Genomic DNA, 72,089 nt, shown 5'->3' on the forward strand with positions numbered 1-72,089 from the left:
AAGCATGTGGTGGCCATTTTTCTACTAAGAAAACCACTGCAAAAATCTTGCAGTGTAGTTTTTACTGGCCCACCATGTTTAAAGACACACATGCTTTCTCTATTACTTGTGATAGATGTCAAAGGTTGGGAAGAGTGTCCTGGCGCAACATGATGCCTTTATCCCCAATTTTACCATTGGAGATTTTTGATTGTTGGGGTATTGATTTTATGGGTCCATTTCTATCTTCTTTTGTATTTCTTTATATATTAGTTGGTGTGGACTATGTTTCAAAGTGGATTGTGGCAGTTCCAAGTAGGACCAATGACAACAAAGTAGTCATACGATTCCTCAAGGAAAATATTTTTGCTAGATTTGGAACTCCAAAGGCCATCATTAGTGATGGCGGGTCTCACTTTTACAATAGAACATTTGAAGCTTTGATGAAGAAACATGGCATCAAGTATAAAGTGAGCACCCCATACCACCCACAAATGAGTGGACAAGCTGAGATTTCAAATCAAACACATTTTAGAGAAAACTATAAGGCCAGATAGGAAGGATTGGTCCCTCAGACTATCCGACGCTTTATGGGCTTATAAGACTGCTTATAAGATCCCGATTAGAATGTCTTCATACAGATTGGTGTATGGGAAGGCTTACCACTTGCTTGTGGAATTGAAACATAGAGCCTACCGGGCGATAAAGAAATTAAACTTTGATATGAATCAAGTAAGTGGACAAAAGAAATTAGAGTTGAATGAATTAGAGGAGCTGAGGAGAGACTCCTATGAAAATTCTAAAATCTACAAAGAGAGGACCAAAGCTTTTCATGACAAAAATATCCTGAGGAAGAATTTTGAAGCTCAGCAAAAGGTCCTATTGTACAATTCCCATCTCTAGTTCTTTTCAGAAAAGTTAAGATCAATATGGACAGGCCCCTTCATTGCGAAGAATGTTTATACTCATGGGCCAATTGAAATTGAGAATCCACGTAATGGCAATGTGTACAAGGTTAATGGTCAGAGATTGAAGCCTTATGTGAAAAACTTTCATTTGGGAGAGGAGTCCGTCCCTCTTCATGAGCCAGAATATTCAGAATGATGCTCCTGGTCTGACAGAGCATTTGTGTAGGATTTGTATCATATTCAATTTTTTTAGTGTCACATAGCAGGTGAGTTTTTCATGACAGGTACTATCCACCCTTTCTTTTATTTTTATTGTTCTCTGCATTACATTATCATTACATTAGGGACAATGTAGATTTTAGGTTGGGGGTGTGGATAGTCATCTATGTGAAAGTTTTTTTTTTGGGGATTTCAATTTATTTTATTATTATTTTTATTATTTTTAGGTTTCAGTTAGGTTTAAGTTTTTTTTTTTAAGGTTTATGAAAAAAAAATTTCAACATTTTCAAAATAATATTTTTATATACAAGAATGTGAACATGATATTATGCGAATTCCAAAGGCAAAGTTAATACTTAGTCTAGGTTGATAGTAGTCCAAATTCTGACAACTGAAAATTATAAACTTGAGTTCAATTATCTAATCACTAGTTTAAAGTGAGTTGTAATTTGATGTACTGAATTCACAATACACCCTAGTTAACTAAGTGAGGAATATGATATGTGAACTAGAATAACAACTTTTGATTCAAACAAGATTGAATGAACTAGTACCATTGATATATGTTTAAAAGAGAGAATATTAAAGGAAAAAAAAAGTGATGGAAAAAAGAAATTTTTATTATAGAGCATGAATGCAATGACCATAACAATCGTGTCAGTAATTCGGAGTAAGAATACCTAAGTATCCATTACTGTTACCATTACAAGTACGATACCTTAGGTTATGAAGCAAACCCAGTGAGAATCTTCATTTAAGGGTGGTTTATAATAATGAGGATATGATGATAGAAGAAGAAATGTCATGAAAAAATGAGATAACTAGAGATTTCATATTCTTAGGATGATTAAAAAGAGTTAGGATAAGGAACATGCATATTTCTCAAAGTTAGACTAGTGTTACGGAACACCTAAGTATATTGGATTATAACTATTCTAAATTTTGATTAGGTTTCTGAACTCAAGGATGTAATGGATTAAAAAATTAAGATTCTAGCTAACTTCAGACTTAAGGTAAGTATTGTTTTATTTTGGAATTCATATGATGAATGGAGGCATAATTGTATAAATTTCTTAATGTTGAAATATTTTTCTTGTTTTCAATGTTTGTGGGTAACATTTCTGTAAACCCTCACGAGACTATAACTCGTCCACTATGGGAAACCTAGGGGTTTAAAGGCTTGTTGCATATGCTAAATGCAATCGATATTACTTGTGAAAGTGGTGTAGTTAGAATTTTGTTTTCATTTTAATTGTTTCTAGAATTATTTTTTATTCTTATTTTTATTTTTCTTCGCTTATTTTGCTTGGGACTAGCAAAATGCTGGTTGGGGGGTATGTTGAGACTCAAATATTGCATAATTTTTTCCATTTATATCTTAGTTTTATGAATATAAATCATCTTAATATTCTATTTTACTCATGTATGTGTTGCAAGGTGAATTTAAGAGCTTGGATTGAAAAAGGGTGTTAAAAGGTAAGAATTTAATGCAAAAAAATTACCAAGGCAAGGGATGGATCTTAAGAGATCAAGATTGAAAAATTCACATGCCAAAGATCCAAGAAAACCAAGCGAGGAATGAAGAGAATCGAAGATTTGAAGTGAAGAATCCTGAAATCGTCCTGAAAAAGTGTATTCTGAAGCTGTGAAGTTTATTTTGAAAAACTGCGCAGCAGGAAGTCTGTTTTAAACGAACTATGCAGCGAGAAGTCTATTTTGAGAAAATATGTATATTTGAGGCATTTTCTAGGGTTTTCAACTTTATACAAAAATTAGAGTTCCCTACTTATAAATAGGGCCTCCTAGGGCATTCTTAAACATCATTAGAAGCATTCAAGAGAAATATCTAGGGTTTTTTAAAGAGTTTTTAGTTTTATTAAAGCTTTATAAGTTATTTTTTTTATTTTAGATCTTTTTTTATTTGCATTTTTTTCTTCTTTCTTTCTTGTTGCTTTTTATTTCTGCAATTTAATCATGTTTTTCTAAGTTCCCTATAGCCCAAGCTAGAAGGGAAGTACATGGGTTTATTATTTCTTTAAGATTATGATGATTGATTGTTTTAATGATGAGAAGAATGGTGTATATATGTTATCTATTATTTAGGTTTTGTTTTTTATCCTCTTGTAAGATCCATATGTTCCCATCATATGAGATCCACATTGATGGATAGGCTTATCCTAGATCAATTAGATTTCCTAGATAGGAGATGTTCTCAACCTGTTATATTTCTTTGATATTCATTATCCTATAGATATTGAATACTTAAAATCACTGGTGCATTTTCATCCTCAAGAGGAGGATTATTTTGATTTATAGTTGGATCTGACAGATTTGGATTTAGATTATCAACTGGGTCTGTCATGGAATCCAAGTGATGTTGAGTGCCTCTTCTAAGTGAATAATAAAGGCCTGGAACTAGTCTCCCTTTCAGAGGAGAGTCGATTGTTTTTATCTCTACTCCAACGGGACATAAACCATCCACACCACACAACAAATACCACTAATTCAAATCGCAAGTATGATACTTAAAATAAAAATAAAAACTTAAATCAACAACCCTAGTGGCAGGGCCAATCATGAGGGTTCAGTCCACAAAGAAAAATAAATCAACAACCTAGGTGGCAGAGCCGACCATGAGGGTTCCATCACAAATCAAAATAAATTAACAACCCAGGTGGCAGAGCCGACCATGAGTATTCCCGCCTGTCACGCGGGTGACCCGGGTTCGATCCCCGGCAACGGCGCCAAAAACTTGATTGCTTGCCTCCAAGTGCAGAGGTTCGTAAGTAGTATCTCGTGAATACAGGGTCGATCCCACAGGGAGATGAATTATAAGAAGAAAAAAATAATCAAATGCAAAATAAACTAAGTAATAAAAATTAATCTGATGATTTGATTTTGAGATTTTTGAATGGATGTAATTCAACTGAATAAAATAACACCCAAGCTTCAAAGTTCCACACATAGGTTAATGTTCCAAAATCATGATAACTTGGATAACACAACTAGGATCTGAGCACTATGGTCAGCCTAATCAGAAAATAAAACAGTTTAAATATTTAATAAATGATATAAAAGATTAGAAAATAATGGATTTGCACCATTGACATATATTCTTAAGCGCAAGTGATTTTAAGTATTCAATATCTATAGGATAATGAATATCAAAGAAATATAACAGGTTGAGAACAACTCCTATCTAGGAAATCTGATTGATCAAGGATAAGCCTATCCATCAATGTGGATCTCATATGATGGGAACATATAGATCTTACAAGAGGATAAAAAATAAAACTTAAATAATAGATAACATGCATACACCATTCTTCTCATCATTAAAATAATCAATTATCATAATCTTAAAGAAATAATAAACCCATGTACTTCCCTTCTAGCTTGGGCTATAGGGAACTTAGAAAAACATGATTAAATTACAGAAATAAAAAGCAACAAGAAAGAAAGAAGAAAAAAATGCAAATAAAAAAAGATCTAAAATAAAAAAAAAACAACTTATAAAGCTTTAATAAAACTAAAAACTCTTTAAAAATCCTAAATATTGCTCTTGAATGCTTTGAATGATGTTTAAGAATGCCCTAGGAGGCCCTATTTATAAGTAGGAAACTCCAATTTTCGTACAAAGTTGAAAACCCTAGAAAACACCTCAAATATACATATTTTCTCAAAATAGACTTCTCGCTGCATAGTTCATTTAAAACAGACTTCCTGCTGCGCAGTTTTCTAAAATAAACTTCACAGCTTCAGAATACACTTTTTCAGGATGATTTTAGGATTCTTCACTTCAAATCTTCGATTCTCTTCATTCCTCGCTTGGTTTTCTTAGATCTTTGGCATGTGAATTCTTCAATCTTGATCTCCTAAGATCCATCCCTTGCCTTGGTGATTTTTTTGCATCAAATTCTTACTTTTTAACACCCTTTTTCAATCTAAGCTCTTAAATTCACCTTGCAACACATACATGAGTAAAATAGAATATTAAGATGATTTATGTTCATAAAACCAAGATATAAATGGGAAAATTATGCAATATTTGAGTCTCAATACACCCCCCCAACCAGCATTTTGCTAGTCCCGAGCAAAATAAGTGAAGAAAAATAAAAATAATAATAAAAAATAATTCTAGAAACAAAATTAAAATGAAAACAAAATTCTAACTACACCACTTTCGCAAGTAATCTTGATTGCATTTAGCATATGCAACAAGCCTTTAAACCCCTAGGTTTCTCATAGTGGACGAGTTATAGTCTCGTGAGGGTTTACAGAAATGTTACCCACAAACATTGAAAACAAGAAAAATATTTCAACACTAAGAAATTTATACAATTATGCCTCCATTCATCATATGAATTCCAAAACAAAATAATACTTACCCTAAGTCTGAAGTTAGATAGAATCTTAATTTTTTAATCCATTACATCATTGAGTTCAGAAACCTAATCAAAATTTAGAATAGTTATGATCCAATATACTTAGGTGCTCCGTGACACTAGTCTAACTTTGAGAAATATGCATGTTCCCTATCCTAACTCTCTTCAATCATCCCAAGAATATGAAATCGCTAGTTATCTCATTTTTTTCATGACATTTCTTCTTTTATCATCATATCCTCATTATTATAGACCACCCTTAAATGAAGATTCCCACCGGGTTTGCTTCATAACCTAAGGTATCGTACTTGTAATGGTAACAGTAATGGATACTTAGGTATTCTTACTCCGGATTACTGACACGATTGTTATGTGTTGAGGGTCAAATATTGCATATCAGACCCCATTTATTATCTGGATTTATGAGCATGACTCTGTTTAACGCCCGGTTTTAATTATGTTTTGTTGCAGGATGCAATCAGGAGCTTAAACTGAAATTGGGTATTAAAAGCGTGGATTCGGCACTCCGATGTCATAAAAGCAGGGGACGGACTCCTGGGGATTGGGATCGACGATTTTACATAGCCGAGATCCGAAAAAATCGAGAAACTGAAGCTCAAAGTGGCCCGAAAGTCATCCAGAATGCAAGATCACAGGGTTCCCACCATCCGTTCAGCTCGAAAATTCATACATCGCCCGAGGACCATAAATTAACCGTACACGTAAAATTTCATCCATTGGATTACTGTGGAAGTGGCCCAACGGATAGATCAGCCCACAATTCATTGATTTTGGGGCCCGCACGATATCTGGATATGCCTCAATTTTTGGTATCAGCTGTTAAATGAGATGATACGGGGGGAGGACGGATTGGATTTTGCATAACCATCATTGAGGTGCCACACGAGTGTTGCACGAGCACTGCAGTAAGTGCACTTGCAGTACACTACACCGGAGCAAAACAACAAATAACGCGCGCCCGTCAGCTTCCTCTCCAGAGACGGAATCTCTGTTTTTCCTTCGCACAAGGACCGTCCGCTGGGAAGCTCTGTGGCCCATTTGGATTCATCATACGGGAGATCTGGACCGTCCATCAGAACGCTACAGGTCCACTAACCGAGACCTAGGTGAAAGCTTTTCAAGAAGCAACGAGGATCTACTTTCACCTATCCGAACACAAGACGAACGGCAGTGCAGAAAGTCTGGTGGACCGCATCAAAAGCAACCCAAAAGCATCCATTTCTAACCGAAATTCTGAGAGGAATCCGGTGGATGGAGTGGATTTCTCAAAACAAAATCGCAGTGGTCCCCACCAACAAAACAACGTAAGAAGCGTTCGCAGGCCCCTGTTTCGCGCATCCGCGAGTTCCGGATGTTCCGGAATCATGTGGGCCACTACCTTTGATCGGATGGACGATCCAAACCGTCCATCGTGTAGCTCATCAAGTTATCCCCCAAGGGACGTTGCTTCTTTGCAAAGAAAGCGAAGGAAGTGGAGTATCGGTGCTATTTCTGTAGCTGTGTAAACCGTTTCTGCGACGCAGTTATAGTGGCTGGCTGCGAAATTCTCCGGAAGGACTCCAGGAGCGTCGGTTCTCTACTGCAACCTCTCCACCGCCCTTTCAAGGATAAAAAGAGGGAGGGCTCGTCTTTGGCAACGGGGAATAAAAAAAAAAAGTTTGGAAACGGGGACAGGGACGTGGAGTGCACGGCTGACCTTGGGTTGGAAAAAGGGTTGCATGTCAGGGGGTGTTCTGCTGCTGCTGTACGTAGAAGAGAGAAGGCTGAGGACGTGAGCACGGCTTGGAGTTTTTCAATGGCTGGGGAGGATGCACGTGATCTCAGGAGCAGGCTTGGATGATTGAAGAAGAAAACAGGGAAATTCTTTTGTTTCCTTTTTCTTTTCCTTTTATTGATTTTCTTCCTTTTCTTTTGTTTATTTGTTTATTTTAGCCCATTCATGTGTGGCTAAACCCCTTAGCTAGGGCTAAGGGGTGAAGCTTGTAGCGTGATGGGAAGAATTTTATGCCTTTAATTCTATTTTAAACAGAATGGATTTGGTATTGGGTTGATTTTATGGGAATACTTTTAGTTTTTTTAATGGCATGTTGTGACTGAAATTACAATGGGCTTGCAATGGCTTTGAATATTCCTTTCCTTTTTATGTTTATGAAGTCAGGAACCCCTGTTGTTCATCATTGTCCCATGGGCATGGTAGGATGACAGTACCCTTCCTAACCTTCATAATCATGTTGATTGATTGGTAATTAGATTAATTCTGTTGTTTGCTTTGTCTCATGGGCATGGTTTGGTGATGGAATCCATTCTAATTCATCCATTCTTCATCTCTTGAAACCTATATCAATGGCAGTACAGTAAATTTCCGTAATTTGTGATCCTGGCATACGATCTCCCTGATCTCTACAAGTGGATCCTCTGAATCCCTAGTTCCCTTTCTCTGAATTCCTTAAAGTCTTAGATAATTCTTCCACAATTATTTCTTAAATTCTATTTGGTTTAGATCACATCTTAGTCTAGTTCTAGTTCTACTTGGTTTCAGATAACGTACAGGTATCAGTCCCTGTGGATTCGACCTCGGTCTTACCGAGTTTATTACTACATCACAACCCTATACTTGGGGAGTGAACAAGTTTTTGGACCCCCAACCAGCATTTTGCTAGTCCCGAGCAAAGTATGCGAAAAATAAGTTGAGAGTTACAGAACAATTTCTATAAGAAAAAACTCGAATGATTTTTGAAAAACAATCCAGATACGAGAACTTTTAGATTCATGACTGTTGGATATTACTTTCTCCTAGACTCCAGCGCATGGTAAGCTTCATAATCAAGTTCAAAGTATTATTCCATTAATTAGAAAAATTCTAACTATTGAGATCTATAAATGTAGAGTCTAATCTCGACTTGTCAACATTAAGATTCACCTCGATATTTAAGGATACATTAGGAAAACATAATGTAGCTATTATTTCATCGAACTCTTTCAAATGTAAATATGGACTTTCAGATTCAAGTCCATGGAATTTGGGAAGGAGTTGGATAACTCCTGGCTTGATGTCCATTTGTCCTGTGTTTTCAGGAAAAATCATGCATGAGGGCGTACTCACTCCCGCCGGTTGTAGTGTGGTTAGGGTGGGTTTTAATTCACCCAAACCTAACTGTTTGTATACCGAGTAGGGAATCAGATTGACGCTTGCTCCTAAGTCAAGAAGTGCGTGATCAATTCGATGGTTCCCGATTACACATGATATGGTTGGGCTACCGGGATCCTTGAATTTCTGCGGCACGTCTTGCTTCAGGATGGCACTCACTTTCTCAGTCAAGAAGATTTTTTTTTGAATAACATTCCTCTACTTGATGTCGTTAAACAGATACCTTCATATGCCAAATTCCTAAAAGACTTATGCATGACCAAGCGACGGAAAATTATTCAAAAAAAAATCTTCTTGACTGAGAAAGTGAGTGCCATCCTGAAGCAAGACGTGCCGCAGAAATTCAAGGATCCCGGTAGCCCAACCATATCATGTGTAATCGGGAACCATCGAATTGATCACGCACTTCTTGACTTAGGAGCAAGCGTCAATCTGATTCCCTACTCGGTATACAAACAGTTAGGTTTGGGTGAATTAAAACCCACCCTAACCACACTACAACCGGCGGGAGTGAGTACGCCCTCATGCATGATTTTTCCTGAAAACACAGGACAAATGGACATCAAGCCAGGAGTTATCCAACTCCTTCCCAAATTCCATGGACTTGAATCTGAAAGTCCATATTTACATTTGAAAGAGTTCGATGAAATAATAGCTACATTATGTTTTCCTAATGTATCTGAAGATACAATTAGGCTGAAACTCTTCCCTTTTTCCTTAAAAGAGAAAGCTAAGACGTGGTTACATTCACTGCGTCCTAGATCCATTGGCACATGGAACGATATGCAGAGGGAATTCATAAAAAAATTCTTCCCACATCATAAAACGATTACCCTCAGAAAAGCGATCATGAACTTTGCCCAAAAGGAAGATGAAACATTCTTTCAATGTTGGGAAAGGTTCAAAGATTTGGTCAGTTCATGCCCACAACACGGATTTGAAACGTGGCGCATTACAAATTTTTTCTATGATGGACTGACATCTTCCATGCGCCAAATGGTCGAGACAATGTGTAATGGAGAGTTCATTAATAAAGATATCGACGAGGTATGGGACTACCTCGACAGTCTGTAAAAACACAATCTTGGGACTATTACCCAAAGTCGAACACCACGTCTAGGCCGACTCAATTAAAGGAGAAAGGTGGATTATATCTCTTGAAAGAAGAGGATGATCTCAAGTGTAAAGTGACTACGCTCATAAGGAAAGTTGAGGCCATGGAAGGAAAGAAGGATAAGGTCAATGAAATTGTTTGCGGCATCTGTGATTGCAACATTCACACAACTGAAAACTGTCCTACAATACCTGCCTTTCGAGGAGTGTTGAATGAACAAGCCAATGCCGTAAATAACTATCAAAGACCTTTTCCTGGACCCAACTCCAACACATACAATCCTGGCTGGAAAAATCATCCAAACTTTAGTTGGAGGAATGGACAAACGGCGACTCCTCCAGGTTTCTTCAATCAAAATCCAAATCAAGTGAAACCTCAAGAGGAACCGGTTCAAAATCCCATACAAGAGTTGGCTCAGGCAATGCGGGGAATTACAGATTTTATGCAAAAGATAGATTCTCGTATGACGGTTATAGAAAAGGGGATGCTTCCTGCACAACCTCTCCCCAATCCTAAACCGCAGTACGAGAATAATGATCCCAGCTCTTCAAATCAGATGGGACATGCTAAATCCATCACCACTCTTAGGAGTGGGAAGATCATTGATAAAACTCTTCCGGTTAGGCCCGAAAAGCCTCAAGAACCAAAAGAGGACAACAATGATGGATCCAGTGATGCCCCACAAAAAGTGGAACCGGAACTTCTAGAGAAGCCAGTTGCTCCATTCCCCCAACGGTTGGTTTCACCAAAACCTCTCTCTAACTCTCAGGATATCCTAGAGGTGTTGAAACAGGTGAAAGTCAAACATTTTTTTCAATAACGGCAGCAATTCAGAGGATGATGACGAGTTCCACGACATTAACATGATTGACTCTTTCGTGGAAGATACGACACTCTGACCTTATCCTCCGACCATCTAGAGACGTGCCTGGCCCACTCCCATGATTTTGATGATGACATGATTAGGGAGACGTGCGCCTTACTTGATACTGCACCGGTACTTGAAGTTAACCGATGGAGGCCACAATTTGAAGAATTACCACAAACTGATGTAGTGCCTCTACCGTCTAACCTCAAGCCGCCGAAGCTTGACCTAAAACCTTTGCCCTCTGATTTGAAATATGCATATTTGGGTCAAGATGAGACATACCCGGTGGTGATCTCTGCCCACCTGGAGAAAGAACAAGAGAGTATGCTTATATCTACTCTCATTCAGCATAAAGGAGCCCTGGGATGGACGATAGCGGACCTCAAAGGAATCGATCCCTCGATTTGTACTCACCACATATATCTTGAGGATAATGCAAAAACCGCTCGGCAACCACAACGTAGACTAAATCCAAATATGAAGGAAGTGGTTAAAGCCGAGGTTCTTAAACTACTGGACGTGGGTATTATATACCCTATATCTGATAGTCAGTGGGTGAGTCCAACTCAAGTGGTCCCTAAGAAGTTCGGAATCACCATCGTAGCCAATGCTAATAATGAACTCGTGCCAACTAGAGTCACTACTGGTTGGAGAATGTGCATTGACTACAGGAAGTTGAATACCGTCACGAGGAAAGACCACTTTCCTTTACCATTCATTGATCAGATCCTGGAAAGGTTAGCTGGTCATTCCTATTACAGTTTTCTTGACGAGTATTCGGGCTACAACCAAATAGAGATAGCCCCTGAAGACCAGGAAAAGACCACATTTACATGTCCCTACGGCACCTTTGCCTATCGAAGGATGCCATTCGGACTATGTAATGCCCCTGCTACCTTTCAGCGATGTATGCTTAGTATCTTTTCTGATATGGTAGGGCAATATCTAGAGGTCTTCATGGACGACTTCTCTGTTTATGGTCCATCTTTTAGCAAGTGCTTGGAAAGTCTTAAATGTGTGCTGAAAAGATGTGAAGAGAAGAACTTGGTACTCAATTGGGAGAAGTGCCATTTCATGGTTCAGAAGGGAATTGTCCTTGGGCATATCATCTCGTCCAAAGGAATCGAGGTAGATAAGGCAAAAATAGATCTTATCTCTAACCTACCTCCACCCAAGAACATCAGAGACGTGCGATCCTTTTTAGGACACGCAGGATTTTACAGGCGATTCATAAAGGACTTTAGTCTTCTCTCTCGTCCTTTATATAATCTTCTTCAAAAGGATGCTCCATACAAGTGGACTGAGCAATGCCAGGAAGCTTTCACCAAGCTTAAGGGAACGTTAACCACCGCACCTATCATGCAGCCACCCGACCGAACCTCCTTTTGAGCTTATGTGCGACGCTTCCGATTATGCTCTTGGGGCGGTCTTAGCCCGAGAAAAGATAAGAAGCCCTACGTCATTCATTACGCGAGTAGAACTCTATTCCCCAGTGAACTACTCGACTACGGAAAAGGAACTTTTAGCGTAGTGTTCGCCTTGGACAAATTTAGGTCCTACTTGATCGGATCCAAGATCATTATCTATACAGATCATGCGGCACTTAAGTATCTTCTTTCTAAGAATGATTCTAAGCCCCGCTTGATACGATGGATCCTTCTACTCCAAGAATTCGATTTGAAAATTAAAGATAAAAAGGGAGTAGAGAACGTAGTGGCCGATCACCTTTCTCGCCTTAATACCTCTGATTCCCTTGAGGCGACCCATATCAATGATATGTTCCCTGATGAACAACTGTTCGGAGTCTCCCATTCACCTTGGTTCCGATATTGCTAATTATCTTGCTACGGGTGCCATACCGACACAGTGGACTGCGCAAGATAAGAAGAAATTTTTCACCGAGGTGCGCAACTTTTTCTGGGATGATCCTTACTTATTTAAATATTGCCCAGACCAAATTCTAAGGAGATGTGTACCAGACGATGAGCATCAGAGCGTCATCTCCTTCTGTCACTCAGAGGCCTGTGGTGGTCACTTTTCTGCTAAAAAGACCACGGCCAAGATTCTGCAGTGTGGCTTTTACTGGCCCACTATGTTCAGGGACACTCATGAGTTTTGCAAAGCTTGTGAGCGTTGTCAGAAATTGGGAGCATTGTCCCGTCGAAATATGATGCCTTTGAATCCCATTCTTATCATTGAAGCATTTGATTGTTGGGGCATCGATTTCATGGGACCATTCCCCCAATCGTTTGAAAATCTGTATATTTTGCTCGCCGTGGATTATGTCACTAAATGGGTCGAAGCGATTCCGTGTCGAAAAAATGACCATCGCACGGTCATTAAATTCCTGAAAGAGAACATCCTTTCTCGATTCGGAACACCTCGAGCCATCATTAGTGATGGGGGCTCACACTTTTGTAATAGACCATTCGAGAGCTTAATGAAGAAATACGGTATCTCTCATAAGGTAAGCACCCCATACCATCCGCAGACAAGTGGACAAGCTGAGATTTCCAATAGGGAGATTAAACACATTTTGGAGAAAACAGTTAACCCAGATCGTAAGGATTGGTCAATCCGATTGACCGATGCCTTATGGGCATACCGTACTGCATTTAAAACTCCTATTGGAATGTCTCCCTTTAGACTTGTCTATGGGAAGGCTTGTCACTTGCCTGTGGAGCTGGAACATAAAGCGTACTGGGCAATCAAAAATTTTAATTTCAATCTGGACAACGCTGGCTCGCTACGCAAACTTCAATTGAATGAACTTGAAGAAATCCGGAATGATGCGTATGATAATTCGAGAATTTACAAGGACAAGATGAAAGCATTTCATGACCAACATATTTTGCGAAAATCATTCACGCCTGGTCAGAAGGTCCTTTTGTACAATTCTCGATTACATCTCTTTCCGGGTAAGCTTCGATCTCGTTGGACCGGCCCTTACATTGTTGTCACTGTTTTTCCGCATGGGGCCGTTGAGATAAGAGATCCCGACAATGGCAAGGAGTTTAAAGTCAATGGACATCGATTGAAACCATTTGTCGAGAAATTTGATTCAGAGGACATGTCCATGCCTCTGACTGATCCTGTTTACCAGGATTGATCTCCTAGTCTGATGGAGGTATAGGTAGGTTTCCTGTTTTCTTAGGACTAGGGTAGTTGCTTTATTTGTCTGGCTGAAGACGGTAAACTTAGCGCTCCTGGGAGGCAACCCAGTTCTTCATTTTATGTCATCATTAGTCAGTTCAATGTTTGTGGGTAACATTTCTGCAAACCCTCACGAGACTATAACTCGTCCACTAGGGGCAACCTAGGGGTTTAAAGGCTTGTTGCATATGCTAAATGCAATCGAGAGCACCTGCGAAAGTGGTATAGGTAGGAGTTTATTTTTGTTAGTTTTGTGTCACTTTCTCTCTCGTGCTGACCGGATTCCATGCTGCGATCTCTTGGAAAGTCTCTCACGATTCATCATCCGGGTACTATCTTTCCATCACTCCTATTTATTTATTTATTTTTTTTTTTTCCCGTTGTCTCATGTGCATTGCATGTCTATTTCTTTTTACATTGAGGACAATGTAGATTTTTGGTTGGAGGTGGGAGATTAGGTTTCCTAATCAGTGTTTTCTTGGTCTTGAACGAAAATTGTGAAAATTTTTAAATTTTTCTAGAAATTCATATGAATTCGAAGCGATCTTGACGACCATCTTGGACTTAGAATTTCAAGATATGTGATGTTGGTACTTCATGACTCTTGGATTCAGTTATCTATTAAATTTCACAGCTAAGTTTGAATTGTTAATCCATTATTAGAATTTGTAAATATTGATTGAGTCATGAATTAGCAGAACACATCTCGCTTGCATATTAAGGTTTCAGTTCGATATTAAAGGATTAACTTGGTAATCACTAAATACGAAAGGAACCAACTTGAGAAATCAAATAGATTGAGCGAACAATCTTTACCATAGGTTTGCTCCCTATAGGTGAGGATTCGATTCCCCATGGATGATATTTGAAAAAGTTGGGTGTACAATCTCTACCTTAGGTTTGCTCCCTATAGGTGAGGATCTAATCTCTCTTCTTGGCGTTACTTCTAAGGAAAAAAATCAAAAAAAAAAATAAAATTAAAAGAATAAAAAGATAATATGTAAGCCAAGTTGAGCTATCGTGAATTCTCTTAGTTGTCATTATAGTCATTGCATTCATGCTCTATAATAATAATAAAAAATTTCCATCACTCTTTTGTTTCCTTTAATATTCTCTATTTTAAAAATATATCAATGATACTAGTTCATTCAATCTTGTTTGAATCAAAAGTTGTTATTCTAGTTCACATATCATATTCCTCACTTAGTTAGCTAGGGTGTATTGTGAATTCAGTACATCAAATTACAACTCACTTTAAACTAGTGATTAGATAATTGAACTCAAGTTTATAATTTTCAGTTGTCAGAATTTGGACTACTATCAACCTAGACTAAGTATTAACTTTGCTTTTGGAATTCGCATAATATCATGTTCACATTCTTGTATATAAAAATATTATTTTGAAAATGTTGAAATTTTTTTTTTCATAAACCTAAAAAAAAAAACTTAAACTTAACTGAAACCTAAAAATAATAAAAGTAATGATAAAATAAACTGAAACCACAAAAAAAAAACTTTCATATGGATGACTATCCACACCCCCCAACCTAAAATCTACATTGTCCCTAATGTAATGATAATATAATGCAGAGAACAATAAAAATAAAAGAAAGGGTGGATAATACCCGCCATGAAAAACTCACCTGCTATGTGACACTAAAAAAATTGAATATGATACAAATCCTACACAAATGCTCCGTCAGACCAGGAGTATCATTCTGAATATTCTGGCTCATGAAGAGGGACAGACTCCTCTCCTAAATGAAAGTTTTCCACATAAGGCTTCAATCTCTAACTATTAACCTTGTACAAATTGTCATTACGTGGATTCTCAAGTTCAATAGCCCCATGAGTATAAACATTCTTCACAATAAAGGGGCCTGTCCATCTTGATCTTAACTTTTCTGAAAAGAACTGGAGACGAGAATTATACAATAGGACCTTTTGCTGAGGTTCAAAATTCTTCATTAGGATATTTTTGTCAAAAGCTTTGGTCCTCTCTTTGTAGATTTTAGAATTTTCATAGGAATCTCTCCTCAGCTCCTCTAATTCATTCAACTCTAATTTCCTTTGTCCACTTGCTTGATCCATATCAAAGTTTAATTTCTTTATTGCCCGGTAGGCTCTATGTTTCAATTCCACAGGCAAGTGGCAAGCCTTCCCATACACCAATCTTTATGGAGACATTCCAATCGGGGTCTTATAAGCAGTCTTATAAGCCCATAAAGCGTCGGATAGTCTGAGAGACCAATCCTTCCTATCTGGCCTTATAGTTTTCTCTAAAATGTGTTTGATTTCCCAATTAGAAATCTCAACTTGCCCACTCGTTTGTGGGTGGTATGGGGTTCTCACTTTATGCTTGATGTCATGTTTCTTCATTAAAGCCTCAAATGTTCTATTGCAAAAGTGAGACCCACCATTACTAATGATGGCCTTTGAGTTTCAAATCTAGCAAAAATATTTTCCTTGAGGAATCGTATGACCAGTTTGTTGTCATTGGTCCTACTTGGAACTGCCTTAATCCACTTTGAAACATAGTCTACACTAACCAATATATAAAGAAATCCAAAAGAAGATGGAAATGGACCCATAAAATCAATACCCCAACAATCAAAAATCTCCAATGGTAAAATTGGGGATAAAGGCATCATGTTGCGCCGGGACACTCTTCCCAACCTTTGACATCTATCATAAGCAACACAGAAAGCATGGGTGTCTTTAAACATGGTGGGCCAGTAAAAACCACACTGCAAGATTTTTGCAGCGGTTTTCTTAGCAGAAAAATAGCCACCACATGCTTTCATGTGACAAAAAGAAATAACACTTCGAACTTCATCCTCTGGGACACAACGTCTAAAAATTTGATCAGTCCCATATTTATATAAATACGGGTCATCCCAGAAAAAGTTTCTAACTTCAATTTCAAAACGCTTCCTATCTTGTGACTTCAAATGATATGGCATTTTTTCCGTTACAAGATAGTTCACTATATCCGCATACCAAGGCAATTTGGAGATCGTAAATAATTGTTCATCAGGGAAAGTGTCCTGAATATGTATCTCCTCAGTGGAATCATCTAACACCAATCTAGAAAGGTGATCGGCCACTACGTTTTCTACTCCTTTCTTATCTTTTATCTCTAAGTCAAATTCTTGGAGTAGGAGGATCCATCTTCTTAGATAATAAATATTTCAAAGCCAAGTGGTCCATAAAAATAACCACTTTGGATCCCAACAAGTAGGACCTAAACTTATCCAAAGTAAAAACTACTGCAAGTAACTCTTTTTCAGTTGTTGAGTAGTTCACTTGGGCCGAGTTTAGAGTTTTACTCGCATAATGAATAATGTAGGGCCGTTTATCTTTCCTTTGGCCCAAAACAGTCCCTATGGCATAATCACTTGCATCACACATTAGTTAGGATAAGTTTTATTTTCACCTAAGTATACATACTTAAGCTCATTTAGTAGTGGTTTTAAATTAAGCTTTGGAACATTGGTTGTTGATGACAGAGGTCGCAAGTCCTCGATAGATAGGATTTGAGTGCGCGGTCTCCATTGGTACATACCAATGTCTTGGGTGATAGTGCTCTCATTATCATCAGAAATTTCAGCAAGCACTTTTTCTAAATCAGAATTTTTCAAGTCTCCAATGACTTGAATCAATTCATCAGTCAGACTAGGTTCTAATTCCTCTTCTTCTATCAAGCAGTCCATGAAATTCAACTCATGGATCTCATTAATATCAATGGGCTGCTTACATAGATTGAAAATATTTAGCTCTAGAGTCATGTTACCAAAAGATAAGTTCATCATTCCATTCCTGCAATTTATTATTGCATTTGAAGTTGCTAGGAATGGGCGGCCTAAAATGATGGGAACTTGAGCGCTAGCATTTACACATGGTTCAGTGTCTAGTACAATAAAATCTACGGGAAAGTAGAATTTCTCCACTTGGACTAGCACGTCCTCTAAAATTCTCCTTGGTGCCTTAATAGAGCGGTCAGCATGTTGGAGTGTAATTGTGGTTGGTTTAAGCTCACCTAACCCCATTTGTTTGTAAACCGAATAAGATACTAAGTTGACACTTGCACCCAAATCTAGCAAAGCATGCTCAATTTGAAAAATCCCAATAATATAAGGAATAGTGGGACTTCCCGGGTTTTTGTATTTGGGTACAACCCTTTGTTGAATGATAGCGCTCACTTTCTCAGTAAGGAAGGTCTTTTTATGCACATCTAATTTTCTCTTTACAGTGCACAAGTCCTTGAGATATTTAGCATATGATGGAATTTGTCTAATGGCATCAAGCAAAGGAATATTGACAGTAACCTTTTGGAGCACATCCAACACCTCTTGATATTTCATGGGGACAGTTGGATTCCGAAGTCTAGATGGGAACGGAACTGGAGGCTCATATGACTTAGTCTCTTTATCCTTTTGTTGTTGCGGCTCTTGAACCATAGTCGGTTCATCATTTTCTTGAGATAGTGGCCCATCCTCCGGTATTTCTACCGATTGCATTATCTTGTTATCGACCTCTTTTCCACTTCTCAAGGTAATAATGGCCTTAGCTTGTTCATAATGTAGTTCACTTGGATTTGAGTATCCAATGAAATGTGTGTTTCGAGGGTTTGACACAGGTTGGGAAGGAAGGGTGCCTTTTTCCCTAGCATTTAGTTGAGTCTCAATCCTAGCCACAGCTGTCTTTAATTCCTGATTTGATTGGATTACAGACTGATTTATTTGAGCTTGAGAGTTCATGAATGTAGTCAATGTATCCTCCACAGATGATCGCTTTGGTGGGGGCACATATGGTGCATTGTTAGGTGCCCCAAAGAAGTTATTTTGTGGAGGCATTTGAGGTGCATTGGGTACATTAATTTATGGTCCATTCCTCCAACTAAGATTAGGATGGTTACGCCAATTTGGATTGTACGTGTTTCCCATTGGTTGCATAACTGACCTTTGGTAATTATTTATAGCATTTGCTTGATCATGCTTATGCATGATATTTTGTACAACTGAGATATTGGACAATCCTTTGTGTCATGGTCTGTACCACCACAAATGCTACAAAAATTACCTAAGAAAGTGTTTCTTTAACCATATCAACCTTCCTAATTTCCAAGGCTTCGACCTTTCTAGCCAATGCAGTGAATTTTGCATTAAGGTCGTCTTCCTCTCTTAGGACATACATTCCCGCTTTCTCTCTAGGAATGGGTCTAGTTTGGTCTGATTTAGCAGAGACATCTCATGTCTGAGTATTCTCTGTTAACATATCTAGAAAATCTCAAGCCTCATTATGATCTTTGTCAAGAAAGGTTCCACCACACATCATCTCTATGAACTGACGGGTATTCATAGTGAGCCCCTTTCAGAAAGCATCAATCACGTGCCATGGTTCATAACCATGATGTGGACAAGTAATTAGAATGTCTTTGAAGCGCTCCCAAGCTTGAAAAAATAGTTCATTCCCCTTTTGGGAGAATGACATGATTTCTTGTTTTAGTGCATTTGTTTTGTACTCGAGAAAGAACTTTTTCAAAAACTCTCTACTTAAGGCTTGCCATGAAGTGATGGTATTAGGTCTTAGAGAGTTGAGCCATGCTTTGGCCCGATCCTTTAGAGAAAATGAGAATAACCTAAGCTTAAGTACATCCCTATTGCCATTGCTTACTTGTAACGTTGCAATTACTTCCTCAAAGTCCTTGAGGTGCAAGTAGAGGCTTTCAGAATCTAAGCCATGAAATTTAGGAATTAATTGAATCACACCTGGTTTAAAATCACAGGGAACACTATGCAAGATGGTAAAGTTGATCTCTCAGGGTGTAAATGTTCACATAAAGTCCGTGGTTGGTTTAACACATTCCTATGAACTTCATTTTCATCCTCAAGAGGAGGATTATTTTGATTTATAGTTGGATCTGACAGATTTGGATTTAGATTATCAACTAGGTCTACCATGGAATCCAAGTGATGTTGAGTGCCTCTTTTAAGTGAATAATAAAGGCCTGGAACTAGTCCCCCTTCAGAGGAGAGTCGATTGTTTTTATCTCTACTCCAACGGGATATAAACTATCCACACCACACAACAAATACCACTAATTCAAATCATAAGTATGATACTTAAAATAAAAATAAAAACTTAAATCAACAACCCTGGTGGCAGGGCCAACCATGAGGGTTCAGTTCACAAAGCAAAATAAATCAACAACCCAGGTGGCAAAGCCGACCATGAGGGTTCAGTCCACAAAGTAAAATAAATCAACAACCCAGGTGGCAGAGCCGACCATGAGTATTCCCACCTGTCACGCGGGTGACTCGGGTTCGATCCCCGGCAACGGCGCCAAAAACTTGATTGCTTGCCTCCAAGTGCAGAGGTTCGTAAGTAGTATCCCGTGAATACAGGGTCGATCCCACAGGGAGATGAATTATGAGAAGAAAAAAATAATCAAATGCAAAACAAACTAAGTAATAAAAATTAATCTAATAATTTGATTTTGGAATTTTTGAATGGATGTAATTCAACTGAATAAAATAACACCCAAGCTTCAAAGTTCCACACATAGGTTAATGTTTCAAAATCATGATAACTTGGATAACACAACTAGGATCTGAGCACTATAGTCAGCCTAATCGGAAAATAAAACAGTTTATATATTTAATAAATGATATAAAAGATTAGAAAATAATGGATTTGCACCATTGACATATATTCTCTAGCGCCAGTGATTTTAAGTATTCAATATCTATAGGATAATGAATATCAAAGAAATATAACAGGTTGAGAACATCTCCTATCTAGGAAATCTGATTAATCTAGGGTAAGCCTATCCATCAATGTGGATCTCATATGATGGGAACATATGGATCTTACAAGAGGATAAAAAATAAAACCTAAATAATAGATAACATGCATACACCATTCTTCTCATCATTAAAACAATCAATCATCATAATCTTAGAGAAATAATAAACACATGTGCTTCCCTTCTAGCTTGGGCTAGAGGGAACTTAGAAAAACATAATTAAATTGCAGAAATAAAAAGCAACAAGAAAGAAAGAAGAAAAAAATGCAAATAAAAAAGATCTCAAAAAAAAAAAAACAACTTATAAAGCTTTAATAAAACTAGAAACTCTTTAAAAATCCTAAATATTGCTCTTGAATACTTTGAATGATGTTTAAGAATGCCCTAGGAGGCCCTATAAGTAGGGAACTCCAATTTTCGTACAAAGTTGAAAACCCTAGAAAACGCCTCAAATATACATATTTTCTCAAAATAGACTTCTCGCTGCATAGTTCGTTTAAAACAGACTTCCTGCTACGTAGTTTTTCAAAATAAACTTCATAGCTTCAGATACACTTTTTCAGGACGATTTCAGGATCTTCACTTCAAATCTTCGATCCTCTTCATTCCTCGCTTGGTTTCTTGGATCTTTGGCATGTGAATTCTTCAATTTTGATCTCTTAAGATCCATCCCTTGCCTTAGTGATTTTTTAGCATCAAATTCTTACTTTTTAGCACCCTTTTTCAATCCAAGCTCTTAAATTTACCTTGCAACACATACATGAGTAAAATAGAATATTAAGATGATTTATGTTCATAAAACCAAGATATAAATGAGAAAATTATGCAATATTTGAGTCTCAACATACACGTTGGAACTCGACCTATAAAATGTTAGATATGGCAATAGAATTATAGCTTGCATTTCTAGGTTGCCGAGCATAGATGATTGGCCCAAAGCAAAACAAGTTCACAATTTTTTCAAAGTTTTATACGACTGCATGAAGATTTTTTTCGGGAATAAGTATCCAACTGGGAATCTGTTTCTTTCATCTTTTTGGAAGATCAATGATGCTTTACAAAAAAATTCCAGTGCGGGTCTAGATTTTATACGACAGATGACAGTTGGTATGTAAATGAAGTTTGAAAAATACTGGGACGAGTGTCATTTGGTGATGTCTTTCACAGTTGCTCTTGATCCTCGTTGTAATATGGGCTAAGTCAAGTTTATTTTCATGAAGATTTATTCTCCTAAAATAGCGGCAGTGGAGACGTTCAAGGTCTTTCACAGTTGCTCTTGATCCTCGTTGTAATATGGGCTTAGTTAAGTTTATTTTCATGAAGATTTATTCTCCTAAAATAGCGGCAGTGGAGACGTTCAAGGTTCGTCAAGCCCTCAAAGATTTGTACAATTCATATGCTACTACTTTACCTGCAGCAGGTGTTCAAGAAAGTAGAGATACAGATGTTTCTATACCTGATAATGAGGATGTGCTAAATGAATACATGTCTTACTTGGCACAAGAACAAATAGGAGTTCAGACTAAGGAATCAGAGCTAGAATTGTACCTCAATGAGCCAATCATAATGCGATCCGACTTTGATGTTTTAGAATGGTGGAAGATGAGGGTCAGTGAATCAAAATACCCTACATTATCTGTGAGGGCATGGGACATATTATCAATACCAATTTCAACAGTGGCATCAGAATCCACATTTAGCACAAGGAGCAGGGTTGTGAGCAAGTATCGAAGCTCACTTTCACTAAATACAGTTGAAGCATTAATTTATACAGAAGATTGGTTGCATCCGATATGGGGAGGAGATGATATTAATGATGAGGAAGATGAAGATATTGAGATTCATGACGAGTCTCTACCTGCAACAACAAATACATGAAGGCGTTTTTAAATTATTTTCTTTTTTATTGAAACTTGAATGATATGTAATATTGTTTAACTTGAAACATGAAAGTGGTGGAATGTGGTCTATAAGACTTTAATAATTATTTACTCACTACCGTTCATTTGCTTATATTTTTATATATTTATATTACTTTTATTTTGTTCTTATATCAAGTTCAAATTCTTTATCAACATTCTAATTTTTTTTAATTAAAAATTGAGTGTAAATATGTCATCATCTAACCCATCGACCAACATTTGGGCCTATGCTTCCCTATTCGAATTGCCACCAAGGTTTGGAAGAATAAAGATTGTGTGTGATTTATGTGGTGTAAAGTTTGTGAAAAAGACTAATCAGTTTCGGTTACACTTTTTATGTCGAAGTGGTGATGTAAAACCATGCACCAATGCCCCTAAGGATGTCCAAATTCTTTTTCAGGCCCTTTTAGGTTCGAATAGAAAACCTTCCACTCCATCCAAACCTTCTAGTTCTGGATCTAGTACACGAATGACTTCCGCGGAAGATGCAAAATGAGGAAGTCAGACTAAAAGCTTTAGAGGAAGAACAATTCCAACTCGCTTTAAAACGCAGTATGGAAGAGGTTTCTAGACTTCAGCGATATCCTTAAAGACAACATCCTCAAAGACAACATGATGTTGAAACATGATCAAGTACGACAAGTAAGAAAAAGAAGAAGAGTAACAAATTAAAGTTCCTCACCCGTCTTGGTAAATTTTATAAGGCATTGGGTACTGTGTACAAATCTTCAAATAAAGAAAGTTTGAAAAATCTAATTCAAAGTATAAAAGAGCATGAAAGAAACATCTCTTCGCCTTCTGACTCAGAGGAAGTGAACCAATATGTATATGAAAAATTAGATAGTAGTTCGAATGGATCAGATGACAATACAGGAAGTTATAATTATGTCCTAGGAAGGCACTCCTCCTATAGAGGTTATTAGTTGTAAATTGTAATTTGTGAATAGTGTAGTTATCGAAGCTTTTTAATTGTAAATTATGTATTTTATATATTTTATTATTTTGTTCAACTTCAAACTTCAATTAGATAATCGAATTCAAATTCAAATCAAAGTCAATATATAACTCGAACTCGACTCAAAGCTCGAACTTGAACTCGAAACTCGGCTCAAAAACTTGAACTCGAAACCAGCTTGAAGACTCGAACTCGAACTCGATTCGAAAACTCAGCTCGAACCAGATTGAGCTACTGGCCGAGCCAAGCCGAGCTACTGTTCCAAGCTTAAAGGCCGAGCCGAGACGAGCATGAGCTGATGACTCAAGCTAGCCGAGCTGGGCAAATGTAAGACCTGTGTCCTAGTCTGTACCGTTTTGTTAGCTTTCGCGGTCCTTCCGGTAGAATTTTGGCAATCCTCGACCCGTATCCGACGTTTGCGCGAGATCCTAAATCGGGTCCCGCATACCGAAGTCAGTTCGAACCGAAACCTATATCTTAGCAACCACATCATCGCCGCGACTCGCGCACCGAACCGATACCCAGGTTAGGAGATGTGGGCCTGCGTTCAATTCGAAGAAAACGCCGTGCGTTGCGAATATCGAGGGAATCTCTACGATATGTCCCATCAATCAATCAATCAATCAATGTTAAATACAAGTCAAGTCACTCCATACCCCAAGTACATCAACCCATCCCTTCTCATTCCCAAAGTCAACTCTCCCTCTCTCTCCACCCATCCCTTTCTTACAACCCATCACTCCACCCATCACCCATCACACATCACTCCATCACCTCTTATCCTTCCCATCACCTCTCTCTCTCTCATTTCTCAAATCTCCCAAGCAACATCCCACGTCCAACCTCCCTCTCTCTCCCAAATGCCAAGTGTGGCCCACTTTTCCTACTCTCTCATCTCCCATCTCAACCGTTGATCCATCATCTACCACCATTAAAAGTAAAGGCAAGGAGCTAAGGAGGCTAAGGGACCAAGAAGAAGACCGATAGGTGGGTGATCCACCATTAATTCTCTCTTTAAGGGGCCTACTTATGACGGGACCAACTTGGTGTATGTGTTTGTGATTAAAGAGGGGTCCATAGTGGCGGGGTCCCTCTACTCAACCGATCTCTCCCTATTTCTCTTTATTTTTTTTCTCTCTCTCCCTCTTTTCATTGTGATGGTGTGGATCCCACTAATATGTGTTATATCTACCCCGTCCATCAACATCAGACGGTGTGGCCCACCCTATTGCAGGTGATGATCCACACCATCCACTGTTTAGATGGACCCAATACACCCTTCCTTATATATATATATATATATATATATATATATATATATATATATATATATATATATATATTATTTTATATAATATATATATGATATATATATAATATAATATATATTGTATATATATAATATAAGATATATATTATATATGTATATACATGCAGGTGGGCCACGTACATGTGGAGCACCACCATGACGCCTGTGTTTGCACCGCCCAGCGTCCCTGGACGCTGGACATGGTTGGTTAACATGGAGCACTGACGTGGGTGTGTACTTCAAGCTAACAAATATATATATATATATATATATATATAAAGGTGCTTTTGGGGTGGGCCATTCATGTAGGCCCCACCTTGATTTATATATATAATCCAAGCCGTCCATTCCATTCTCTAGCTCATTTTAGGTGTTGAACCGACAAATGAAGTTAATCCCATTTTCTGGCAGGCCATACCATAGGAAATAGCGGTATTACCATTGAAACCCACTTGATCCTTCTATTCGCCAAAAACAGGCCGTATATTGGACTCATCTGGTCGGTCTTGGACCATGGACTCCAATGGCTAAAGTGGATCTACCCAATACGGGCCCCACCTATGAAAATATGTAGAAAAATAATTTTTTTTTAAAAAAAAAGGGAAGTAGTAGTGCTGTTGCTGCAGAGCGCACGCAGGCGCAAGCGGCAGACGGTTGGGTTGGCCCTCACGGCCCCAATTGTGGGCCCCACCGTGATGCATTTCGAACATCAACTCCATGCATTTGATGGGTCCCCTCGGACCAAGAGGCCACCCCAAAAATCAGCCGTATACGGAACTCAGGTGGACCACACCATCTAAAACCATGTGAAGACATGCCTAAAACATATAAAATCACTTGGTGGGGCCTACCTGAAATTTGGATGTAGCTGAAACTTGGTCTAAACCGTCAGCCAAGTGGGACACACATAATGGGTGGACTGGATTTGTGAACCATATCACGGTGGGCCCCTGACCATGACCTTATGAAAAGTTTGGATGGCAATAAACATCACCGTGGGCCCCTGTCTATTTGGATGGCGAATAAATATTACAGTGGGCCCCCTGGTCCACGTGTCCTTATCAACAGGTTGGATGTAAATAAACATTATGGTGGGCCCTGGTCCACGTGACCTTATGCACAGATTGGATGTAAATAAAAATTACAATGGGCCCAAGTTGGGTGGAAAATAAACATTACTGTGGGCCCCAGGTCTGAGTGACCTTATCAATGGGTTGGATGGAAAATAAACATTACTGTGGGCCCCAGGTCTGAGTGACCTTATCAATGGGTTGGATGGAAAATAAACATTATGGTAGGCCCCACATGGGACCCACTTATGTATGTATTGTAATCCACACCCTCCATTAGTGTGGGCTCCATCATAATGCATGTGTTTCATCCAACCGTCCAACCATTTTGGAGATAATTTAAGGCCCATTGTTGAGGCCCATCTTGATGTATTGGTGGTCCTTGTTGAGGCCCACATTGATTTATATAAGGCCCATATTATGAGGCCCATTGTGACGTATGCAAGGCTCATGTGATTAGGCCCAGCTTGATGTATTTGTAGCCCACCCACTTTGAGATATATGAGTCCATGGTTTGAGGCCCATTTGATGTATTTGGGCCCTTGGGTTGAGGCCCAACAAGATCTATATAAGGCCCATTGCAATATGTGATTCATGGCAAGCCGTGCCTTGAGAGCAATGATAGTTTGATGTCCACATTGTAAGGATGATGTTGGTTAAATGTCCGCATTGTCTCTCTCGCTAGGGCCAATTAATAGGCCCATACCTGTAGCATATAGGCCGTCTAGGCCCATCTTCGTTTTGATCAGAGCCCATCACCACATAACATGTATAGTATAGATCCATGATTCATGATCATACGCATCATATGTATGCCTGATATGAGAAGTGACTGATCATGGCATATGCCTTCGGGCAGATCGTTTATGGGCTCCCTGACAGGTGAAGTTGCCCCACATGAGCGCTCGATACGCGCAGGATTGTTGAATGTCTGATAGTATGATTCATGCACTTGCATTAGTGTGATTGTGATTACTGTATGCCCTAGTGACATCAGGGGTATAGCCTCCACAGACACATCGTGGGTGGCTGGATTGGATACCAAAAATATTATTACTAAGCATCGGGGCGCCATAGATGTCCCTGGGTGAAAATTTCTAAATCTGATGGTACCAGAAGATGACTCCAACGTCAAGACCGAGTGGATATATGAGCGCACGAGGGCCGAATACCAGGAGGCCGCGTCTCTCACTGTGTCGTGGTCGGTTGGAAAGGGATATGGCCTTACTCACCCGAGGGTAGGGGGCAATATTAGGCTGAGTTTGACCAGCTCATGAATGGGTTTGCTATCGACGTGCCGGATAGGTATTGGCAGACTATTGGCCAGGCGGATAGTGAGGTTTCTTACGCTCACTTGGACTGTGCGGCTAGGAGAGCGACAGTGCCATTTGGAGTGTACTGAACCCCGGTGATTATCTAAAATGAGAACTGTATTGATACATGATGAGAATTGGCATGCTTGAGTTGCATCTCGCATTGCATGGCCGTGTTATGGCCGATAGCATTCATATCTTGCACCGCATAGCCTTGGTACGGCTGATTGCATTCATGTACTCATCATCATGATTCCGCATTACTCTGACCTTGCATTCTGAGCACGCTTATATTGCGCACACACTTACACCACCCTCTAAGCTTTCTATAAGCTTATGCATGATCAATGGTGCAAGTGATGCCAGGATGCAGTCGCAACCATAGTCTCGCCGCAATTGGAGCGTGCAGCCGAGCTTCTGGAGTTTTGTTACTTTTGCTATATTGTATTTCCCTTTCATATGCATTGTACCCAAAAGTTTTTTATCATAGTGAATTTTGTGATGGTGTTCTTGTGGTTATTGTTCGTGGGTTATACTTTTGGTTATGCTCATTACGAATTAAATTGATATTAGAAATCCTCCTTGAAGGATCTTAGGATTGGAACCTAGTAAATGGGTGCCGGGAGCCGAGAATGGAGTTCTATGGAGGCTGTTGGCGCCGGATTCGGCGATCGGGAATTTTGTGAGCCCGGTTTCCGAGTTCGGGGCGGACAGCAAAGCTCGGCTCGGCTTGACCCGTGTACACCTCTAGCCGAGGATCTTTTTCATACATAAAGTGCTAAATTTTGTAATAAGTTGGGTATGATTAATATATATACATTAGCTTGAGAGGAAGTGTTAGAGAATAAAAGGGCCCGGTCCAATTTATATGTATAATGGGCTTCTTATGTGGACATGGGCCCAATGTAGTTATCTAATATTTCTATTAAATAAAATAAGGGGAGATGATTTAGCCCTAACATACATTCTTCCAATCTCCCATCCCACGTAGGCTCGTAGGCCTTCTCCTCCATCTGTTTTCTCTTCTTTCCTCATGTTCTTCTCCTTCTACACCACCACCATGACCACCTCAAGATCAACCTTCTTCATAACCTTGCTTCAAGGTTTGTTGCCGTTTCACAAATATATTCCACGTGTACAGTTTCTACATGCATGTGTATCATGTGCTATACATAGAGTTGTACATGAGTCGAACCAAGTCAAGCTTGACATAGATTGGCTTGGTTCAGCTAGCAGCCAACCCCAGTTCGAACTCGGCTCAGTTCAGTCCTTGAGGCTGACTGGCTAGCTCAACTCGGTTCAATTAGCAGCTCGGCCAGCTCGAGCAAAGTTCAAGGTTGTGCAACATTTTCTCAAACATAGATTGCATCTTCAATCTTCCCACACTTCAAATATAAATCAACAAGAGCGTTTTACACAAACAAATCCCCACAAAACAGACACTTTTTAATACACCCTTGAATCTGTTTCCCGCTTTTAATACACAATAAACTTGTGCATGCCTGTAAAACACTTTCATAACTAAACTGATTAGCCTTAAAACCTAACCAACATATCACCAAGAAAAGTTCCAAAGCTTCTCCCGAATACCTACTTCAAGAATACCCTAATATAAAGACAGTCCAATAAATAACACTTCATCGAGGCATTCTATCAAAAAATTGGCGAGCAACATTAAGATCACTGATTTTAGCATAGAAAATGATGAATTTGGTTTTTAAATGCAAATCTGAGACAACAATTTTGCAGAAGATGCTAATAGAGAACTATGCCTTCATTTTCTGCGTTTGAATCGATTCAGAGCTACAAAAGGGGAGGAAAGGCAGAGAGGAAGAGAGAATGGACATAATAGAGAATTTGGAAGTATAAGCTGAGCCGATTCGATCCAAGTCAAAGTATCAAATAACTCCAATGGTTTACTGTGATTCTTAACACCTATTCTACTAGCTGTAATTTTATTTTCCTTTTTTTTTTTTTACAGCAGGTTAATCTTTTTGGAAAATAAAAAATAAAAAATTCAAGTGGGATAGCCTTACGGTTGGGTGAGGCTTGTATGTTACATGAAGCCATCTGGGGTAAAGTCTATGTGCCAAATGGATTATCTAAATGGCTCCCCTTTTGATGATTCGAAGGTCCAACTGTGGTCCCTTAATGGATGATCCAAATGGCCCACTTTTTGATGATCCAAATATATACTACCTTCTGCCCTCTAGTGGGTGATTCAAATGGCGCACCTTTGATGATCCAAACGGTCTAACATGTCATGGACGAGGTGCATCTGAGTCACTCATATGGTGAGTCAAACGGTAAGCCACACCTGTACATTGAGCCAGATAATTCTGTCTTGGGTGCAATATGCCCTAATTTGAACGGACTGGATTGCCACGTCGCCTCAGATTCAACAGCTACAGTCCCACGCACTGGAGTGCATGGAAGAAGATTTTCGTACCTACATCAATCTATTATATTTTAAAGCTTTTTTGGACCAGATGGACTGATAATCGCGACTGCATGTGATTGATGCACAACACGCTCCATGGTCGACTTTTGAATTGATGATCGCAACCCGTTGGAGTGGGGCCCATCACCATGGCAGCTGATCCTAACTGTCGATAGTTTAGCCATCACTCAAAATCCACTTAAAAAAATACAAAACTCGACTTTCTTTCATCTTTTTACACACACCCACACTCATACCCACACCACATAGCACTCAATCCCATGATCTTGATGCTGAAACATAGTCTGTCTACTCTACCGAGCTCAACTCAAACTCAATTTAACTCGAAGCCCAGCTGAGTTTATTTGAAAACTCAGACCAAGTTCCTCAAAATCTCATATCCATTTTTCTAACTCTTTTTTTTTTCTATAATAACTCATATTTAGATGTGAATAATATTTGAATTGTGCTGAAATAGGGTCTTGTGGAGGGAGGGAGTAACATTAGGACGTATTTATAAAAACCCCTCTAAGACCAGCAGAGTTTTATTGATATTTGTTGAGTTTTGTTGAGGTCCACTGAATTTATTTATTTATTTTATTTTATGAAGTTAAGCTTTTTGACCAAGCCTAGACTAGGGGTCCGAATGGGTCGGGTCAGGTCGAGGGGAGACATGGGCCCTACCCATTGAAGAACTTGGTCAAAATTTTAGACAAGGATTCAAACTATTAAAATTCGGATAAGGTCTAGGTCATGCCCAAGTCAAAAATAGCCAACTTATTTATTTAACCTGTCGAGTCTGAGTTAGGTATAGAAATTAAAATTGAGTTTTTTTTATACAAGTTTTATTTCAAACCATTTAATTAGTGATGGATATCAATTTTGATGATAAAGAATAAAATATCTAGCTTGCTAAATTCAACGAATAAAATAGGATCATTATATTATTTCAATTAGTGTAATTAATTTATTTTTTATATTATCCATCCATAGTGGGCCTATGATTTACGTAGTCCAGATTGTCACAGGTAATGAATGCTAACCAAAATTTTAAAAATTAACAATAGTGACCGTTATGTGATACGGGTTTATTGTACCCAATTTGCTAAAAAAAAAACAAAAAAAAAGAAGCTTATAATAGGCTAATACAGGGCTGATAAGGGGTTCCAACGCATGGCCTGGTGTTATGCAGAACATTTCAACACTGATTGTCGCAGACCATAACGGACACCATGGGGACATAAAGGCCGGTGAATCCCTTGTCATAACGACCATAAGGCAGGTTGTCAAGGCTTCCAATACTGTTATTGAATACCTTGGTCGAGCTCAAAACAATGGCCTGCGTATTCAATCAACTACTTTTTGTTAGTTATAGTTTGGGTTCGGGTTTAATCAGGTCTATTGTAATATGATCCAATGTAGACTCATTTAGTAATTAGGCCCTAGTTGGGTTGATTTTGAGAGGACTTAGATCTAGTCCATTTTGAAATTATGGTCAAACTTTTGGACCCAGACTCTGTTGTTGATGTCTTAAATCTATCAATAACAGAATTTGTTGATGCCATCAAGTAGAGTTCAATGCCATCAACAGATGCTCGATTCTATCGAGAAAATTAAAAAAATCTCATGTTGGTTGCTGGAACGTTTTAGAGTTGCTAATCGATGTTACCAAAGAAAGTTTGATGACATCAAGGGTTGTCGATGACATCGAAAGTCTCATTAAAGACGTGTGCAGAATTGCATAAGTGCGGAATTTGTTTCATATTCTAGTTGTGATAGTATATATGTTGGGTGTAATCGAGATTAAAGAATAGAGGGGGCTTTCTAATTCATTTCTAAGGGTTTTAAGGGCATATCTAGGGCTTGTGAAGTGGATTCGAGGCTTATTCGAATCAATAACACTCTATCTCTTGTAATTTCTACTTTCATAGTGCATACTCATCACTTTGTGCCATAGTTTTTTCTTCTTTTTTTTTTTCCTGCAAGGGTTTTTCCATATAAAATTCGAATTATTTTTGCTTGGACTTGGTTATGCGATTGCGAGTACTTTACTTAATTCGTCTTTCTGTGCTTCCGCAATTCCCCAACAAGTGGTATCAGAGCTAATGTTGAGAAGCAGATTGAATCTAAAAACAAGGTATCAATGATATCTAACTCGAAGTTCGATGTAGAAAAATGCTCCAGTAAAAATAAATTTAAACTATGGAAAGTTAAAATGAACGATATCTTAGTTTAGCAAAGATTAGACGAAGCACTCCTTGAAAAGTTATTAGAATCTATGACAAGAGAAGAATAGAACACGATGGATAAGAATGTTAAAACCTCTATCCAATTGTTCTTAACGGATGAAGTCCTCTATAATGTCATGAGAGAGAAAATTGTAGCAAGTATATGGGTGAAATTAGAGAATATTTATACAAAGAAATCTCTTGAGAATTCTTTGTACTTGAAGCTCTAGTGTTCTCTGAAAATGAAAGAGGGGGCTGATGTTGAGGCCCATATTAATAACTTCAATAAGTTGTTTTGCAAATTGTTGGATGTGGAGAAAACAATGAAAGATAATGATCAGGCATGTATACTGGTGAATTCTCTTCTAGTTTTATATGAGTCGTTCAAGGACTATTTGTGCACAAGCAAAATGACCATTAAAGTTGAGATTGTTATCTCAACTCTTCATTCGAAAGCAATGAGAAAGAAAAACGATGACATGGGTGCTTCTACAGATGCACTAGTTACGAGGGAGAAATTTTGAGCGGGACAGTGGATCTTCACGATCAAGGTTTAAATTCAAGGGCAATGGCAAATGTAAGTTGAAATGTTGGAATTATGGCATGTCAAGGCACATGAACAAGGATTGTCAGAATGCAAAGTCAAGAAATGAGAATTTAGATAGTTCTTCTAGAGATGTCAACAGTGCGAAATTCAATGAGGAAACGAATGGTAGTAATGTACTAACCACATCAAAATCCAGGTACTTTGATGAAGAATGGATTTTAGATACGGGGGCTTCGTACCAAATGACTATCAGAGTTGGTTCACCAGTAACAGTGAGTGTGATGGTTGCTATGTGTTTATAGGCAATGATAATGCCTGTAAAGTAGTAGGCGTTGGATTGGTGCTCATCAAAATGTTTAATGGCATGGAGCGTATCTTGGCCGAAGTGAAACACGTTCCTGATTTGAGAAAGAGTCTGATATCTCTAGGAGCACTCAAGGCACTAAGGTGTAAATTCACCAGGTTTGATCGTATCATTAAAGTTTCAAAGGAGACATCCATAATAATGAAGGCATATAGGAATGAAAACCTTTACAAATTGATCGAGAGTGCTTCATTGGGTGGATCTACAATGTCTATAGAAGATTCCACGTTTGCACATATATGGCATGCACGCTTAGGTCACATGAGCGAGCGGGGCATGAAGGTACTTTCTGACTAATGTCTAATTCTATTTTTTAAAAGTATTAATTTAAGTATATGCGAGCATTGTATATATGGTAAATAATCAAGGTTGTCTTTTAAGTTTAGGAAATATGTTTGTAAGGTATTTCTAAATTATGTGCATTCTGATGTATGAGAGTCGCGCCCATTTTTTCTAATGGAGGGTCATCATGGTTTGTTACATTTATTGACAACTATTCTAGAAAAGTGCAGATTTATTTTTTGAAAAATAAATCTAACATTTTCACCAACGTCAAGTAGTGGAAGGTGGTGGGGGAAAAAACAGTCAGGGCGAAAGGTGAAAGTGTTGAGGACAGATAACGGTGGAGAATTCACTTATGAGGAATTCAATCGGTATAATAAAGCTAAAGAGATTGTGAGACACAATACACTGCGTTATATGCTAGAGTAGAATGGTGTGCATGAGCGGATGAATCAGACTCTCTTAGAGAGGATCTGATGCATGATTAGTAATGTTAGGTTGGACGATGAATTATGGACTAATTAAAGCCATTAACAAGGCTTGTTACTTGATGAATCAGTCCCCTTCTATGGCCATTGAATGTAAAATTTCAAAGCAAATGTAGAGTGGTCAGCAGGTAGATTACTCGAGACTACATGTATTTAGTTGCAATGCTTACTCTCATATATCGTTAGTTGAGAGAGATAAACTAGACTAAATGGTTAAAAAGTACATCTTTGTCAGCTATGGTAATCGTGTGAAGGGGTACATACTGTAGACCAGGTCACATAAAAAATTATTCTTAGTCGCGATGTCAAATTCAACGAAGGATCCTTGTTCCGTAAGGATGAGCACATGGAAGCGAAAAAGTTGGTTGTGAACATCCATTTAGACATAAGATGATACAGAGACACAGACAGAGGTACAGGAGTAAGTGGAGTAGCCACCTGTAAGAAGGAATCCGCCGAGGGTTCGCAGGTTACAGGCGAGATACAAAGATGACTCAAATGTCGTATCTGCCATCATTACAAACGAGGGAGTCCGTCTACTTTTCAAGAGGCTCTTGATGATGTAAATGCCGAAAATGGAAAGCAACAATGATGATGAGATGAACTCCTTATATAAGAATGAGATGTGAGAGTTGGTGGAGCTTCCCGTCCGCCGAAAGGAGATCGGGTGCAAGTGAATCTTTAAGAAGAAATAGAATAAGTATAAGGCAAAGTTGGTAGCAAAGGGATATACTCAAAGAAAATGTGTGGACTTCACTAAGATATTCGTGCCAGTGGTAAAGCAATATCTACCTGATTTGTGTTAGTGATGGTTGCCCAATACGATCTCGAGCTGGAACAAATGGATGTGAAGACTTCCTTCCTGCATGAGGAATTGGAAGAGTAGATTTATATGAAGCAACCATAAGGTTTTGAAACACAAGGGGCGAAGAACAATGTTTGCAGATTAAAGAGGTCGTTGTATGGCCTCAAACAGTCGCCTAAGTAGTGGTATAAAAAATTTAATTCTTTCATGATGAGTCAGAAGTTTACCAAGAGTAAGTATGATCATTGTGTCTATTATAAGACACTGAGTGATGAAAAATTCATTATTCAGATTTCATATATCGATGACATGTTTATCGCCAGTCATAACATGTCTAAGATCGATATACTAAAGACTCAGTTATTAGGAACATTCAACATGAAAGATCTAATGACTATAAAGAGATTTCTCGACATTGACATACACAGAGATAGGAGGAGGAGTAGATTATGGTTATCTCAGGCGGAATATCTTGAGAAAGTATTGAAAAAGTATAAGATGGACAAGACAAAGCTAGTTAGCGTTCCCCACCTGGCTTATTTTAAACTTTCCTCTGAACAGTGTTTTAAAACAGATAAAGAAAAGCAAGTTATGTCTCATGTGCCTTATTCGAGCGTAGTTGGCAACTTGATGCATGTCATAGTCTGTACAAGACCGGATATTTCACATGTGATGGGTGTTGTTAGCAGATACATGACTAACCCTAGCAAGTAACATTGGGAGGCAGTGAAATGGCTACTTCGATATATTCGAGGTATGTAGAACTACGTCATATTATTTGAAAATTTAGGGGATAAGTTAGTAGGTATGTGAATTTTGATTACGCTGGTAGTGTGGATAATAGAATGTTGACTTTTGATTAGTTGTTTGTGCAGCAGGTGGACCAATCAGTTGGATGTCGAAGCTTGAGTCTATGATGACTCTTTCCATGACCGAAACTGAATATATGACAGTAACAGAAATGTTCAAGAAATGTGTTTGGTTAATGGGGATGATAAATCAGTTGAGGCTTCATCAGGAGGTCGTGCCAATCAATTGTGACAGCGAAAGCACAATCAATTTGGATAAGAATTCTTTTATCACTCATTCACGTACTAAACATATTGATGTGCATTATCATTTTATCTAACATGTACTTGAGGAATGAGGCGTGACTCTAGAGAAGATTTACACGAGCGTGAATCTAGCTGGCATGTTTATGAATGCGGTTCCCACAGAGAAGTTCAAATTCTGTGCAACTTCTCTGAGCTTGGCGAATGTGTAAATAGAAGACGAAATGTGCACAAGAAGTGATGGTAGAGTTATGATATAAGGCAAAATTAGAGATAATGATAAGGAGCTATCATGCATAAAGATTGAAGACATGGTGGAGATTGTTGTTGTTGTCTTCAATATGTCAATAACAGGGTCTGTCGAGTCCATCCACAGGCCACTTGATGTCATTGAGAAAATCTGAAAAATTACATATTGGTTGCTGGAACCTTTTAGTTTTTTACTACATGTCATTGAAGTAAGTTCGATGACATCGAGGGTTATCAATGGCATCGAAGGTCCCATCAAAGATTTTCGCAGAATTATGTAAGTGCGGAATTTATTTCCTATTTCGATTGTCATAGTGTGTGTGTGTGTAAAGAGAGAGAGAGAGAGAGAGAGAGAGAGAGAGGAATGCTCACTTTCGCACCAGTTCTCATGAGAACTTTTTGAGAACTCATCTCCTATGATACAAGCCCAAGATCTGAACCATCCAAGTGACACAGCACCCCATGAAACCCCATGAAAAGTTGGATCATGGTAAAATTTGGGACCTAGGGTTTCATAGGGTGCTGCATCACTTAGATGGTTCAGATCTTAGGCTTAGATCACGGGAGATGAGTTTTCAAAAAGTTCTCACAAGTTCTCGTGAGAACTGGTGCGTAGGTGATCATGAGCATTCATATATGTGTGTGTGTGTGTGTATTGGGTGTACTCAGGATTAGGGAATAAAGAGAGCTTTCCAATTCATTCATAAGGGTTTCAAGGGCATAGCGAAGGCTTGTGAAGTGGATTCGAAGCTTGTTCGAATCGGTAAAGCTTTATCTCTTATTCATCACTTTGTGCCGGGATTTTTTTCTCGCAAGGATTTTTACACGTAAAATTCATATTGTTCTTGTTTGAATTTAGTTGTGCGATTGTGAAGACTTTGCTTGATTTGTCTGCGTGCTTCTGCAGTTCCCAACAAGCTCAGCCCCGCAGGTCTAAATTTTAGAAGCTAATCAATTAATTGTTCCACCAATGCATTTGGACCGCATCATGACAAAATTAAGTTTTTTCAACTCAAATGAGTCAAGTTGATTTTTATTTTTTATTTACTATGTTCCAATTTTGAAGTAGGCGGGACCAACCAAAAAAATATTCCAGAATGGACCGATGATTCTTCTTTATGGACTAGACATGGCAACAACTAACCAGACTGCATCAGGAGCGTATGATTCTTGGTAGACAACCATGAGATGTTGTTCATGGCCATGTGTAGAATCAATTCCTTGTTTGACATATGCCGTTCCGTGGAAATTTCCTCTTTATGTTCTCCATGTGCAGTCACTTTTGTACACCCAATTAGGAGCTTTTTGTGGGGCCCACAGTGGTCCAAGAGAATGGATGGTCCCAATGGAAGAGTCGACACCAACGACAAGCCACCTAACAAATTCGGGTGGAGTAATGAGCAAAGGGGCTTGTATTTGTTGCATGCACGTGCATGTGATGGAAGAGAGAGAGAGAGAGAGAGAGAGAGGACGCGGATTGCCTGCAATCCCCGGACCATAGTAAAGTTCCTGCGGTCTGAAGCTAGCCTACTGTCATGTTTGTGAGAAATCCACCCCGTCCATCCCTTTTTTCAGCTCATTTTAGTACATGAGCCCAAAAGTGAGGAAGACCCACAACTCAAGTGGGCCTCACCACAGTAAACAGTAGGGATTGAACCGCCACAGTTGAAACATTCCTGGGGCAACAGAAGTTTGAGAACAGACTGATATTTTTGTGTTTTCAGCTCATCTCAGTGGAAATAACCTTATGAAGGGTTTGGATGGCATATAATCCTGAAGATGGACCCTGGAAAGGTTTCAACGGTAGACAATCCCCTCCCCACTTTTTTCTGTCGCATGGCCCACTTGAGTTTTGAAACTGCCTCATTTTTTGGAACGTGTGCCACCGTGAGATGGAAAAATGGATGGACGGGTGGATATCTCATAAACATCATGGTGGGCCCCACTAGCAGCTTCCGCGGTAGCAGACAAGTCGCCTCCGTACAGTCGCTTCATGGTGGCCCACTATAATGGACGTACCGTCACATTTTAGTGAAAGCCATTGCTTCAAATAATCCAATAAGCTAGACTCATATGATAGTTCACCATCATTTTGAAAATGGTGGTGACTTATCATCCGTACACGTGGCACTTGTGTACGGCTATCAACACCATCCAAATTTTGGGGCGCATTTAGGGACGAAGCATATCTCTAAAAGCACAATAATCAAGCAAAACTAGCCATTCGATTGATGGGCATCAACTGAACGGTCTAGGGTAAAATAGCAAATGGTCGTTATCGTCCTGCCATGGAGCTTTGCTAGGCGTGCACGCGTGTGCAGTAAAGCTTGTGTACATGCCACACGTGCCAGCGTCTCACATTCATGCGAGATCTAATCCATCCACTAAGTTGGTCCCACCTTCTACATGTTTTTCTAAAAATAAAATCTGGTCGAATTAGCACGTGGGCTCCAATATTAGAAGCAGATGGGTAGGTTAGAAAACTTCAGTCCAAACGAAGGCACAGCTCTTTTTTTAGGCGAGCTCAGCTAAGCTAAATGTGACCATTTAAATAAACTAAGGGCATGACACTTGCATTAAGGGGGAAGAGAGAAAAGGCTAAAAATAAAGACGCTTGTCAAAAAATAATTTCAATAGTGGATGATCCACCGCTACTTTTTTTAAAGTGAAACACTTAATTTAATTTATTTTTATTTTTTTAACTAACATCTTCCCATAAAGAATGGGATAAATGTATAGAGTGCATTCACACCGTCATCACAATGGGCCCTTAAAGTCTTTGCATGAGCTTTTTATCACCACATCATTAATGTGGGCCACATACAAAGAGAACATAGAAAACATGTCATTTGAATATAAATAATAAAAGTATTCTTAATAAACAAGCTAGACTTTTCTATTTTCATTTTAAGATTAAAATCTTGTACCCGGCTGTACAAGTAATTAAGGAAATATTCTACTAGATGACTAATCTAACCTGGCCTAAAACCTTTTACATTTAAAAAATAAAATAAAAATAAAAATAAAAATAAAAAGAAGAAGAAGAAGAAGAAGAATAAAAATCATGAGAAATAGACATGTCAAATAATAATAATTTATATATTAAAAAATAATAATAAAATGATAATATAAATCACTCTTCAAGTAAAAAATTTCAAAATATATAAGGGTATGTTTGGATTTCGGCCCACATGGTAGTGTAATGTAAAGTGGCGTAAATAGTACGTTTCAGGTGTTTGATTTCGAATGAAAAAGGGGCGTACACGACCGACCCAAGTACCATGCCGAACCAGAAAATCGCTTCCACGCGTTACTGCTGTCAATGTACAGTGCGTCGGTAAGAGCAACAGAGTCATTGCACTACACCGCCATTTCAAAGGAAAAAAAAGAAAAATAAATTTCTACTTTGTTATTCCTGCAGACCATCATTCTTATGTGATCTCTCCATCACCCTTCCTCTCCATCCTCACAGTCCGTGCTTGAGAAGTTCGCATGGATACCTAAAGATCAGAGATTGGAAGGGGTTGCGGTAGTGCATGTTCTCTGCATGTCATAGTCATCAAGTCGTCTATGCATAGTAGCATCGGCGACTCGCCATTGACACTTCCGTCATTCCACATCCGGTTGGTTTTACAGCAGCGTCGTAAGCTCAGGTTCTCACTGCGTCCAGGTATAGTGCATCATAGGTTTCTCAGGATGGGTTTGGATTAAACACTGCCTTTGCCTCTTTGGGGAAGACAGGTTCCTTCCCGTTCATTGGGGGATCTTATCGATTTCATTTTCTTCCGCAACATCACGGAAACATTGTACGAATCACCCATTTTTGCTTTTGATTTTTTCCTTGCATGCACATCTGATAGGGGAGTACACGGTATATTTCCTCTCCCTACTACGATGCCCACAGCCCACGCCATACTTTTGAAATTATCTATCCCTCCTGCTGTGCCATTGACTCATTACTGCGTATCTACAAAAAAATCTAGCAGATGAATTCCCCTCCAATAACATGTGACATGACTTGTGCATGTCAAAGGGACTGGAAGTTCTGATCGCTTCTGTACTCGGAACCATATCGAGAATGGATATATAAGACAAACTTCATTGACGGTGATGCACCATTAGCCCATTCCTTCTGAAATATTGTTGGGAGTCTTGTGAGTCCCATCTGCTGAACTTTAGTTGAGGTAATATTCTTATCTCAAATTTACAGAGATGTGTTATGGATCATCTTGTTCTGGAGAAAAAATGTTTCGTATGTGGCAATGATGAAGGCATTGTTGGCACATATGAAGGTAAAATTTGCGATAAATGTGTGTTATTATTAAGAAAAAATCTGCGTTTTTAAGAAGTTTGTAATGTAATATTATTTTTTCAGTGAAATACCCCATCTTCTTACCACATACAATACGATCATGTTCAACCCAGCTTACTGAACCATCATTTTCCTATTAAACATAATCTAATTGTAGCCCTTTCCTGCATTCCAGTCTCGCATGTGTGCAAAACCGTCAAAGTTATCTCTGCTTTTCAACTTAAAAACTGTTAACAGGTGCGTATAAAACTGGTCATTGTGGTATCTTCTACTAATCCGCTTTTCGTTTCCGGTATTTAAAAATACTTGTGTTGATTGACCGATTACTGTCTCCGATTATGTATGTGGTAACATCAACTCTATCATGTGTTACGCCTGAGTAAGAATGGTTACACTATGCTTGAATGATTAGATGTATCTGAAACAGCTGAACTTACATGTACGGTTCCTGTAATGTGATATCTGCTTTGCCGTTATTTACTCCTATAACGATTGTTTCGATGTTATCGAATGATACATATTTCTTAACAAATCTGAAATAATGTGCTACTAGGAAATGTTTGAATGGTAGCGTATCTCTGTACCATCCTTTTTTGTCTTGTTATTACACCTCGATAAGCAAGGTAACATGAAATAGAAATAGGTGACTACACCATGTTCAACGATGGGGTCTGACAGTGGTGACTCTAGCTGCGAGGGGTCTTCCAATAGTGATTGGAACGAAAGTGAAATAGTAGCTACATTAACTGCAATTACAGCCTCTGCCAGTGTTATGGGAGCTGCTGAATACTATCTTCGTTATTGTATGAAATCATTACCTCGAGAGTGTGGAATATATAAAAATAGATTTATTAACGGGATCATAAAGAAGAGCAACTTAGACTGTCTTGCACAGTTACAAATGGGCCATGATAAGTTTTTCGAGTTGTGTTCTTTGTTAAGAGATAAAAATTTGTTATCCGATACAAGAAGATGAAGTTTAAAGGGAACAAGTCATCATGTTATTGCATACTGTAGGCCACAACGTGCGAAACTGTGCTATTGGAAATCAATTTTCACGTTCTCGAGAAACCATGAGTCGACACTTCAATAGAGTTCTTGATGCAGTAATTGGACTCTATCCGGAATATGTCAAGTTCCCCGGGTTACATACCCCGAAAGAGATATCTGATAATCCAATGTGGAGCCCATATTTTCAGGTAATATAATACCGAATTTTACAATTACTGAATGATGATAATGTTGCCGCATGAATATCAACCTAAAAGTCAAAACTATGTGGCTTGTAGGACTGCATTGGGGCACTCGATAGCACCCGCATATTGGCATATTTGCCCAAGGAAGCAAGTTCAACTTTTCAAAATCGAAAAGGTTACCTATCCCAAAATGTAATGGCTGCCTGTACATTCGACATGAAATTCGTATATGTGCTAGCGGGTTGGGATGGGTCTGCCTCCAACGCTCGTGTCTTGCAAAATGCTTTAACTCGTCGACCTAATTGTTTCTTGTACCTCAAGATAAAGAATGATTGTTGACAGTTTAATATACATATGTAGGATGTGATGTATAGTTGCTTAATAATTACATATTGCTGTGTGTAGAAAATATTACGTTGTTGATGCCGGATATGCCCATAGTCCTGGATTTATGGCACCTTATCGAGGTGTTCGTTATCATTTGAATGAATTTTGTACAGGGAGGAGGCCTAGTAATAAGAAAGAACTCTTCAACTATCGTCATGCCCAACTACAAAATGTAATTGAACGGTGTTTTGGTCTTTTAAAAGGTCAATTTCCTATACTCCATATAGCACCACAGTTCAAATTTAAGACCCAAGTGAAAATTGTTATCGTGTGCTACGGTTTTGAATAACTTCATCCGTGTTAGTGGTGAAGATGGGTTTGTTGAAGCAGTTGAGGATATTGCCGATAGTGGTGAGGAAATTTCGCCATCACCTATAGACGTACTACTACCGAAGAAGAGCGTGTGGGCTCTATTGTGACGGAGCGCGCGAGAGAGCAATGGGCAAAAAAGAGGGATGACATTGCGGACCGAATGTGGAATGACAGCCTTCATCGGACCGGACAACGACGTTGATTTTGTTGTAATTTCAGTGACTGTTTTGTACTATTCATGTAACAACAATATTGTAAACTTGGATATTGTTTAGTTTGGATTGTTGGTTTATTTGGATTGTTTGTTACCTTTATTTGGATAGTTTACATGGATTTCATTATATGCCAGTACTTATCATGTTTTATATATCAGGTCTCATTGATTTCATTCCCCATATTGTTGTCTGGACCTTTAATTTATGACTTTAGTTAGATCATGATATTATCGACACATTGACTGTTATAAGCATGCATAGGTAACATAAATTTTCTACGGAGCTCAAACAAGATAGGGAAAGATAAGAAACAGGCTGTCACCCCCTCAAAATGTACATCCTCTCCCAGGAAGAGTGTGGCATCACCAAGCAGTATCTTCGGTACACCGGCCAAAAGAAGTATGTCAATGATACAAATAGCTCCTTCCCCATCCAGTCTGAATACCCGCACTGTAAGGAGTAAACAAAGTAACAAATCAGTGCGCATTCAATGGAGCGAACTAATGGATAATGTATTGGAAGATGCATTAGTAGAGCAGGTAATGCTAGATCGAAAAAGTGACATGGGCTTTAAACCAGAAGCCTATTGGGATACCATCATTGAAATGTTCAATAGATGTGGTGTAGAGTTAGAGAATAAACATATCTCTAACCGTCTCCATCAATTGAAGAGATTTTACTGGGCAGTAAATGATATGCTGGAAGCCAGTGGTTATGACTAGGATGCCGACCAGAAAATGGTGATTGCTACGGATGATGTCTGGACCGCCTACATTGAGGTATAAAGTAACAATTATAATACAGTCGTCAATGATCACCCGTTTAATGCTATATTTGTCAGTTGTTACTATGTGCTCAGTTGTTGTTATATTGATAGGGTCCTGATATACTAATGTGGCCTTTCAGTCTCACCTGTATGCAGAGAGAGTGCGCGGTAAACACATCGAGAGATACGATGATTTGCAGATCATGTTTGGAAATGACTGTGCTCATGGCTCTTATGCCAGCACAGCGTACTCATCTCCTCTTTCTGGCCGGCGTCGCGGTAGAGCTGACCTTGATTCTGATGATGATTCTGATGATAATGGGACTGATACTGTTCGTCTATCTTCGGATGAAGATAGTGACGACGATTGTGGTCTGGTAATTCGTCCCAATGAAGGAACACATCAGCAGTCAAAAAGGTTTAACATGGGTTCTATGGAGACCTCACGTGGGTCTATAAACAGTCAAAGCACCGCAATTGGCATGACCCATGGCCGAAGGGGTAAACCAAGCGAGCACATTGGTAACAAAATGGGTGAAGTGGCTGAGGCCGTTAGGTCCATTACCATAACGATGGCATAGGAAAAAACTATGACCCGACTACAGAAGTTGTTGGGTATACTAGAGGAAGTTGAGGGCCTCATCTATTAGGATCAGGTCCGTGCTGCGCGGTTGTTATAGGCAGATATAGTTAATGCTGGGTTTTTCATCAAAATGGGTCATGAAATGAGGAAAGAGTGGGTGTAAAGACTCCTTAACCACAATCCTCCTGAGTGAAAAATGTTCTGGGTTTGGTGCATTAGGCATCTGAAACAACTAAACTTTTATTTTATTTCGTGGTCTGTATATTTTGGTGTGATTTTTGGGTGAAATTTTTTGTTACTCAATGAGTACATAACTGACTGCAATATGGGTGAACTTTAAACATATCTAACTGATGGTGACACCATCTTTCATATTTCCTACTTGATATTCTGTGTTCTCAGTTATCTGACTAAAATGGGGTTACATTTGAGGTTCATATGTTCAGGTACATCAGAGCCTCTAATTTGGCGTATATGAATAGTCGACTGTTAGGAGAGTCTGACTGTCATGGTTATTTCATTGGTCTGCAAGTGCTCTGAATTTGGTGATGATATGTTAGTTTGTTTTGCGGTGAACAGGGTGAAATGTGATGCTTCCCCGTTCTGTTTTCTGATATATGAATTTAAATAAATATATTTTTCTGTGGACTTGTATGAAGCTTGTATCTGTAACAGTGATTGTATTAATCTTTGACACAGCAAAAAATTTCAGATTCATGAATCTGAGGAGGTCAGACTATTCAGCTAATCATGCCAAGGAGGATCTCCATTTACTCTTCACAGAACTAATAAGTAATTTAGTGATTCATTCAATAAATTTGTCTTTACTGTCCTGTTTAAATAGCTATACAAAATCCACATTAAAGAGGTTTGATAGAGCTTGTTTATTTTGTCAGGAAGGTATGAAGAAGTTTTATGTCGTCTTTGTGGGAAGAGTTGCAGGGTTGTATGACAGATGGAAGGATGTACATGCACAGGTTGATCGATACCCAGGATGCAGACACCAGTCGTACAAATCATACGATGAGGCTAGAAGGGCTTGGAAAAAATTTCAGGTACATTATAGGCTGTTTTCTGACTGAGGCAAGTAACGGTCTGGGAGGTTGTTGTTCAATAAAGTCTAATATAACTCATACCGACAATCCTGTCTTTTGATTTATATTTCAGTTTGTAATGATTACTGTAATCCAATTGGCCGAATGATCGTGATCAACAAATTTCCATGAGATTCAAGCCGGAAGCTCGACGTGATCATGAATTAGCGATAATTGAGGAAGATATTGTAAGGCTACAGGTTTTGGATGTGGCAATGCCGGACCTAAACAGGGACTACAATTCATTTGCTAATGGTTCTGCTATATGGAAAGTGGTGATAAGAGTATTGCTTATATATGTGGTAGTTGTTTGGATTGTTGCAAACATATCATAGGGGAGGAGTAACAGGTCACGAAAGCTGATCCAAGATAATAGTGGAGCATGGAGATTATAGTCTGTGCTTCATATGTTCTCTATCTGGACTTTGAAATATGTATAGAACTTATGTTTGATCTGTTTTAAATGTCCAAATTGAAGTTAACAATGTCAACAACATTTTATTTTAGTTACAATCATAGTATCGTTCATTCCGTAGGAATCTGTGGTGTATTCTGTGATGATGGGTCCCATTGGTTCCAGATTATCACATTTTCAATGCTGCCATGAAATCGGCTTGAGCTGATGACCTTGTCACTGGCCTGGTGTCAATGGGTTCGATGCTCTGCGGGCCAATCCATGGAGTATTCGTTTCATCCATTCCGTTCATCCATGTTTTGCAGATCATCTTATTGCTTGCTGCTAGAAATTGGAAGGGATATAAATCTCCTGTGGACCAAATAATATGAAAACAATCGTGATTGGATTTCCCCCGTTCAAATCCTCGTAAGACCCACAGAACTGTTTATTTCATATCCGAGTGTGATCATTAGGTCATGCCGGTCCTGGTGACGGGAAAAATCAAAAAATAGTTTCATCCACACCTTGGCCTGGAAAGTGTTTTTAATGGTCCACAATGAGTTAAAACTGATTCCTGTAATGTGATCCAGCGGACGGAGGGTTGAGAAATGGCTTTATTTCCGTACAGTGCCGTACAATGATCTGTAAAGATAAATTGACGACATGGATGAAACTACTACAATTGATAGTGGGGCCTACAGAGAACCGACCACCAGCCATTGGCTAGTGTTAAGGGTAGTCATTTATCCGTGTACTGTAACAATTTTTCGTACACTATAATCACACATGTACGATAGCAGAACCAAGTGTCTGTTCGCAAACGTGGGCACTGTTATCTGCAACGTATACATGGACTTAATAAATCGTAACCAAACACAATGGTTGTTGACCATCATTTCAATGTGTACCATGCTACAGTCCATACAGTTGTACAATGCAACACAATACTATACATGAATCCAAACACGCCCTAAGAGGAAATTTCCAAGGCATTAATACTCTCATTAAAATGTCAAGTACAAGATTCTAACATTGTTTTTATTCGAATTGCAAAGTAAATGAGCTTTTAAATGTAGCATTTTGTTAGTTAATCTATCAAGGCAAGAAACAAATTAAAGAACCAAAGTCTAGATTGTTTATAATTTATGTATGTATGAGTGGGTGGATCTGTCCTCATTCTTAGACCTGAGTTAGGTCTCAGTGGGTCAGGTCGAGCTTATGGTGTCCAACCCAATTACAAATTTACAATTAAATAGGTTGGGTCAAGCTTGGGCTAGATGAATTTTATGTGGGCCAGTTTAAAAACAATATGTTCACATGCACATTTACACGTGGACACACTAGCTGCCAGTGATCTGTAGGACATCTGACAGGTGTATATGGCATCTCTATGGTGTAGATCATCTGGGCAAAAGATCGGGTCTTTATGGCCATCACAGTAGGCCACTCCTACTAGAAAACAAATGGACGGTCAGGATGGTGCACATGCAATCAAGGCACTAGTGCAGGACATCCAAACCGTGTGTCAGGTGGGACCAAAGGTCAACTTGCCAAAAGATGAAACTCATCTGGTGACCCGGCCTGATCTTGTGGCAGATTATCTAACCACACAACAATCAAAGTAGACCCATTTTGTTGTGGGGCCCCAATGTCTTTTGCGTTGGTCCACTTAATAAAGTTTTCACTCCAACCGTTAATCAATCTAAATCACGTACCCAATTGTTACAAAAACAAAAAGGTCAAAAAGCACTGTAAAAATATGTACCAGCCTTACACTAAAACGTGTCTCAATCCGGACCGTTCATTCCATGGTCCTCTTTTTTACAGCACTGATGCAACTGTTCCTAACCTCACACCCTCTGCCTTGCTACCCATGTGGCACGTGTTTGTTTTCGTGGACTTCTTCCATGGGATGAGATGGAATATCCGGCCAATTCGCTTCCGCCACCTCAGCGCAGGTGGGTATTTCTCGTGCTCCACCAAACTATTAGACATTTTAGTTTCCTTGTCCATCTTGTGATTGAAATGGATGTTGGACGGCTCAGATGAAGGCCGTGAACTTGTCTTGTGAGCCCAAGAGGCCCGGCCATCTTCCTCAAACTTGATGGATATAAACGAATCTGCAAAATCAAACAACCTTATTTTCAAGCACTGTACACGTGGCGTGGATCTCTAGAAAATCGGATCATCTAAGTTGTGGCCCATTTTTTCACTGATTAGTAGATCTTAACCATCAGATTTTGCCCTTGCCCTTGCAACTACCAATCAAATGGTTAAGATCGTCTTGTTGGTGCAATCTATAGCTCTATCTTTGATGGGCCCTGCGATTTGGATGGATGAAATGAGGCCACTTCACACATTAACTGGGGTCACAGAAGCCACACGTGCCAACATGAAACACCCGAACGAGTTCTGAGCTTTCCATCAGATGGGCTATCTGTCCTAAGCATTGTATCCAAGCAGGGTGAACATCTCAGATCTCTCGCACGTATTCTATACTGGCACATGTGCGTGTATGTGCATGGGTAGGACTGCACTAGTGGAACTAGGGGTGCACACTAGTCAGTTCTGTCCGGTTCTAGGCTGAAACCGGAACAGAACCATTCCTAACGGTTCTAGGATATTCGAACCAGAACCGGATTGTTAGCACCCTAGAACCGAACCGGAATCGGACCGTTAAAACCGGTTCGGTTCCAGATCGGTTCCACGGTTCTAGGCTTTTTATGATCTAGCCCAATTGCACCTTTTATTCTATAATTTAGTCCATGTTCATTCATGTTGTGATCCATTTGATGAATGGTTTAGATATTGCATAAGGTATGCAAAAATATATTTATGGAAACAATCAAATGGTGCATTGTAAACCATAAATCATGAGTCAAATACGAAAACAATCAAAGGGTTCTTGGTTCGGTTCCAGGTTCGATTCTACGGTTCGGATCCACGGTTTGGTTCTACGGATCAGATGGTTCGGTTCGATTCTACATACCCCCAAACCGAGAATCGAACTGATGTAATTAGTTCTTTGATTTTTAGAACCGGAACCAAAACTAGTGCACTTTAGAATCGGACTAAACCGGACTGTTTGGTCGGTTCCAGTCCGATTCCACAGATCTACCAATTCGATGTGCACCCCTCAGTGGAACCAGCAAACGTACTATGATTGACGCGGATTGCATCCTACCCTCGCCCATCTCTAACCACGAACAGGCAATTCTATGGGCGAGCCCTTTGTGATTTATCTGTCGTCCATCCCTTCTCTACGATCATCTTAATCATTTTAAGGTAAGTACACAAAAAATGAGGCAGATCCAATGCTCAAACGAGCCACACCAAATAACAAGCTTGGCTGCATTAAATGCACAAAGCATGAAATGCAAGTTGCATTAAATGCAAAAGTCATCTGGGGTGGGGTGTGGTGTCGTGTGGTCGACTTGAGCGCTGGATCTGCCTCATTTTTGTGCAAATACCTTAAAATAATCTGAGAGAAGGGATGGACATCGTAGATAAACAGATAAATCGCAATGGGCCTGCCCACATAACTGCCCATTCATGGGTAAAATCATTAAAGAAAGTGTTATCTAAAATGTTTAATATCCTATTTATATCACAATAATATGACAATATGAACTCAGAAAATAGTAAAAGAAATAAAGAATTCGTTACCTAAAATATTTATTTAAACATATAGCTAAGGATAGTTTTACCGAAAAATTCATCTGAAATGCTTATTTTACCAATAATTTCGTTTGTAGTGATCTTAGAAATTGAAATTACAAAACTACCTTTTATATTTATTTTCTTTGAAAAATTATAAAGCTGAGAATTGTGGGGCCAAGTGGTATGTGTATGATATCTAACATGTCCAGCATATTTGTTATGATGATCATTGGAAAAAAAAAAATTTCTAGTCAATCCAATCATATGGTGGGTTACTTGTGAATTTAAATGTTTTTTAGCAATGTCCGTTAGTTTTTATGGTGTAATTCACATGAATTTTCATTCATATGTTCTACCGGTTGAATGTCATATATGTATAATGTGGGTCACAAAATTCTCGACTTTCTCACTTCTTAAAGAAAGGGCGGAATACACTCGATCTTGATTTTAATTCTTGGACGCATTATTTCATAAAATTTGAGAAAATCTGTGGTAAATATTCTTATATTTACAAATACATTCGTATTTTAAATTCATTTAAGAAACTAAAATATTTATATTCTTGGCGAAATTTTCACAATAATGTTCTAACAAAAACTTCAAAATTTAAAATTTTCCTGAAAAATTTCCATGCTAATATTTTGTTGAGAATGAGATCACGAGCAAAGGCGCACCTCTCAACAACACTAAATATCAATTTTAAGAAAATGGATCTATCTGATCATTAGGTGGCCACACCCATATATAATAATCAAATGATTAAGAGAGCTTGAGCAATGGTTCTATTTAGGTCTACTTATATGCATCCCACCTTATAATTGGATTACCTTAATTTCAAATGTATGGAATCTGCATGAACTTACACATGTGGGCAACATTTGCATGCGTGAGGCAAGTGAATTCGAGGTACGCATGTGGACTCAAATATGATGGTCACAAAACTATCAAAATTTCAATCAAGGATTAAAAAATTAGAATTTTTACAGCAAAAATTCCAAGTAATTTTGATTTTACCAAATAATGTCTCATCTATTCATTTAATAGTATTTTGGAGAGGAGTTTTAGAGGGATATTATCAAAATAACCTCTTTAAAATGTGGTAAGTTGACAACCGTCAGGCTACACCGTATGACAATAACATCCAACCTGTCTAGCAAATGCAACCCACCATGATGATCATACACCAAAAATATAGATGATCCAATGGAAGGGTGAGCAACACCATATAAACAATGTATATATACCATAAAAATTTCAAACCTGCATGCAGCCCATTTGATGATTTGATTGGCTAGATTTTTTATCATCGTGCAGTTCATATGTAGAGCTGGTTGGAAGTGTTAAGCATTCCATGTAGACCCCACAGCCCTCGAATTTATCATATTTAAAGAAAAATAATTTAGGTATTTTGGTCATTTCTCCCCTCAAAAAAGTGTAAAGAGATGACAAAAATTCAAATTTTAATATTGGATGCTGCAATTCAAATTCAAATATTCAAAACCATTACCATTTCTGTTGTAACAAAATTTAAAATTCAAAGATTTAAAACTAGTAACTAAATCTCTTGTACAAATCATCTCTATTTGTATTTATAATTTTGTCTATATAAAAAAAAAATGTGTGATTGAATTTAAATTTTTATTATCATTTTATTGGAAATATCAATGCGCAAATTAAGGACTTATTTGGTAAAATGAAAATTCAAGAGTAAGTTTGTGATTAAAAAAATCTCTAAAATATTCCTTTTACATTACTCAAAAACAAAGATTGGCGAGTAGCTACATTGACTGTGACTCGCCACCCATTTTTCTACCACACCGAGTCAGAAAAAAGGTGGTGACTCATAATGCTACAAAATCGACATGACTCGTGTATTTGTTTTGTTCTTAGAACTTGGTAAGGGATCTTATGTGTTTCGTTTTGTTCTTAGAAGTTGGTAAGGTGTCTCCCCCAAAACCCAATGCTCACCAACTAATGTATCATTGATTGAAAAAAGTAACACAACGTGACATTTATGATATTAATATTATTTTATATAATATATTATTTAAGAATCCAGATCACTTGTCACTAGCAGGGATTTCTTATTGCAATGTGATTGGTCCACCCAGCATTTATACATGCAGTCAGTAATAATGTGGCCCAATCACATTCTAACAAGCAGGAAATCTATGATAGTGGCAAGCAAAGGATCTGACTAGCTCATTATTTAGCTAGTTTTCTCTTCAATTCTATAATAGACTGATTCTAATTCAAGTCCCAAGTTTGCCAACGCCCTCAAACACCTAATATTCAAAGTTAGCGGTGTGTTTGGATGTGCAATTGAATTTATCAATATCATGTTCTATAACTACTAAAGTTTAGGATTATATATTATTTAGCGGGTTTTCTCTTTCTAATTAATTTTAATTCCTTGTGATTATATGTTATTTAGCTAGTTTTCTCTTTCTAATTTTTAATTCTATAGTAGACCCAGTCCAAGTCTCAAGTTTGACAACGGTGTTCAAAACACTTAATATTCAGAGCTAATAAGTGTGTTTGGATGTGAAATTGAATTCAATTACAATGGTAAATGACTAAAGTGGGATGGCACCATTGTTAAGAGAGCAAGAAGATTTCTTTCACGACGACTCTTTCGGACATCTGAGCCCTGAAAAGGTATAGGCCACGCCATAAAGATCGTCGAGGGTGAAGATGAGATCAATCCACTCATTAGGTGGGCCCTAACCCTAAATTGGTTGGACCATCTTCACTAATGATCTTTATGATGGCGCCCACCTTTTGCACATATATTCTAAAAAATGGCATATTCGTTGGGAAGAAAGGGTTGTATGCGAAAGTTAGTTGAATGTGAACATTTCCTCCATCATAAACGGAGTGGGGTTGGGTCTACTTGGTTCATTTACTCTGGATTGAATTGAATTATTGTGGTTGGTTTCAGTTGAATATTCCAAACATAGACCAAGACCTTTGTATGATTAACCTAAACATAGAGATTAATGAATGTAAGTTCTTGATAACCGAAATGGACGGTCGAGATCTTTCTCAAGTGATCCACATTCCCAACTCTGAAAACACTGTATTTCCGAGAGAATTGATAAAATGGGACTATACAAGGAGATGGAGAGATGATAAGAACAACTAAATCATAGACCATATAATCATGTTTTATGGTGGTTTGATGTTATATTCGACGAGAATGAAGGAATGAAGTTTTATTAAAATGGTACCTTCGTGGCTGGTGAAATATGTCTCTTGATCGCTACTGTCTGATTTTCTTCGATGATGACGGAAGTAGCCCAAAGCAAAGACCTTAGGAAAGGTGATGGAGAGTTTCTTGAGGTGGGCCTTGTTTGATCTATGAGTGGCCTTTGGTGCAGGAAGGTGGTCTTGTAGGGATGCCAGAGTGAGGAGTCTCTCTTTCAAGCAAAGGGCACATACTCCTACAACAACCTCTTTGGGATGGAAATAGCAATGTGGGTTCTCTTCTCCATAGACATCCATTTAGGGGGGAGATGGATTTTCGATTTCTTTGGCTTTGGAAGAGAAGGATTTTCGTTTTCTTTGGTTTTGACACAGAGAGAGAGAGAGAGAGAGAGAGAGAGAGAGATGGGTTTTCGTTTTCTTTGGTTTTTGAAGAGAGAGAGAGAGAGAGAGAGAGAGAGAGAGAGAGATGGGTTTTCGTTTTCTTTGGTTTTGACAGAGAGAGAGAGAGAGAGAGAGAGATGGGTTTTCGTTTTCTTTGGTTTTGGAAGAGAGAGAGAGAGAGAGAGAGAGAGAGAGAGAGAGATGGGTTTTCGTTTTCTTTGGTTTTGGAAGAGAGAGAGAGAGAGAGAGAGAGAGAGAGAGAGAGAGATGGGTTTTCGTTTTCTTTGGTTTTGGAAGAGAGAGAGAGAGAGAGAGAGAGAGAGAGATGGGTTTTCGTTTTCTTTGGCTATGGAAGAGAGAGAGAGAGAGAGAGAGAGAGAGAGAGAGAGAGAGGGAGAGAGAGAGAGAGAGACAGAGATGGGTTTTCGTTTTCTTTGGCTTTGGAAGAGAGAGAGAGAGAGAGAGAGAGAGAGAGAGAGAGAGATGGGTTTTCGTTTTCTTTGGTATTGGAAGGGGGGGGGGCCGCGGTGTTGGGGGCGCAAATGAAGATATGGTTTTCTATTTCGCAAGGAAATAGAATTTCGAATGAAAGCTTTGCTTCAAGGATGCGGCTTTCCTGTGCCCCTACGGGGAGCCCGGAAGTTCTGTGGGATCCGCCACGATGTTCGCTACAAATCCATTTCGTCCATCATTTTCTCCACCTCACTTTAAGATTTTAGTCCAAAAATGAACCGGATCTAAACTCAAGTGGGCCACAATACACGAACCAATATGTATGGAAATGCAGACCGTTGAAGCCTCACCCAGGCCCACCTTGATGTTTACATACCATCCAAACCGTTAATAGGGTTATCCCCATTGGGATGAACTGCAAAATAAAAATTAGCATTATAAAAATTTTCTGTGGCCCCGAAAAGCTTTTAGTGGTGGGCGTTCAACATCTACTATTTCCTTTGGCGTGCTCCACTTGAGCCTTGTATCTATCTCATTTTTGGTTTATCGTCCTAACATGAGCTATTGAAACTGATGGACCGAGTGGATTTTACACGGACATCTTTGTGGGCCCCACATAGCTTCCGCTACATGAAATTCAACTAGGCCGCATCCTGTTCTGAATGGGAGACTGGCTCGGGACCACGCACGAGATCATCCGGATTCACGCGAGAGAGGGAGTTGAAACATGCACGGAGCCTCAGCACCACAGGGTATAAACATGATCATCGATCTAGACCACTAAATTGATGGCCCACCTCTTGGATGCTTGGTGAGCCTTATAATTCACAGCATTCGGATGCTCTAAACGGTTGGATGAGTAAAGTCCTTTTTCGGCCGTACATCCAAACCTAGGTTCAACAAATCAAATAAACAGCCATGATCAGATGATTACGGACGCTCCATATTGGACAATGAAGGTCTGTGTGGACCAAATTTCAGTTTAAAATTGTTACAGCCGTTCATTCATTCTCAATCCAAACAATAATCCAATACTTCGTACACCACTCAAGTTTTCAGTGATCCAAACCGTTGGTAAGATGAGCACTCTCATCGATGGTCCAATTACCAAAAACCCATGATAGGATGATCGGAGAGCCATATTGTGGTTGAATGTGAACAATTGTAGTTTTTTCTTTCTTAACCGTCCATCCGTTAATCTCCTATTGAAGGTAATGATTTTTCCACCTGGGAGAGCTTTTTATGACCAGGGCCCATAATATCAACGGTTTGGATCACCGAACAATGGGCCCCATAGTCTCAATCGTAGATTACAAACCTCCAACCGAGCAGCGTAGGAATACCAGAATCCACGCGATGGACTGTAGGTCAAGATCCAATTACTCCCCCCACAAAATCCAAACCATTCATTTACTTGGTTTCCTAAATTTTCGCCGCCAAAGTTAGGGGAGTTTTTAACGGAATATGGAGTGAAATGGGGTTAATGTGCACAGTAGAAAATGATAGAAAGAGACAACAAATTCCACTCACATGGAGGTGGGGCCCATTTCTATGTTGGTTGGACTTAAAAGTCAGGTTTACATCATACATCAAAGTGGGCCATTGGTCTCTCACTGGCTTCAATTTTACTGTGGTAGATGTGATGATCCCAATATGATAGATCAATCTCTCTATAGTACACGTGGCAGGTCAATTTATCAATCTGGACCGTTTATCTAGTGGGACCTACTACAGATGGAAGGTGTTTAAAGATTCGCATAAATCGGGTAATCATATCAGTCTGATCGGTGACTTACAAAGAAACGGAGAGAAAAAAAACTGGTTAGCTGTCCAAGTGAAGTATTGAAAAATGAAAATAATGTTTGATTATGAATCATTATTCGATGGAACAGTATATGAACGGTCCAGATTGGAATATAACCCTACCATGTGTACAGTGGAGCTGTGGCTCTACCTAATCCCTGTTCTCCCGTGTCTACCGTATCATTTTCCTATTTTCGTGTGGTCCTCACCGCGACCACGGTTATCCACTCCTTTTCTCCAAACTGCAGTAGACTACCAATGCTTTATTATAGAATGCGCTTATTTTCAATTGTGGAAATCTGGGCCCATTTTTCAGTAATCCAGAAAGTCCTTCGTTTGCATCTGACCCTAGATGGTACATGCCCCGAAAATCTCATTGATACGACAATATTAACCGTCCAATTATTCTTCTAGAGATGGATGGTTAAAAAGAGACATACAACAACCGTGCATTTTCAACTGAATAATGTTTCAGAATTTTCTTCTTTTATCTTTTCATTTAGAAAATTTTTGAGATATCATATCTTCTCTCCAGGAAAATGGTCTGGATTATACAACGATGGGCCCCACTCGTAGAATTGAGAGCTCGCATGTACTAAATATAGATTGTGGGGCCGTGTACAGTATAGTCCCTCACCAATACCGACCGACAGCCCTAGAAATTCCTAGTTGATGACCTACCGGGAAGGCTAACATGCGCAACGAGGGTGGAGTGTGAATTAGGTGGCCCAGTCATGTATTAGGCCAGCTGGATCTTTTTTGAGGTCCACCAACTTTTGCAATCCAGGTGTCACATGCATGCTTGCAATTTTGGATCATCCATCCAGTGGGCCCCACTCTGGACAGAGCATAGCCTGAAAGGCACACTGATTGGACAGTCCTAGCCATTTGATTTTGTCCATTAAATTTGGACTGCCGACAATTATTTCAGCCATCCATTTAATTTTCTTTGATTGGACGGTTGGGATTTCTAATAGGCATGAATTAAGGGCCATGCTCCGTCCAGATTGTGAACAATGATTTGGATGACCTGTACTAGCACGCATGCATTCCAATTGTACGGTAGAGGTTGAGATGGCCCGATTTGATTTTTACCATTCTATATTACGTTTGAGAAATTAGCGGGTTTTTCGTCCCCCTAGTCTTGTCTAGTGAGGGATATGTGGCGTTAGCCCGTCCTCTCCAAGCATTAAGCTTTCTAGTCCTGGGAGTACTTTTTCATATTCCAAGGACTAAAATGCCCATCGATCGTAATTGCTCATGCAACGGGATATAGTAGAAAGAGAGATATTTTTCTAAGAAGAGGCATGACGCCACTGAAAGGAAGGATTTGGCCCATCATTAGACTGATTTGATGGGTTCATTTTAATTGGATAGTTGTGAACTTACAAAAGAGTTTTTCTATTTGAAGCTCCGTGGCCCATAACTATATTAACGTTGTGCATTAATTTTAAATTGTTCTCTCCAATGTGATTCATTCGTGATGAGTTTTGCCCTCAATTTTAAGCTAATGACATGAAATTAAAACCCGTTACATGTTGACAGGATGAATTTGCTTCAAGACAATCTAATGGGTCCCACGTAAGATGTGAATAGTTAAAAACGTATGGCCTTTGTCGCACTAGGGTCATTTGGCTGTTTCATTAATCCTTGGTTTTTTTCATGGGAGGGGAGGAGGTTGTGAACGTGAGGATGTGTTGTGTTGGATACATCCTATTTTAACTCGACCGAGGCCATTTTTAATTCGATTGAAATGTTGGGTGGTTTCTCAGGCTATCTGCAATGTAGAGAAGTCCTATTTTAACTCGACCGAGGCCATTTTCAATTCGATTGAAATTTTGGATGGTTTCTCAGGTTACACGCTGTGAAGATTTATACATTTTAGGTTTGACCTAAAAGTATAGTTGTTTTGGTTTGGTTTGACCGAAGGTTACATCCGATCCAACCAAACATGGTATGCAGATTAAGTGCAAATCGGGGTATGTAAGCCCGATCGCGATTAGGGCTCATTAATATGACTGTTTTCTCTCTAAGGGCAAGGGTTTTGTAAGGTAAGTGGGTTTTAAACGCTTGTAAGGGCTTGCTAATGGATTTTCTCAAGGGATTAGGGTTTTCCTAATGCGGGCCTTACAATGAGAGATCTGGGTTTCGTCTGTAATCAAAGAATGTGAGTGGTGTAATATTGAAGGTTTTGATTATAGTAGATTTTTATCGCTTTGTACTGTAGCTTTTTCCCGTAAAGGTTTTCCACGTTAAAGCTCTAATCTTGTGTTTGGTGTGATTGTTTTGGTGGTTATTATTTATTCATTGTTCTATCTTCGTTAAACAGCTTCTGCAAAGCACACAAATTAAAGGTGGTATTAGATACGAATTTCTAATACGTAGGGTTGATTTAATTTGTTAAGAGCTCAAAATTTTAATAGAACGGTGTTCCTTCTTCCTTCTTACTTCCTTGGTTACCTATATAGTTGTTTTTCGATTTATTTTTTTGTATGAATAATGAGATTTTGTGAAAGAGAGGAGGGTGTGGTGGTTCCCTCTATATTTGTTTTTTGTTTTTGTTTTTTTAGGTGGGGTATGAATAGTGAGAGTTTGTGAAAGGAGAGAATGTGGAAGAATGTTGTAATTGATAAATTTTTCTAATTGATAAATTTTATAATGGAATAATGTTGAAATGGATGAACGTAATGAATTTTGAAATAAATGAATGTTATAATGGATGATTATCATAATGGATGAATATTACAATAGATGAATTTTTGTAATGGAAGTATGTTATAATGGATGAATGTTGTATGGTGGATCACTAATATTTATCATGGATCACCGATATCCAGTGTTGATCACTAATATTCACTATGAATTGACGATATTCAGAATGGATCACCAATATTCAGTATGGACCGTTGATATTTACTATAGACCGTTAATATAAGAAATTAGACCCCAGATATTCACTCGGTACCGCTGATATTAACAGTGGACTGCCAATATTCATTGTGGATCATTGATATTAACAGTGGACCACGAATATCCACCGTGGACCGCTGATATTCACTGTATACCGCTGATATTAACAATAGACCACTGATATTCACTGTGGACCGCTAATATTAACAATGGATCGCCAATATTCACTTGGACCATTAATATTGACAGTAGACCACTAATATTCACTATGGACCACAATATTAATAGTGGACCATTAATATTAATTGTAGACTGTTGATAATAATAGTGGACCGTTAATATTCACTGTGGACCATTGATATTTAATGTAGACTACATATAGCAGTCCCACAAAAATGGTTATAACTCCCTCATTATATTTTGATTTGGGTAATCTTATACTCGTTGGAAAGATAATTCGATAAAATTTTAAATGGTTTTAAAATCATATCATTTCAACACCATTTTATTACTCAAAAGTAAGCCCAAATTTTATCATTAATTGTGGACTGCAAATATTCACTATGGCTCGTCGATCCCACGAAAACAATAATAATTTCCTTGTTACATGTCCGATTTAAATGATCTTATGCTCGTTGAAAAGATAATTTAATTAAATTTCAAATGAATTTAGAATAATATCATTTGGATAGTATTTTATTTCTGAAAAGTGGTCCCAAAGATCATCATTCACTATGGACTGTAAATATTCAATATGGGTCGTTAATCTCACGAGACCAACCATAACTCCCTCGTTATATTTTCGATTTAGGTGATTTTATACTCATTGGAAATATAATTTGATAAAATTTCAAATAGTTTTACAATCATCTCATTTAGGCACCATTTGTTTGCCCAAAAGTGAACCCAAAATTCATCATTTACTATAAACTGCAAATATTCATTGTGAGTTGACGATCCCACGAAAATTGTCATAACATACTTATTATATCTCTGATTTAGGTGATCTTGAGCTTGTTGGAAAGATAATTTGATGAAATTTCAAATGGATTTGGAACTATCTCATTCGAATACCATTTGATTGCCTAAAATGGACCCATAGTCTATCATTCACTGTGAACCGCTAATATTCATTGTGGTCCGTTAACATTAACATTAGACCATTGATATTCACTATGGACGATTAATATTAACATTGGACTGTTGATATTCATTATGGACTATGGATATTTACTGTAAATTATTAATATTCAATGTAAACCGCTGATATTATTAGTGGTCCATAATGAATATCATCAGTCCATGGTGAATGATAAACTTTGGGCCCACTTTTTAGCAATCAAATTACGTTTAAATATGATTGTTCTAAAATCATTTAAAATTTTATCAAATTATCTTTTCAATAAGTATATGATCATAAATCAAACATGTAACGAGCGAGTTATGACCCTTTTTATGGGATCAATGACCTATTGTAAATATCAATGGTCCACAATAAATGATGAATTTTAAGCCCACTTTTGGATAATTAAATAGTGAAAAAAATGAGATGATTCTAAATTCATTTGAAATTTCATCAAAATATTTTTTCAATGAGCATAAAATCACTTAAATCAGACATGTAACAAGGAAGTTACAGTCGTTTTCATGGGATCGGGGACCCATAGTGAATATCTACAGTCCACAATGAATGATAAAATTTAGGCTAATTTTAAGGCAATCAAAGTGTGTCAAAATGAAATGATTCTAAATAAATTTAAAATTTTAACGAATTATCTTTCTAACAAGTACAAGAGAACCCAAATCGAACATGTAACGAAGGAGTTATAGTTATTTTCGTGGGATCGACCCATAGTGAATATTTGTAATCCACAATCCTTAATGAAATTTGGTTCCTATTTTAGGCAACCAAATAGTATCCAAATTAAATTATTCCAAAGCCACGTGAAATTTCATCAAATTATATTTTCAACAAGAATAAAATCACCTAAATCAAACATGAAATAAGGGAGTTGTGGCTATTTTTGTTAAATCAATGACTCACAATGAATATCTGTGGTCCACAGTAAATGATGAATTTTGAGCCCGCTTTTGAGCAATCGAATGATGTCCAAATAAGATGATTATAAAGACTTTTAAAATTTCATCAAATTATCTTTCTAACAATATAAGATACCCAAATTGAACATGTAATGAAGGAGCTAGTTATGACCATTTTCGTGGGATCGATGACCCATAATGAATATTTACAGTATATAATCTTTGATAAACATTATGCTCCCTTTTGGGTAATCAAATAATTTTCAAATTAGATGATTCTAAAGTTATTTTAAAGTTATTAAATTATCTTTTTAATAAGCACAAGATCACCAAAATTAAACATGTGACGAGGGAATTATGGCCATTTTCGTGGGATCAGTGATCCATAATGCCATTGATAAAATTTGGCCCACTTTTAGATAATCAAATGGTCTCCAAATGATATGATTTCAAATCCATTTGAAAGTTCATTAAATTATCTTTCTAACAAGTATAAGATCACTTAAATCAAACGTATAATGAGGAAGTTATCACAATTTTCGCAGGATATTTGCAGTTCACGATGAAAATATCGACGATCTGCGGATAATTTTAGGGGTCCACATTGAATATCAGTGGTCTACAGTGAATATCAACGGTCCACTATAAACATCAACGATCCATAATAAATATTAGTGGTCCACAGTAAATATCAATGGCCACAATGAATATCAGCATTCTACTGTTAATATTAATAGTCCATAGTGAATATCAGCAGTCCATTGTTAATATCAGCGATCCATAGTACTGAATATCAGTGGTCCGATTTCTAATATCAGTGGTCCACTTTTTAATATCAGCAGTCCATACTGAAATCGGCGATCTATACTGAATATCAACGATTTACAATGAATATTGGCGACCTATATTGAATATCAACGATTCACAATGAATATCGGTGATCCACTATACAACATTCATCCATTACAACATATTTCCGTCTCAACATTCTTCCATTACAAAAATCCATCCATAACAACATTCATCAATTACAACCGTCATCCATTACAACATTCATTCATTATAACATTCATCATATTCATCCATTACAACATCCATTCATTATAACATTTATCATATTCTTCCATTACAACATTCTTATATTACAAAATTCATCCATTATAGCATTCATCCATTACAACATTCTTACATTACAAAATTCATCCATTATAACATTATTCCATTACAAAGAGCAATTCATTACAAAAATTCATTTATTACAACATTCTTCCACACCTTTCCCTCTTTCACAAACTCCCACCATTCATACTAAAAATAACAATAATAATAATAATAAATATAAAGAGAAGTCCTACACCCTCCCCTCTTTCACAAACTCACATCATTCATACAAAAAACAACTATAAAAGGAACCGAGAAAGGAAGAAGGAATACCATCCTCACATTCAAACCTTCCTCCCCTGCCATAAAAAAACCAATGAAGGAAGAATATAAAAAACAGCTAAATGGCACTCGTGCGGTAATGGCACCATGTTTTAAACCCATCTACATATTATATAGGGTCCACTGAATTGTCTTAAAGAAATTTCATCCTCTCCACATGTAAGGGATTTTAATTTTATGTCATCGGCTTAAGTTTAAGGGCAAAACTCATCACAAATGGACCATACTGGAGGAAACGGTTCAGAATTAATGCACAATATTGTTGTGGCCAAGGAGGGCTTCAAACATCAAAGTGGAAAAACCCTTATAAAGGTTCATAGTTGTTCGATTAAAATGAACATATCATATCGGCTAAAGGGTGATTAAATTCTTTTTTAAGTGTGGCCCACACCACCTTTTCAAGAAATCTCTACCCTTTCAAGACGAGACTGTCATATGAGGAGTAGTATGGACATTTTCATCCTCAGAGCAATAAAAAAGTGCGCTCGTGGCTTAACAAAAAAAAAAACTCAATTTTACAAAGGATGGGCTTAACACCACAACCATGTCACACTACAACACCGTTGGGATCAGAACCTTGAAATTATTGCATACAACCTATTACATGTGCAGTTCCAAGACATCAGAGCAGTGCAGAGTTGGCCATGGAAATCTTGATGGTCTATTCATCAGGAAAGTCCACTGTCCAAATAATGCACAGACAACGGTTTGATTCAACATACGGTTCTGGCCCGCCTAATGAGCAGGTCACCTTGACTTTTTCCATGATGACCTTCATCATGCGGCCCACTTGCTGCCTCGCTTGGAAATCGAGCACATCTGAAAATCAACGGAGGAAATGGGCTCTAGTTGATCCTCATGTACCAATGGGTTGTATGAGATCGTAGACATTCATCTGGTGGGCTACACTGGACATGTAGAAAATAAATAAGGACTAAAATAGGGATGGAATGGGCCGGGTACCTCAGGCCCAAGCTCGGACGAGCTCACATGGGCCTAGCATTGTAGGGCCAAGACCAACACAAAATTTTGGTTGGGCTTAACCCAACTCGATCCTGAAAATTGAAAAATAAGTTCCCCTTGAATTTTCCTAATCTATCCATTTATCAAGTGAACTAAGTATGTCCAAAGAAATAAACATTTAAAATAAAATAAAAAAATTAAAAAAAAACCAAGGGTCTAGATTCAGGATAGATGATAATCTATCCATTTATCAAGTGGGCCAAACATGTCCAAAGAAATAAACATTCTATAAAAATGAAATTAAGGGTTTTGATTCAAGATAAATGGTTGTCTAAGGATTAGAATGGTGTATTTATAGAATATAACATATGCACAAGTCAGGTCAGGCTGGGCTGAGTTACATTGGTTGGACCAAAATGACTTAAGCCCAAGCCCAAACTGAACCACAGGCCAAGATAGTAAGTCCAAGCCCAGCCTAAAGCCGGATCAGCCTATCTAGTGCATTTCTATCCCTAAATAAAACTCTAAAAATAAGTAACTACAATAAAATTAAAATTACTAAAAATAATAAATTTCCTTTAAAATTACATTTTTGAACCGGTATTGTATGTTTTCCTGCGAAATAAACTAATGATAAATTATGACTAATTCATGTTCAAACTTCAAACATCAATTTCTCACTATATGAAATGAATTTCTTTGAATTAAGCATGTTTAGGCCTAGTTATGCTATGCCCTACGTAGGATTGATCCAGAACTTTAGTAGCCCAAAGACCTTTTTAATGGTAGGCATTCAATCGCTACTGTTTTCTGTGGTGTGGTCCACTTGAGATTTGGATTTATTTAGTTCTTGGGCTAATACCCAAAAATGAACTGACAAAATGGATGGATGGCATGGATAAAACATATACATCAAGGTGAGGCCCATAGAACTGACCAGTACCGTGACTGTAGGGTCACTACCGAATCTGAGTCGACCGTTGATGGACAATCCATCCTTTCATAATTAATGGCCAAAAAAATTAGAATGATCTGATACGTTCAATCCACTGTAATTGCCATGAGTTAGAACTATGTAGGAGACAGCGTGATGTTTGAGCACCATCTAATCCGTTCATTAGATGAGCCCACTCATGTTGGGCCTCAATCTTTAAATTTTGCATGATCCAGAACTCAAATAGCCTACAGCAAAGGAAACAGTGGGGGGCATCCAGCATGGTGACGCCCACTCATAGAAATATATCCAAATGGAATGTAGGGTAGACCATGTTGTGTATATGTCATCCCACCCATTCATCAGGTGTACCCCACCATAATGAGTGGACGGTCAAAATATCATGTCATTCAAAAACTTAGCTAGACTACACCACGTGGATATATAGGTTTTAGTCTTTGCATTGTGTGCACTACACCAAAATCGTCATTTAGGATCGGTTTTAAACCGTTCCTAAATGCTTCAGGAACGGTTTAATACCATTGCTAAATGTGTCGCAGAAAATCAGGAACGGTTCAGAACCGTTTTGGGTACCGTTTCAATTTTTAGAAATAGAATTTTAGGAACGGTTTTAAACCGTTCCTAAATGAGGCGTCACAGAAAATCAGGAACGGTTGGCAGTTGGACAATCCTTACCACTGAATAGAGCATTCAATGTTGACTGTTGGTCAACTCTTTTTGGACATCCACCTTTTCCACAAATCCAAAGATTAGGATGGTCCAGCTGGCACTTTTTGGACATTATCGCATCCCCCAGTCAGCAGCTTGGATCTCTTAGATGTGGTGTCATGTGTAAGATTGGGGAGGCACGTGTAAGATTAGAAACTCTACCAAAATTTAGCAAAACTACAATGAAGTGTGGACTAAAATGATACCTGATGGAACTCCCTACCTTTAGCAACCCTATGGTGCCAAAAAACTCTGCCAGCATACTCTCGTCAGTTCCAGGGGGCCATTTTCTTCAACCCGAAATTGAGTTCGGGCCGAGTTCAAACATGTCCTAGTTCGGCTCGACTCGGTCCGAAACCTAACTCGCCCGACTCGACCATTTATATATATATATATATGTATGTATGTATGTATATACATACATATATATATATATGTATGTATATACATATATGTGTATATGTATATACATACATATATACATATATGTGTATATACATATATGTGTATATATATATATATGTATATACATATATATATATATCCTAATCATTTGAGACAGAGAAGTGAGAACATCGTCCGTCCCTTTGAAGATGGAGCAGCCCAACTGCACGATTGCCGGCGAATTCGGCCGACACGTTAGCGGTTGACGGGCGCAGTTTGGGTTGGCTGTGGTTGGTGCCGACCGGGCCGGGATTGAGCCCAATTCGACTCGGATCAACTCATGTACACCCCTACTTACAAGATTGGTATGAGAAATTTACAACCGTACAACCCATTTATGGCCCATTTACCTTTTGAAGCCCACTTCTTTTACCTCACCAAAATAAGCCCCAGTATGGACGACTTGCCAAAGGTCGAAAATGGCCCTGCTTTTCCTTCAAGCGGATCGCCTAGTGCTCGAAGACGAGCGCCGACTCCTCGAACTTCGAGTTATACGAGCGGTTCAAAAGAGATCAAAGTTATGTGGCCCCACGATTATGTATTTATTATATCCACAACGTTCATCCATGTTTCGAGATCATTTCGAGCATTTTAAAAAAATCATATCTAACGATCAACTGAACCACACCACAAAGAGCAACTAAAAATTGATTTTCACCATTGAAACTTTTGTAGGGCCCACCATAACATTTATTTTCCATCCAATCTATTCATAAGGTCATAAAGACCTAGATGAAGAGGAAAAACAAATTTCACAATGATCCAAAGACCTTCGTGACCCCTAAAAGGGTTTCAATGGTAGACGTTTGATCCTCCACTGCCTTTACGGTGTGATCCACTTTAAGCCCACTTGCCTTCCAAGAATACTCCCCGGACGCACGGACAACTTTTTTCACGTTACGAAAATGCCCCTGCCTTTCAAAAAATTGGCATATGAAAGTTGGGGTTCCCTATGGCTACGGATTATAACCGTAGCCATTAAAAACAAATAGGTAGTGAGACAGCGAGTTGAGACCCGGTCGATCGGGTCAGGCTGTTTTATGGATGCACTTTTTTTTTTCCTACATGGAGAACTTTATTCTACCTACATTTTTCTCTAATACATATTTATATAAATATGTATATATAAGCATGTAAAAAAAAATTTCTCTCTTTTTTTCATTTCTTTCTTTATTCATTTAATAAGAATATCTTCTAAACCAAAATTAGTTACTTGGCGTACCTTATATGTAAGACTCGTATCCTAACCTATACTGTTCTGTAGGCTTCCAGTCCTTCGGGTCGAATTCCGACAACCTACGACCTATAATCGACGTTTGCGCATGATCGTAAGTCACATCTTTTCGCGGTCAATTTCATTCACTTCACGGTCAACTCAATTCACTTCACGGTCAATTCCCTTCACTTCACGGTGAATTCTATGCATTTCGCGATCAATTCCCTTCACGTCACGGTCAATTTCATGCATTTCACGGTCAATTCTCTTCACTTCACGTCATTTTCATGCATTTCAAGATTAATTCCCTTCACTTCATGATCATTTCCATACATTTCACGATCAATTCCGTGATTCCGTTTCATTTCACGGTCAACTCCTTTCACTTTACACTGGCCAATTCACTTCACTTCACGGTCATTTCCATGCATTTCACGTTAATTCCCGGCGATTCCGTGTTGATTTACGGTCATTTTCTTGCATTTCAGATCAATTCCGTTTCATTTCACGGTCATTTTCATGCATTTCACGGTCAATTCCCTTCACTTCATAGTCATTTCCATGCATTTCACGGTCATTTCCGTTCATTTCACTGTCAATTCCCTTCACTTCATGGTCAATTCCCTTCACTTCACGGTCATTTCCATGTATTTCATGGTCAATCCCGGCGATTCCGTTTCATTTCACGGTCATTTTCATGCATTTCATGGTCATTTCCATGCATTTTATGGTCAATTCCCTTCACTTCATGGTCATTTCCATGCATTTCATGGTCAATTCGCTTCACTTCACATTCATTTCCAATGCATTTCACGGTCAATTATGGTGATTCTGTTTCATTTCACGGTCATTTCTATGCATTTCATGGTCAATTTGATTCACTTCACAGTCATTTCCATGCATTTCACGATCAATTCCGAAATCGCTTTCATTTCACGGTCATTTCCTTGCATTTCACGGTCAATTCTCTTCACTTCACGTTCATTTCCATGCATTTCACATCAATTCCCAATGATTCCGTTTCATTTCACGATCATTTACATGCATTTCACGGTCAATTTGCGATTCCATTTCATTTGATGGTCATTCCCATGCATTTCACGGTCAATCCCCTTCTCTTCATGGTCATTTCCATGCATTTCACGGTTAATTCCCTTCATTTCACGGTCATTTCCATGCATTTCATGGTCAATCCCGGCGATTCCGTTTAGATTCATGGTCATTTCCATGCATTTCACGATCAATTCCCTTCACTTCATGGTCATTTCCATGCATTTCACGGTCAATTCCAGCAATTCTGTTTCATTTCATGATCATTTCATGCATTCCACGGTCAATTCCCTTCACTTCATGGTCATTTTCATGCATTTCACGGTCAATTTGCTTCACTTCACGGTCATTACCATGCATTTCACGGTCAATTCCGATGATTCCGTTTCATTTTATGGTCATTTCCATGCATTTCACGATCAATTCCCTTCACTTCACGGGTTGACCCGATTGGGTCGAGTGGGATAGTTCAACGCTAAACTGCACCTGAACAACCACATTTTTCAAAAGAATATGTGGAAACAAGGCTGATTCCCATTGTAGCTTTCTCACTGGAGAATTCACCACCCCCAGACCCCTTGGACCCGCATCGAATTCCTTGGCAGTACCCAACCATTTCCCATTCTTGAAAAAACCAATAACAACAAATGGCTTGTTTTCCAGGTTCACAGCACAAACGACACACATGCTGCTGATCCAGGGGAGTGTCCTTCATAACGACTTGCTAACTCTATCTGACTCATGTGTGAACAAATCGATCGAGGTTTGGCTATTCAATAAAGGTTGCATGGAAGTTGGGAAAATGTTGTTGTGACTTGTAAGTACATGAGCACTAGTATAGTATTGTTTGTGTACTAGGAAGTTATTTGAGATGGTAGTAGCTTCAATCCCTGCTTACCTTAACACACCAAAAAAAAAAAAAACAAAAAACAAAAAACAAAAAAAGAAGAAGAAGAAATAAATGAAACCAAGGTCTGAGCTTTTGTCTCTTTTTATTTATTTATTTATTTATTTTTATTTTTTACATGGAGAATTTTATTCTACCTACATTTTTCTCTAATACATATTTATATAAATATGTATATATAAGCATATGAAATTTTTCTCTCTTTTTTTCATTTCTTTCTTTATTCATTTAACAAGAATATCTTCTAAACCAAAATTTGTTACTTGACGTACCATATATGATTTTAGAGTTAAAAGTTGGGCCAATGGCTACGGATTATAACCATAGCATAATTGTAATGCTATACACTTTTTTATCTTTTTATTTTTTTTTTTTTACATGGAAAACTTTATTCTACCTACATTGGGCTCAGGTTGAGGTCTCGGGTTGCCTGACCCAACACGAACCCGATTAATATATAAGTTCCTTATAAATTAATTATAATTGAGTGCATATCATTTGTGTTGAAGGCAATGAAAATTCCAAATGGCGACTGCTTTTATTGGTCCACATCATTTTCGATGACTCCTCTCACATGTAGACTCCTGCATGTCAACATCACATCAGGGGACAACACAACTTTTAATGGAGTAGTTGTCCTATATTTTAGCTTGTTTGTTGAGAAAAATACAAACTTTTTATGATAAATAACTATATATATAATTAATAAAATTATAGGTACAAAAAATAAGATGTGTATTAAAATAATAATAGACTAATGTAATAATGAAAATATTATCATATATCTACCCGACCAACCCAGCCAACCCGACCGAGCCCACTTGGGTTCGGCTTGTGTTGAGAATTCTCAACCCGAAGTTGGGTTGGGTTGGGTTGGGTTGAGGTATAGGAACCTTAGTTTGGGCTACGGTTGAGCACCAACCCGACTCCAACCCAACCCAACCCACCCGACTTTCAACTCCTATATGATTTTGGGATAAGAGAAGCTACTTTAGCCAACTAACCTGGTTACTTTTCAAGATTCCATCACCGATGGTCGAAAATCCATTTCATTCACTTCGTGGTCAATTTCAATCGATTCGCGATCAATTTCATTCATTTCATTCACTTCACAATCATATTCATGCATTTCACGGTAAATTCGCTTCACTTGACGATCATTTCCTTGCATTTCATGGTCAATGACCGTGAAATGCAAGGAAATGACCGTGAAATGAAACGGAATTGCGAATTGACCATGAAATGCATGGAAATGACCATGAAGGGAAGGGAATTTCTTGTGAAATGCATGAAAATGACCGTAAAATGAAACAGAATCGCCGAATTGACCGTGAAATGCATGGAAATGACCGTGAAGTGAAGAGAATCGACCGTGAAATGCATTGGTCGTGAAGTGAAGAGAATTAATCGTGAAAGAAATGGCCATGAAGTGAAGAGAATTGACCGTGAAATGCATGGAAATGACCGTGAAATGAAATGGAATCGCCGAATTGACCATGAAATGGAAGGAAATGACCGTGAAATGCAAGGAAATGACCGTGAAATGAAATGGAACGCCGGAATTGACCGTGAAATGCATGGAAATGACCGTGAAATGAAACGGAATCACCAGAATTGACCGTGAAATGCATGGAAATGACCGTGAAGTGAAGGAAATTGACCATGAAATGCAAGGAAATGACCGTGAAATGAAACGGAATCGCCGGAATTGACTGTGAAATGCATTGAAATGACCGTGAAGTGAAGGGAATTGACTGTGAAATGCATGGAAATGACCGTGAAATAAAACGAAATCGCCGAAAATGACAGTGAAATGCATGAAAATGACCGTGAAGCGAAGCAAATTGACTGTGAAATGCATGGAAATGACCGTGAAATGAAACGGAATTGCCGGAAATGATTGTGAAATGCATGGAAATGACCATGAAGTGAAGGGAATTGACCGTAAAATGCATGGAAATGACTGTGAAGTGAAGGGAATTGACCGTGAATGGAAATGACCGTGAAATGAAACGAAATCGCCGGAATTGACCCTGAAATGCATGGAAATGACCGTGAAGTGAAGGAAATTGACTGTGAAATGCATGGAAATGACTTGAAGGGAAGGGAATTGACCATGATATGCTTGGAAATGACCGTGAAATGAAACGGAATCGCCGGAATTAACAGTGAAATGCATGAAAATGACCGTGAAGTAAAGGGAAATTGACCGTGAAATGCATAGAAATGAACGTGAAGTGAAGGGAATTGACCGTGAAATGCAAGGAAATGACCGTGAAATGAAACGGAATCGCCGGAATTGACCGTGAAATGCATGGAAATGACTGTGAAGTGAAGGGAATTTACCATGAAATGCATGGAATTGATTGTGAAGTGAAGGGAATTGACGGTGAAATGCATGAAAATTACCGTGAAATGAAACGGAATCGCCGGAATTGGCCGTGAAATGCATAGAAATGACCGTGAAGGGAATTAACCATGAAATGCAAGAAAATGACCGTGAAATGAAACAAAATCGCCAGAAAACTAGCTCCGGCAAGTTGGTAATGGAAGTTTGGCACTGTTTTAGCAGGGAGATTGTCATGCCCCAAAATCCGGGTGCAGAGTGTGCACCCATAGACCCGAGTTTCGATTCATAACTCATACACAAACTGTACTCACTTAATTCTTTAATCAGTTTAATCGCATGTGATAATTACATTCAATATAAGATTCACCGTAATCTTAATCACACATACATAACACTTAACACCAATCAACCAAGCATATAGAAATCTTGACGATCCTTAAAATAAAATAAACCTTAAAATCATTCATTTATTATACCATTATACAAATGATGTTTATTCCATGCTAACATTATTTTAAAGAAATAAATCTAAATAATTTCTTAAAGTCTCAAAATCAATACCAATATGCATTATATGTTAATCAAATTATACTAACAAATAAACCACATAATTAGAAATGATTTGATGCTGCCACTTTATCTTCAGATAAGTATGACCACGTGTCACATGGGTCGTGTTCAGATGTGGTAGATCATTCCGGTTCTTGTGCCACATCATCTGCTAATGGCTCCTCTGTATGGTTTTTCTATCAATAAAACTATAAGCTGCTCAGGCTTAGTGATATAACCTAACATGGTCCATAATCATATCAATTAAATGCATATTTTTCATATTTGGCATAGTTGTCTTGATCAGAATATTTACCTATGAATTTTAGTATGCAATTATCATATCAAAATACTCAAATCAGTAAATCAATCAAACAATCACAAAAGATTTATTTTAATTTTAATGAATTATGAGACAAGTTGGGTTACTCACCTGAGTTTGGTAGTATTGACTCTGCAATGTAATTAGGTTGATTTGAATTCTGAAGTCCTATCAATTATATCAACAATATTATTATTCATTAATTTGTATTACATGGTGGGACCTACCTTTGATTAACATCCTAAGTGGCCAAATCCAAAATAATCAAATAATTAAAATTTCTATTCTATCTTTTATTTCCCTTTTAAGATTATAAAATTGAATGGAAATTATTTGATCGAGGTGGCCCATCAGATGGTCAGATCATTTAGATTGTTGAGGTCTTGTTATGTTTTGCCTCTATGTATTGGAGGAATGGTGTGGATCTAACTACACATACACCAATGGCCCATCTCGACCTTTTACGCTAAGTGATCATACCAACACTTGCGTAAAATATCTGAGATTCCTTTATCAACCACTTTTAGATCTAACTAATGTGGCTCATCTGATGGTTAGATTAATCTGAATATTAGGGCCCTTGTATATTTTGGCCTTAAGGATCATATGATCCGTACAGATTTAATCTAATTTGATCAGATGCACACCAACTACAATTATATAATTTTAGATTCCCTTCACCTTTAAATGGCATCTACCCATAATTCAATACAATGAACGTGTGACCAATCCACACCGTTCATTGCATACACCGAATAAAATTATATTAAATATATTAAAAAAATGCTAAAAGGAGGACGATATACATACCTGATCTAAGCACTCCAAAATTCTCTTCCTCCCTTTCTCTATTATTGCAGGTAGCCTTTTTGTTAATATTTAAATTTGACTAGAACTCTTTTACGACTGAGTGTTTGAATCTTGAGAGATGTGGGGAGGGTTAGAGGTATATTTAAAGTATACGGTTTAAGATAGGAGATAAGATTGATTTAAAATAAATACAAAATAAAGATAAGATAAAATATCTTCTTTTTTTTTATTATTATTATTATTAGTAAATTTTCACAGCCGTTACATTCTATCTCTCTAAAAGAAATTTTTCATCCTCGAAATTTACCTGAAACTACTGCTCAAAGAGATGAAGATATTTCTCACAAATTTCTCTTTCCTGCTCCTAAGATGCTTCTTCTACTTCATGATGAGTCCATAAAACCTTGACTAAATGTACCGTCTTAGTGCGCCACATGTGCTCTTTACGATCCAGTATTCGAATTGGTTTCTTCACTTAAGATGTATCTTCCTGTAAATCGAGATCTTACCAGTCAATCACATGAGAATAATCCCTCTTGTACTTCCGTAACATCGATACATGAAAAACATTATGGACACTGGCTAACTGAGGAGGTAATGCAAGACGATATGCCACTCCTCCAATTCGTTCTAATATTTCAAATGGTCCGATGAAACGTGGTGCGAGTTTTCCTTTGGTACTAAATTGCATTAATCCCTTCATGGGAGAAACTTTCAAAACACGTTGTCTCCTATTGTGAACTCTAGATCTCGTCTTCGATTGTCGGCATAGCTCTTTTGATGACTCTGAGCAGCTTGTAGTCGCTTTCGAATAATTTCAACTTTCTCAGTAGCTTCTTGTATAACATCTGACCCAATTAAGCATTTCTCACATACCTCGGCCCAACAGTTAGGTGCTCGGTAAGGACATTTATATAAGACTTAGTACGGATCCATACCGATGCTTGCTTAATAACTATTGTTGTAGGAGAATTCAGCATAATGTACGTTATCATCCCAGTTTCCCTTGAAATCCAGAGTGCACGCACG

At 38.2% G+C, this 72,089-nt stretch overlaps 1 protein-coding gene and 2 non-coding genes across 3 annotated transcripts; 1 reads left to right on the top strand and 2 right to left on the bottom strand.

The window, feature by feature from the left end:
- Positions 1-9,491: 9,491 nt before the first annotated feature.
- Positions 9,492-9,598, bottom strand: LOC131238343 (small nucleolar RNA R71). Its single transcript, XR_009167744.1, has one exon. It is a non-coding gene; the product is annotated as a small nucleolar RNA R71 (small nucleolar RNA).
- Positions 9,599-19,199: 9,601 nt separating this feature from the next.
- On the top strand, positions 19,200-19,306 carry LOC131238308 (small nucleolar RNA R71). Its single transcript, XR_009167711.1, has one exon. It is a non-coding gene; the product is annotated as a small nucleolar RNA R71 (small nucleolar RNA).
- Positions 19,307-46,529: 27,223 nt separating this feature from the next.
- Positions 46,530-52,521, bottom strand: LOC131237510 (uncharacterized). The gene is made up of 2 exons (XM_058235331.1): positions 51,780-52,521; positions 46,530-47,009 (listed from the first exon to the last, which is right to left on the bottom strand). Exons 1-2 carry the CDS (start codon positions 52,051-52,053, stop codon positions 46,711-46,713), a joined length of 573 nt encoding a protein of 190 aa, XP_058091314.1. The 5' UTR covers positions 52,054-52,521; the 3' UTR covers positions 46,530-46,710.
- Between the last annotated feature and the right edge of the window lie 19,568 nt (positions 52,522-72,089).

This window comes from Magnolia sinica, chromosome 2 (genome assembly GCF_029962835.1).
Source record: "Magnolia sinica isolate HGM2019 chromosome 2, MsV1, whole genome shotgun sequence".
Classification (NCBI taxonomy): domain Eukaryota; kingdom Viridiplantae; phylum Streptophyta; class Magnoliopsida; order Magnoliales; family Magnoliaceae; genus Magnolia; species Magnolia sinica.

Excerpts from the sequence above, each read along its gene's own strand:
- LOC131237510 (XM_058235331.1), bottom strand. The coding sequence starts at position 52,053 with ATGGATGTCTATGGAGAAGAGAACCCACATTGCTATTTCCATCCCAAA. Across the intron at positions 47,010-51,779 it reads ATATTTCACCAGCCACGAAG|ATTCGTTTATATCCATCAAG; the intron begins GTACCATTTTAA and ends TTGATTTTGCAG.